The sequence below is a fragment of the Mytilus galloprovincialis genome, chromosome 13 (genome assembly GCF_965363235.1).
Source record: "Mytilus galloprovincialis chromosome 13, xbMytGall1.hap1.1, whole genome shotgun sequence".
Lineage (NCBI taxonomy): Eukaryota > Metazoa > Mollusca > Bivalvia > Mytilida > Mytilidae > Mytilus > Mytilus galloprovincialis.
The window spans coordinates 9,802,735-9,874,823 of NC_134850.1; the positions used below are offsets into that span (position 1 = coordinate 9,802,735).

General features: G+C 32.0%; 1 protein-coding gene and 1 long non-coding RNA gene across 3 annotated transcripts; both read left to right on the top strand.

Annotated features, from left to right (window-relative positions):
• Nucleotides 1-253: 253 nt before the first annotated feature.
• LOC143056810 (uncharacterized) lies at nucleotides 254-38,474 on the top strand. Of its 2 annotated transcripts, none has more exons than XM_076229973.1 (17): nucleotides 254-442; nucleotides 2,026-2,348; nucleotides 3,044-3,112; nucleotides 4,353-4,457; nucleotides 6,179-6,274; nucleotides 7,363-7,514; nucleotides 10,862-10,959; nucleotides 15,470-15,596; nucleotides 16,391-16,545; nucleotides 17,657-17,735; nucleotides 18,119-18,229; nucleotides 22,448-22,542; nucleotides 24,095-24,184; nucleotides 27,792-27,980; nucleotides 29,839-29,973; nucleotides 32,306-33,013; nucleotides 35,985-38,474. In XM_076229973.1, exons 2-17 carry the CDS (start codon nucleotides 2,067-2,069, stop codon nucleotides 36,701-36,703), a joined length of 3,210 nt encoding a protein of 1,069 aa, XP_076086088.1. In that variant the 5' UTR covers nucleotides 254-442; nucleotides 2,026-2,066; the 3' UTR covers nucleotides 36,704-38,474. The 2 variants fall into 2 exon arrangements, with proteins under 2 accessions (XP_076086088.1, XP_076086087.1); XM_076229972.1 differs by having other exon boundaries at nucleotides 254-397.
• A 4,505-nt stretch (nucleotides 38,475-42,979) lies between these two features.
• Nucleotides 42,980-44,186, top strand: LOC143056206 (uncharacterized). Its single transcript, XR_012972250.1, has 2 exons — nucleotides 42,980-43,045; nucleotides 43,492-44,186. It is a non-coding gene; the product is annotated as an uncharacterized LOC143056206 (long non-coding RNA).
• The last annotated feature ends 27,903 nt before the right edge of the window (nucleotides 44,187-72,089 follow it).

Sequence of the window (72,089 nt, forward strand, 5' to 3'; positions counted from 1 at the left end):
TCAGATCTCAAATTGAATCAGGAAACAAACATATAGGATGCAGCATGATACAGCAATCAACAAAAATGTAAAAATTTAAAGTTCAAATATTTTTTCTTCAAATAAAGATTGTTTTTACTATAATGACTCTATAATCAACCTTACACATGTATGGGTACATATTGTTTACAATGTGTTTAGAATTCTAATCTTTCAATTAATTTTCACTTCGCAAAAAAATATATTAAATTTCGATAGAAATTGTGCGCAGGCGTACACATATTGGTCGCCATTTGTATGAAACGTGCGAAGGAAGACAACGATGTTAAAGAAGATCTTTGTAGTTGTTTGACAATAAACATTTTGCCTGAATAAATAATTAAGCAAATCCAACACATACATATCACTAGGCACAACTGTAAGTCTGGTAGTAGCGCTTTGATTAGGTTTAACACACAGAAAAGTTCGTATAAAAATAGATTATCTCCCTTACTACAAATACTATTTTTAAAAAGCCCCCCTTTTCAGATGGGCTTTTTAGGGGGAAAAAAACTCGGGAAGATTAACATGATGTAAAAAAATTGCTTAACGAAACATTTGAAATGCAAAAGGTAAAACTTCTTATATTAGGCTCTAAATATTCATCTTGCGAGGTGGTAAACAAACTAGAAACAAAACAAAAAGCACGAAAAAAAGGGTATTTTTTATCTTAATTTTTGATAAACAATTTAACAGAAGGGAAGGAAAACATACAGATCCTTTCTATTTGGATTTTTTTTGTAAATTTAAAATTGTTTTGTTTTTTGACTGTTTTATTTTAATTCATTTGGCATCCATGCCACATATGTTTATTTTATTTTATTGGGAAAAGGAAAAAAATAGATGAGTGGTTTTGCTGAGCAACTTAGGGTATTGTTAAGTATGATGCACCAGGCCAGCAATATTAATTATTATTTTTTACAATTTAGTCAACAGACAACAAATCTTGTTTTATCAGAATTTTTTAATTATTTAATTTATTTAGAGCATTTCACATTTTATGCCAATACATAGATTAGGGCTATCAAGAAAACTAACAACCTAATTAATATAACAGGTTCTATTGTATATGACTATGAGATAGTTGGTGAAATTTAAAAAAAGAAAGAAAAGGGGGGTCATGGATTATACAAACTACTTTACATTAATTTTTGAAAGATATAAATATCAACAGCTTTGCATTGTTTGAAAGATATAAATATGAACTACTTTGCAGTAAGCAACTGTTATAATTAGAAATTGTTTTCAAATTGACAGGAAATGATTATACATAAAAGGGAGTATTACAAATGTACCCCAAAAACTTAAGTATGTCAAAATACAGCAAAACTGACTTGGGCTTTGCTCATTGTTGAAGGCCATACAGTGAACTATAGTTGTTAATGTCTGTGTCATTTTGGTCTTTTGTGGATAGTTGTCTCATTGGCAATCATACCACATCTTCTTTATTATATTTTCATCAAATAATGTATATAAGAGTACTCCAAAAAACAAACATTCGAATAGCACATGGTATAAGAAGCTAGAAGTGTTACAGCAGGGAAAGTGTTAACGTTCAAATCTGTAGAACTTCAATAACAAATTTTCATATGTTTTTTTGTCAAGCCTGCAACAGTTTGTTGCACCAGGGGAAACAACCATCCTTCATTCTGTTAGCATTTGCAGCTGCATCAGCATTTAAAGGTTCAGTCTTTTGTTAAAGATATTTGGAACATCAATGACTGTCAATAGATGAAGATGAGTGCCATGGTATGAGTGCCAATGAGACAACTCCATCCAAGTATCAATGTATAAAAAGTAAAAAAATTATACATGTAGGTCAAAGTACAGCCTTTAACACGGAGCTTAGCTAACACCAAACGGGAAGCTATGAAGAAAAAAAATATTTTAAATGTAAATTAATATTAATAATAATACATGTATATATAAACACATTATTAAAATTGATATGATGCATCGAAAAATTAGGTAAATTATAATGGTAAAAACTATTTCTATAAATTTCAGATTTAACAATGACTTAGAGGGATTAACAATCAACAGCTAAGATGGATGGTGGTGTTGCCACACTGCCTATGGGAAGGCCATTCCAACCAAGCAATTACCATTATATGCCCCCCAAGCCAAATCATCAACAACTGCAGAAGCCACCTAGTTACCAACAGCCACAACAGAATGCCACTCAACAGCCACCAGCCGGTGTGGATCCAAGCAAAGACCCGAATCAAGCTGCTGCAGGGCAGGTGGTCATGTTTGACGGTAAACGGATGAGAAAAGCAGTACACAGGAAAACAGTTGATTATAATTCTGCAGTGATTAAATATATAGAGGTATATATATATAACTGAATTAATGCTATCTCTAACATTTGTTTAGAAATCAGAAGCTGTGGTAAGATTGCCAAGGAGAACTTTCCACCATAGATAAAATGATGTAAACGTTTGCCAATAGAGGTTACCAAAAGTCCTTCAAAAGTTCAAATATGAGAAAAACCCATATGAATACACAAACCTGGACATAGCAAAAGTAAAACATTTGAAACAAAAAAAACTAACAAAACACATTATCATTGAAAAAATATATATAGTATCATTTAGGTAAAACTTGTTTTAAATGTGCAAAACACACAGTTGCAAGGTGATTAAGTTGAAAAGCACTGTGTATTTCACTGAATATTGTTAAACAGTGATTGCTAGTGATAGAAAAAATAGAAAAAAATGTTTGTAAATTTATTGTACACTTAGATATGTAAACAGGATACATCTAAAAAGTAAAATCAGATAAAATACTGAACTACAAGGAAAATTCAAAACAGAGTCCCTAAGTAATCAAATGGTAAAATCAAAAGGTCCAGCACATCAAATGAATGATTAACAGTCTATATGTTTTTTGGGCTCCCTAAGGACATAAAAAAGAATATGGGAAATATGAATCAAGTCCATAATACCTTTTAGCTCGAAGATCATGGCATTACATATAAATTATATTTAGAATAGCCCTAATATATAAATATTCTGTATTGTAGAATCGGTGTTGGCAGAGAGATGATAGAGATGTCAGGGCTGTTATGCCAGATGCTTTGTATCAGATAGATGTAAGTGTAGAGTGTAGACTTCATTGCAACAGACGTTAAAGAGTTGATACCAACATATTCATTTGGTTTAGGGCTATTACATTAAAAAACACACATGAAATGTCAACTATGGGTGGGTGTCACCAAAGTCACTTGAATTCTACTTATTTTAAAAAAAAGGCTAGAAAAATGTATGTAGTTTTAAGTATCTATGTATTAAATATATTTGTATGCCCCGCCCCTAAAAGGGGACATTTAGTGTTACCTTCAGCTTTGTCAGTCTGTCCATCTGTTTGTACCTCCCAAAATTGGTTTCTGTTCTCAAACTTAAGTATGCTTTAACCAAATGTTATGAAACTTGTGCACATTTACTTATTACCACAAAACTCAGATCAAGTACCTATTTTGGCTGCATCACGTTTACTGTTCTTCAGTGATGTCCCTTTAAAACGTTATATATGTCATGGCATAGGGAGCATCATTTGTGTCCTAAAGACGCATTCCTCATTTATGTTTTAATCATTTATTGAGAAATTCATTTGTATGTGGTGTCGTATATTTTTTTTTGTACTATGAAAATGAAAGTGGAATTCTAATATTAAATCTATGGGAGGTAACTCAAATTTAAAATTTCCTTCTTGGGGTACCATGTTTGATAAAAAGGAAAAGCTCTCAGATTAAATCAGTTTTAAACAAAACACAAACTACAAACAGCTACATTGTTGGTTTTAGTCATGAGACAAATCCAATATATTATGTAGTTACTATTAGAGCTTCGTTTAATGTAAAAAACCTCGGGGGATTTCATTTTGAACCATACATTCATTTAAAATCAGTAGAACTCTGCACTATATATATTTGATATCTGGTTACACATACTATGGTCCAGTAAAATGACGAATATTTATTGGAGCCAATGACCTAGACATGATGAAGGCATGATGAATCACTGGCAAAAAGTTTTAAATTAGAAGAATGGATAGACATACGTAAGGGCTCTTCTAGAAAAAAATCAGATATAAGAATAACTAAGGCATATGTACAAGGGGAAAATTTCTATGTCAATGGGACATAAAAAAACATGCTTGGAATTTTAAAAAACCCGACTGAAGCATTTTCTGAAACAAATGACAATGTTTATAAAAGCATATTTTACTAGGTCAAAAATATCTTTGAAAACCTACTTTCTAGATCATTGGGCACACCTGTTATATTTGTTTAACCATGCCACTTAATTTTGAAAATGTGATTTCTTTTTCAGCTGACTCCACCATTGAGTATGAAAACTAATCCAATGAACTGTGTCACGACAAAGTTTATAAGAACATCAACAAATAAATTCAGATGCCCAATATTCTGTCTTGCTGTAAGTTTATAGATATTTATTAAATTCTCTTTGCCTATATAGCTATATTACTGTAATCACTAGCTCCCTAGTTCTCATACAACAGCTTTGAGACATGACTCATGAGCAGAATTTATTGGCTATGAGAAGTTAATTATCAATCAGGCTACTATGTGTGAGATGTTATCAAGTTTACATTCTTGAAGTGAAAAACTTATCTAAAAAGGGGGGGGGGGGGATGAGGGGAACAGAACTATCATGATTAACAAATAAATTGGAATTTCTACACATGTATAGATATAAAAATATTAGCTACTGTTTCTAAGCTTTTTTGCTAGAGCTGTGTCCTTTTGCTTAAAACAATCATACTGCAGCTCGTAACTGATATTATATCAATGTGAAGGAAACCAAACTAATTTAGAAATCTTTCATCTTGACAATTTTTGTCATCACATTTATACATGTTCGTTTTAAGAGGATTTTTGTCTCTTTGATGTGTACCCGAAATATCTTATTCTTATTTTAGTGTCATACATTTTGTCATATGAAATTTATCAAATTTGTAGGTGGTTCATGAAAACTGAAATTAATGCCTTGGAACCAGGGCTTCCAAATTTTTTTGAGCCAGTGGGACATTTTATATCTGATCCCGATTTTAATCCCTAAGACTTAGTCACAAAAGGCAATTATGGTAATCAGATAGCCATCCCAATGATTGACATTAGATTAAAAAAAAACCGATATTAAACTTTACTTTGATATGAATTTGATGTTCTGGCATAAACTGTTAAAATTGGCAGTGCATCATTCAAAGTGTGCACATCAGCATGTTCATATCTGCCTTAGACTCTCTATTTGTGCAAAATGACGTTGTCAAAAACTTTACTTTCGTTTTTAAAGTCACATTTCCCCAACCGGATGTTGACTTGACAATGGTAAAACATGGACCATAAACGGATACGTAAAATCCATGTTCATTTATAAAGCATGACTGAGTGTAGAAGCTCTTTCCACGTTATTTCTTCAACATAATACTTGAAATGAACGTTAGATACAGGTATCAATGATATTTTAGCAATTTTGAAGAAATGTATGATGCATAATTAAATTTCCCACCTGTGCACATGTGCACACATGTTCTTGTTCATACAACGTAGTTCTGACGATTTTTCATTTAAAACCTTTTTAAATGTTTCATCAAATCATGTTTATAAATGTATTTATTATAATTTTAATGTTTTGAACTAAATCAATAAGATACAAACCGCTGAAATGTATGAAAATAATTTTGAATAGACCGATTAATTTATACGATCTCCGGTACTGAAAATAGTTTACCTGTCACCTGAACAGGTAGTTTTCAGCTGTCCAACAACTAATTAGCCTTGATTGAAATTAGAAAGTATTGAAGTAGGGGTTGTTTTGATAGTAATTAATCATCATGTCACTTTTATGACCGGAAATGTGTGGCTGTTAAAGGCAAAAGTTTGGGCCGAAAAGATCGTGAATTATGTTTAAATGACCGAAAAAGCCTTGAAAACTAAAAAGAAGATGACCGTTTGCCCAGCCGGACTTTTACCGGACATTATACAATTGACCGGAATATATGACTGTTTTGGAAGCCTTGCTTGGAACCCAAGTGGAGAAAACATCATTCTAATTTTGTCCTTATAGAAAGTATAATGGTACAAAATGAAAAATACAGAGTTTATACAATAATGAACTAAATATTCCAATTTCAGTGGACACCTGAAGGTAGAAGACTGGTAACTGGAGCATCAAGTGGGGAATTCACTTTATGGAATGGTTTAACTTTCAACTTTGAAACTATTTTGCAAGTAAGTCTTGTCATTTGTTTTAGTTGTTGTTAAATCAAAAGTATTTACAATGATTTATTGAATTTTTTGTGCTTAACAGGACCATGTTTACTGAGCAAAAATAAATTATGTTCATGCCCCAGCTGCAGCTAAGTGGGCATTAAGTGTTACCCTTGTCTGTCTGTAAGTTCCAAAATTTGTTTCCGTTCTGTAACTTTAGTTTGTCTAAACCAAATGTAGTGAACCTTGTACACAATGCTTATTTAATAAGGCTATTCCATTAAAATGAATGTGGGAGGGTAGGAAAGGACTTTCAAAATATCCCTACAACCAAGAACCATTTTTATGCCCCATTTATTGGAATGATTTTTTATCTGTACATCTGTTCGTCTGTGCGTCTGTCTGGCTTCAGGTTGAAGTACTTTTTGATGGAAGTTGATTAAGTTCAATCAACTTAAAACTTAGTAAACACATGTTCCCTATGATTTGATCTTTCTAATGGACACATTCTTGTTTAGATAAATTTGCATAATGGTAATAGACACATACTGCGAAAGACCCATGACCCCTTTTCAATAATTAAATTTCCCTTCCTTCCCTCCACTATACATTTAAACACAAACACTAAACACAGATCAAATTAAAATTTGAGTTATGTCCCTTTAAAACATATTCAAGTGGGGCCACATGGAAACATTCTCCATTTATTTGAGTTTATCCTATAAAAGCTACTGAATGTAAATTCATTGGTGACATTTATAAAGGAACTTTGACCATCAGTTATGTCATTTATATCAGAACTTACAAAGGACATGTACACTAGATGTTTTTTTTATATTTCTACAAAATTTCTTTTAAAACTTTCAAATTGTAATGGATTCATTTATTTTCTAGGATATCAATTTTAGTGCTTTGCTAAAAACTTGCTTATTTGTGGATATTTGATCTCGTGGTTTAGCCATTCTCTCTGTATACCAAAACCTATGAAAAATATGTTTGTTATTTGTTGAACATTTGAATTGGTGGTTCAACTGTACCTACTAAACCCACGAAAATTGGTATCCAACGTATAATAATGAATCTACAGTAAATAAAATTCTTTTTTTCAGGCCCACGATACATCAGTTCGAGCGATGGTATGGAGTAACAATGACTCGTGGATGATAACTGGAGATCATTCAGGATTTATCAAGTATTGGCAGTCCAATATGAACAATGTAAAGATGTTTCAAGGACATAAGGAGCCCGTTCGTGGGATCAGGTGGGATTCTGGACGTAAAGTAACCATGGCAACCATCCTCTTGATTAGGATTGAAGCCATTATTGTTTCTACGTTATATTATTACAGAATGTCCGCAGACATGTTGATTTGCTGTACTCTTGCATATGGGTTTCAAATAAATTCTTATAATTTACAAGAAAATCTGCCAAAAATACAAGAAATATTCTATGGGGAGGCAGTCACATAGAATTTTTTAAATCTTTGGCAAGTTTGGAAAAATCAGTTTCTATTTGATTAAACTCCTGCCAGTGTTAAATCTGGATGCAAGTGTCACAATCGAAAAAAAATCTCATATGCAAGAGTTCAGTTGTTCATTTTAAATATGAAAATATGAACATTGACAAATGGTTGATGGTTTGTCAGATCAGAAATGCACAAATAAAGGCGTAAGCCCTTAATCAGGAGGTACAATGATAATAAAGGCAGAAGCCCAAGTATTTATAGACAATCATGTGTGTAGGGACTAAATAAAGGCATTGCCCACATTTCATCAATTTTTTGCATGTTTGTACATGTAATAATAAAATAAAGGCGTATTGCCCAGTTTGCCCAGAAAAATAAAGGCATATTGCCCAGTTTGCCAAGGGAAAATAAAGGCTTTAAGCCCTTCTGCCCTATTTATTTAGATTATATAATGTAGAATTGTATAAAAATAAAGGCATATAGCCCACTGAATTATCATTTAAGTATATTTTGTTAAATTTGAAATTGTGTATATACAAATTTCTGTTAAATTGTTATTCTGTAATTTATTTGGCTTATTTAATAAAAATTTGAAAATCACAAAACTTTTTTTTTAATTCTTCAAACTCCAGTTAAATCCCATGCTTTACTTGTACAATGTACATCAAAATTATGGAGGGTTAGAAATATTGCAAAAATGCCTTTCTGTCTAAAATAACAACTGATCTGACTGACACGAAAGAAGTCCATTGTTTTAGGTTTAGGTGAAGAGATTTGGTGCAGCTCTCATTTACATGTATTTATTATGATTTGCAGATGTTTTATATTCCAAAAATTACAAGTATAAAAAATTTCAGAGAAAGATGAGACCAGGAGCAGATTATAAACATAAATAAAAAAAACAACAAACCTTCAAACACACTCACCCACACACCAGGATGTATTTACACTATTTGTCCAGATATTTTGATGAATTATTTTAATGAATTAAGGATGAGATTGTGAAAAGTATTTACTTGGTGACAATGTATTCTTGATAAAGATTTTATCATGTCTATAATTTAAGTATAAGATTGCCCTTGTGGCATGATGGTATTAGACAAATTTTAAAAAATGCACTTTTTACATTTCAAAACAAAGATCTTAAAACTACTAAGCAGTTCAAAGACTTGCATTCAGATGAATTCATAAATGATTATGTAACTGCATAGGTTTAAGTTATAAAGTGTGCCATGTGAAATGACAACATTGTCCTAACAAGTGTGAAAGGTTTTGATACATGACCGATTCACATACATGATAAACATAGATTTTCTTGAACACTTGAGAAACGTAATACAATGGCTCTGAGAGGTTTTGTATTTTAAGATATCCAAGACACAAATGCTAGCTTACATGTACAAGGAATAGATTACATTAAAATGTAGGCATCCTTTCAATACAAAAAAATGTTTTTAAACGATGAACTATAAACTTGTGATTACTTTTAGTCGTAGGATTCTTTGTGAGCAGAGTCGGTCTCAATAACTGAACAGGTTTCTTTGTGCATTACATAAATATTACTTTCCTTTGGTTTGCTTACACAACAATCATTTATCAGTTCACTGTACTGCCTTCAACAAAGTAATCAAGTTATAATGTTTCTAAATAAGAGGCTGTTCTCGAATATAATGTGCATGTGGGTAACTTGACACAGTTGTGTACTCATGGTACTTGCATCATGCAGTTTCTTTCGTTGGTTTTTCTTTTAATTCTTACTTTTCAGAATTTTATAATTTTGCACAAATGTCAAATGAAATTTAATAGTTGAACAGGAATGATATTATTTGTTAAGGGAAAAGGGATAACATATAAATGTATACAAGACTGACAATGCTATGATCAACTTATTTCTGCTTTTAACGCTGTTCTTCATTTTGTTTTCATTTTGTGGAAGATTATTGTATTTTTAAATGCATCTAAGTTATCAATAAATTATATGGTTACAGTTGTGAACCTGAAATTGCAAGGTATCTGTCTGATTGTGTAATCAATCAATGAATAAGAAATTAAAATCAGTAAACTGACAGTTTTAGTCTTTTTGACTGAATTTGTATATTGAGTAATTTTATTTGACTACCAAATGAAGAACAGCAATCAAAGCACTGCTTTTGAAATGTGTCACTTGGGATTTTTGCTTCCTGGTCATCAAACTGCTTTGGATGGTACACCATTTTGAGACTTGCATCTTGGGAATCATCCATTTGAAAAGGAATTTTGTTTAGGAAATGGTTAAGAAACAAGCTTTCAAAAATGACAATGTGCATTCAACATGTGAATTTTTTAGACTGGTCTTAGTTAATATTTATCTACATTTGAAGAAAAACAACATCACTGGTAGAGTCGTCTTATTACGAAGAATTTCAAGCTATCACTTCAACATTTTGTATACTGTGCTTTCATAGATACTCCATTTAATGGTTTCATTGAGTTGGTTAGAAGTAGTTTGGATTTTTATTGTGTAGCTCTTAAATTTCTGACAACCTCCATGCATAAATCTACAAAAAGTGATACCTCCACAAAGATGACAAAGTTCAAGAAAATGGAATCCTGTGTAAAACATGTAAAACTTTCTATACATAAACGAAAAAACACAAAAGTTGTAAAAACAGAATTGAAATGAATTCAAACAGGTGTGAAATCCAGCATTCAACATGCACTAATCTCACAAGTGTGCATGGTACATGTAATAACCAGTTTATGGAAATCACTCCCAACAAATATTCTCTACACATAAAATCACTGTATTTCTACAGGTTACACAAAATGTATATCAGCTCGGACTAAAGTAAAAAAAGACATCATAGAAGAAGTTTTAATTATCTGAAGATTTTTATAATACATGTACCTTTCTGATGTTCACATGTCAATGAATTTCTTGTAAAAATTGCAGCATTTTTGTAAGGATATATGTTGTTTTCCTGTGATCTATCTATCATTGCTCTCTGGAATGAGAACTCAGTTCAATAAATGGTTAGCAGTTGCCATAATTCCATTTATTTCTTTGGTAATTGAAGATGAATTTGCCATTTACTTTCTACCATGGATGATTCTTAAAAACAATAATATAACCATGCACATTGTTTTTTCCTCTTCCCCTACAGTTTTTCTCCATCTGACAATAAATTTACGACTTGTTCTGATGATGGTACTGTTCGAATCTGGGATTTCCAGAAATGCCAAGAAGAGAAGATTTTGAGAGGTATGTATTTCTTTTCAAAACTCTTGTCCCTGTTCACAAGGGTTCAAAGCAAGCTTTGATCTAGAGAATATTATAAAGCCCCTGGGGCTTTCACTTTTACCCTTGTTGTTTTCACAACCAAGTGATATAAATCAAGTACACATTACTTATTATTACCAATCAAATTTCGAATTTGGGTGATGTCCCTTTCATTGGTCTTGAGTTTTGTCCTTCTGTAAAATGAAATGTTTCATTATATCAGGGAATAGGATATTCAGATGCCAGCATCGGATTTAACTGTTTGATTAAGTTGTCTTTAAAAGTTCAAATGTTATACCCTGCCAATAGTACGATCTAGGGACCATATGGTTTTCCGGTGCATCTGTCCTTTTTATACCCCCGCTTTGAAAACTGGGGGGGTATACTGTTTTACCTCTGTCTGTCCTTCCGTCAGTCAGTCCGTCCGTCCCATGAATATTTTTTGTCACATTTTTCTCAGGAACTACACTACCAGGATTTCTGAAATTTGGTTTCAGGCTTGATATAAGTCAGCTATACCGTGTGATGCGTTTTCAGATTCATCACTCAACAACTTCCTGTTTACCGAACACTTGTTTGATTTTACACATGATAGCCAAGATGAAAATTTTCGTCACATTTTTCTCAGGAACTACAATACAAGGATTTCTGAAATTTGGTTTAAGGGTTAATATAAGTCAGCTATACCCTGTGATGCGTTTTCAGATTCATCACTTGACAACTTCCTGTTTACCGAACACTTGCATATTTTTACACAATTAATAATATCCACTTGCGGCGGGGGTATCATCAGTGAGCAGTAGCTCGCAGTTTCACTTTTTATATCTCTTTAAAGACCATACAAATTGGGAGTAAGGTAGATAACCATAAATTGTGGTACCATAAACTTGAAACTTTACTATTATTATGTGTTCATTATTATGATGAAAATAAATGCCAAAATTAACTTTTGAACTTTTGACTCTTTATTTACAATTCAATTATAAAGTGATAGAGCAAGGGGGCACTATCGACTCATGTGATACCCACACTTTAGGCTGAGGGAAGGGGACTATATTGCTTTCACCTTGTTTGACAGTCCATCTTGCTTTTTGTCTGTTCATGCAACCGATAGTTTTGTCACACTTTTCTCAGTTTCTACCGAATAGATTTTTTTGCAGTTTACATTTAAATCTTTAAAACATGTTTTTGAAAACATTCATAACATACTTATAAAAGTCCAGTATGTATTTAAGGGACTGAAAAGGGGTATCAATAGGTCAAAAATTTGAAAAATCTACAATTAAATTGAAACCCTATGGACAAATATATGGTGTTTCAGAACTCATGAAAACAAAATATGTAAAAATGTTCTTAAGATGGTACTAACCAAGTATTGTTACATTGCAATTGGTCCGAATGACACGTCCAATGTGACACAAAGGGACTGAAAATTAGTTCCCAAATTGACCTAATTTAAAAAGAACCTCTTTTCAAGGAATAATGAACCAATTAAAACAAGTGTTCTTAGTTAGAATATATTGAAAATGCTACAAGCAGAGGTCAAAGATTAAATTTATTAAAATTACATTTAAATGCTGTAAGATTTTGTCCATTGGTTAAAAGATCTTGTCTTTTGACAAATTAATAGATTTTAGAACACCTGTTTGTTTTGGACAACCAATGCATTAGAATAGGGACATATGGTTGGAACCCCCCCTTTTTATCCTTGGTTGGGAACCCCCCTTCCCCCTTTTGAAAATGGCTGGATAGGCCCTAGTCATTGAATGTATAGATGTCAGTGTTTTCCCACCAAAAAATCAATATAAGTTATTTCTAGTAATACATTTGATACATATGTAAATCCATAAAAAATAATGACTTGTCCTCTTATTTGAACACCAGAAAAACAGTCACTATTGAAATATGGAAACAAAAATGAAAATTTCTGTTTATTATATCACCACAATTTGTTTTTGGTTTGGGGGTGGGGGGGGGGGGGAGGAGTAATTTAAAAATCACAGTGTCCATCTGTCCATTTACTTTGCAATTGCAACAATGCTGCCCTAGGATGTGCATAAAGGAATATAACTCTGGTCCAAATTATAAAAAGGGAATTAATCAAATTAACTTACTTCAGGATGAAACAGATGATTTGGTTGCACGTTGTATCCACTTGTTGGTATCTCAATGGACTTCTGTAGTAACATTTGCTTTCACTTGGTGTCCCTTTCATGAAATCCACTTTTGAAACCACTGGGCAAAACTGGTCCAAAGTCGACCACAATCTTTTTTATGGGTGGCTACTTTTAAAAATGCTGCCACAGGAAAAAAAACCATCACCACCATGGCTAAAAATAGATTACCTATAAGAGTAGAATCCAATTATTCATGAACATAAAATCTGTCAAAGCAAGAATGTTAAGAATATTGAGATCTACCTTGAATTATTTTAGACAAGGCAGATGTCTCCCGATTTTGTTTTATGAGGTTTTTTTCTTGTATGCAAGATGTTCAAAACTGACTTTTATTATTGTGATAGCAAGTGTATTGTCTAGTGGGGAAAGTGGGTACCTATTTTGTGTTATCAAGATGTGATAGAATTTCAAACCCAGACCTTGAAACACAGAAAGATAATACATACTGTAATTGGGTAGTTTGGACTCTTGTTATTGTGGAGTTGTTATAGGAATTATTTCCTATTTTCATAAGGGCTATTCCAGAAAAAAATGTATGGAGGGGTTGGAAGGCAGTTTTTGTCAGCACCCGCCACCCAGACAATTGTAATTGAGAATAATAGTGCATTATAGTGTGAAAAGTTGCTCTGATACCCATCACCCATGTTTTATTAATATAATATGCCTTCCAACCCCCCCATACATTTTTTTCTGGAAAAGCCCTAATGTGAACCAGTTTTAATTATGGAATTTCCCCTCATTTCTTGGAGTTTGGAACTTAAAGAGTAATATTTGAGCAATTTAAAGGTTTCTCGGAATATTGCCATATATAATACTACCCTATATATATTGGTTTTTTTTCAGAATTATTTTTGTGGTTTCCCTTAGAAAATTATGAACTTTGCCATCATTTTTATAATATCTACCAGATTGCAAATTCCTAAACCCCTCTTTTATCAAATTGTAATATAGCTGTTTTAAATTAGAATCAGAACAATATAATCCCGTTGGGCGACTCCTGCTTTATTTTTTTATCCAATTTGTTATTATTTGGGGTTTCCCCCTAAGCAGATCAAAGACTCTGCCATTTCTCATTTCTCAGAGGCCCATTTTTCAAGGAAAAAATAATGGTTGATTATATAGGCAATCACTGAAGCAAGACCAGATTGGGCCTATCTTAGGCAGTCAATGGGCCCCCTCTTATGAAAATTTCTTGATCCACCACTGTTTCTGATAAAGGGGGTATATTTATTTGTTTGTTTAGATTGATACTGAACAGTCTAATTTGTGACCTGTTCAATGAATTGCACACATCTATAAAATTTCTCATTTCTTTTTTTCTTATCACATAAAGATAACTAAAATTCCTTCTCTGTAGGATCATGCTAATTTTTGAGAAAATCTGTATATGAAATAACCAATGCAAAACTCTTCAAGGCTTTCATCTCGAGTGTGGACAAAGAAAGACAAATAAATATTGTCACATGTGATTCTGTACTAGATTAGTTTCCTTTATTGATCTCTGTCCATTAATTAGATAGTTTCAGGAAAGTGTTTAGGCTTAGCAAACATTTAGTTGAAGTGGTCTTTACAGCTGATTACATTGAGTGTGTAGGTAAAGGTAATATCTTTGGTTAGCTTGCTTGCTAGCTGAACTGTGAAGTCATTACCAGTATTAGATTAGGTAAACTAATCTCCTTTAGGAGCAAACTAGTTTGACAGTTAACCAATCTATCTGTCTCAGTGTCTGTAAAGTACTAGGCTCCATCAAAAGGAGGGTAGTAATACCTTACTTTATAATGACTTCACGGTTCAGCTAGCAAGCAAGCTAACCATAAGATATTACATTTACCTACACACTCAATGCAATCAGCTGTAAATGGTTAAAGGGTCTGAATCTTAATAAAAAAAACTCATTTTTAAGAAGTGGGAAGTTATTTCAGGCACCACCCAGTTCTCCCACTTCTTTCAACCTAATAATATAGCTTCCAGTGTGGATATTTGAAAATTTGCCACTGGATGTTGATAAGCAAAGGATCAATCAGATTTGTAGCTAGAATGTCACTAAAGAATTATTTAGGATCATGATGCTCTCGGTCTCTGACTTTCAATAGTCAAACTGCAATCTAAAGTGAAGCACTTCTTGAAAGGTATTAAATAGTATTTTTTTTGTTTTCTAAAGGAACCCCCCCCCCCCCCCCCCCCAAAAAAAAAAAAATCCAAAAAAACAAACAAAAACAACAACAAACCCACTGATTTCAACTGTTCAATGTTGAATACAGATATGCATATAGTGTGATCTGAATATAAACCAAACTTTTTTGTGAATTAACCAGGACATGGTGCTGATGTGAAATGTGTAGGCTGGCATCCACATAAAAGTCTGATAGCCTCCGGAAGTAAAGACAACCAGCAGCCATTGAAATTATGGGATGCTAAAACTGGATCCTGCCTAGCTACATTGTAAGTCAACATTATAGGATGTGCCAAATCAATTTTTAATTTTGCCCCTGTCCTTAATTTTTATGATATATTTATCAACACGATCAATCTATTGTAATTAATAAGAAATTTTTGATAGTGTTAATTTGGACATTGTCTGGCATTATTGTATGTAGTAACTATACTATAGTTGGTAAAAAAGGGCAAATCCTTTATATGACTCAAGAAATTGATGTTGTCTATACTGTAGTCATGACCCATTTCATAAAAGTAAGCATTGAAGTTCAATAAATGTGTGAAAAACATAAATACATCATTCTGTAAAATCAAATGCAATTAAGACTTTCTAAAAGTATGGAGATGAATAGCACATCTCTTATTTTATGATTGCCAATGAGACAATTATCAACTGGCATGATCAGAGTCCAAATGATGGGAATTTAAGGAAGTCTGCACAGCTCTCAACAATAAACAAAATTCATACTCTGTAGTTAGCTATAAGTATGAATGACACCAACATAACAAAATATAACATAATTCAAACCTATGTCAGACCTGATTTGTGGGTACCAAATAAATTGAATGATGTTTTCTTTACGTCACATTAGTACAAAAATGTCTACATCAGGAAGATGTGGAAACCATACTTCAGGGGTTGAAGTCATAAAACTTTGCTCAGTGCTTGGAGCACATAAATCATGCTCGAAACATGGAATCCAATATTTTGATTGGTTTTTTTTTGAGTCTTGAGTACAAATAACCGACTCGAAAGTTCTATGACTTCAATCCCAGAGATTGTTCCTATAATATTTCAGGCATGCTCATAAAATGACAGTAATGCAGCTCCAGTGGAATAAGAATGGTAATTGGTTACTGACAGCCTCACGTGATCATCTCATTAAACTGTTTGACATACGTAACATGAAGGAGGAGGTCCAGACATTTAAAGGACATAAAAAAGAAGCTACAGGTATACTTGATATTTTTTAAAAATCGGTAGTCTCCATGAGGGCTTTTCCATTAAAATGTATATGGGAGGGTAGGAAGAGAAGTTTAATTATTGAATGTGGGTCATAGGTCTTTTTTCAGTATTATCATTATGCAAAATTATCTAAATAATGGTTCTTGGTTGTAGGGATATTTTGAAAGTCTCTTCCTGTCCATCCACACACATTTAAATAGAACAGCCCTGAATATATTCAGATTAAAAAAACATTGTTTGTTGTACAAGATTATAAAAAATTTCAGATAGAAGTCATAGATTTGATGGTAACAAGTTGATTTTGCATAATAGTTGAAATTGGGAACTAATATTTCCCCCTTTTTATGTTGCATACAAATCTAAAATTAAACTTCAGTACGTTCCTCATGACAATGTACTTTGAAGAGTCTTTAATACTTTGAATAAGTTGTCTTTGCGGAAATACTCAAAATAAAAGACATATTTTCAATTTTTTTCTTGCATCAATCATAGATTTTATAGTTACAAGTTGAATCAGCACAATACACAGTCCTCGTGTCAGTGTACTTTGAAATTTGTCCTTTAATTATTAAGAATAGTGAGCTTTTTATAAAAATGATCTCAAGTTGATTTGTCAGCGTAATTGACTAAAATAAGAAAAAGAAGTTGTGGTATGATAGCAAATGAGACAACTTTTCACCAGAGACCAAATGACACCAAACTGGACTTTACTGTACGTTTATCAACAATTACAAACGAAAGTGAACCAACGCCTGGTGAGTCTGTAGTACGATAGAGTCCATAAAGTGGATACCCGAGGGTATGCAGGGTCGTTATGAAAAAAAACATAAAATGTAGAGAGTTTTATAACAACAACACTTTAGGGACTGCTGCAGAAATTTATTGATCAACATGTTTATCAACTATGAAAAAAAACAATGCTGACAAATGTAAAACAACTAAAATGAGAAAACTAACAGTTTTATTTATGTTAAAAGAAAAACAATTATAATATACAGCAACAAACAATAACCACTGAATTTTTACTCCATTTTGAAATTAAAGATACCAGTTGTTATAAAAATTTGTGAATATAGAGCCTATTTTTATATTATTTTAGCAATTGACTGGCATCCTATACACGAAGGATTATTTGCCTCAGGAGGTTCTGATGGAGCTGTCATGTTCTGGCATGTCGGGTAAGTCTTGAAAATTTGCCTACATATATGTATAAAATATTTTGAAGAGTAAAATATCAATCCCATAACTAACCTTACAGCAAACTAAACTAGAAATCAAACTCAACCATGAGAAATTTAATGTTTTATACAATAGAAGGGGGCTTTATGTTTTCTAGTCTGTGGGTCAATGAGTTATTCAGTCCATCCTGTATTGGGTTTATTAAAGTAGTTTACAATGAAGTTGTGGTCACATCAGCTTGAAACATTGAACACCTGTTATTTTGATGTGTAATTTTAAGTCAAATAGGGGTTTTGGCTGACCTTTTGCAGTCTCAATGATGGATAACCCACTTATTATTTTATTCATATGTGTAAAAGTATGGATTATAATTTCGTTACAGAACCGACAGAGAATTAGGTGGAATGGAGATGGCCCATGAAGGAATGGTTTGGAGTTTGGCATGGCATCCACTTGGACATATATTAGCTTCTGGATCTAATGATCATACAACGTAAGTCTGGAAGCATGTGAAATATGAACAGGCTGGTTGGGTTAAGGTTTTCTATTCATTTTTTTTTATCATGACTGCTATGTACATGTTTTTTGCACGTAATTATCAGATACCTTGAAAACCAAAATAGATCAAAAAATATCTGACATTGGCAAAATGGTCAGGATGTCAAAATTTATTTTGTAATATGTTATTTTTTTTTGGGGGGGGGGCAATAATTTTGGAATTTTTATTGTACCTCTACAGGGGCGTAGCAGCCAGTACGGCAGGTACGGCACTCGCCGTACTAATAATGTTCGTTGGTACGGCATGCTGTACCTAAAATTTTATAAAAAATATAAAAAAATAAGGGTTTTCAACGGAAATAAAGAAAATAAAGATTTTACAGAAAAAAATCATGATAGAAAGGGCCATGTAGAAGTCATAGCAATATACAATATACCTTCATAAGCAAAGTTCGAAAACTCGTATACGTAGTATATATACGATAACGAATAATTGCCCTGTATTAGTAATCAAAGTACGGATTTTTTTTTACTTACAAAAGATTTTAATTGACCATGCATATGGTCATGAACAGTCATATAGTACTATCAATAGCATGTTACTGCCTTCTACAATTGTTCTGGTTTAAACACAAATGGCATGGAAGAATCAAAGTTAGAACTCTCAAATGGAGAAACAAATGTTGTGCGGCAAGCATGGAATTTTGTGCTACTGGCATACAGGATTAAAGTTTAGCAAGCTATAAAACCAGTTTTAGTCCAGTATTTTCTACTTTAGAAAATACCTGTACCAAGTCAGGAATATGAAAGTTGTTATTCATTCGTTTGATGTGTTTGAGCTTTTGACTTTACCATTTGATAACGGTATTTTCGTTTTGAATGTTCCTGGGCGGGGTTCGGTATTTTTGCTATTTTATTTTTTGCAACAAAAATATTGTCAGTTACTCTGTATGCATGCACCATAAAGTTTAAGTAATCATGACTAAAATATAAACGAGTTGTCCCAATTTTATTGCGTGCCGATCTATCCGCTACAGAGACAAATAAACGATCTGCACATTGTTAAAATGCACATTCTGCTTCTAGGCACCAAGACGATCGGAATATAATCCAACTTCAACAACACCATATACAGTAACACATTTTTACTGTTTTATCAATAGTCATGTTTTGGAAATATCTATTTGACGTGGCTCGGTACTTATACATCCCGCCATTGTGAATGTGTGATATCATTTGTGCTATGGTAAATTTTTGTGATCGCGTCTTTCATTTTTGCTAATGTGCTTTGTATATATGGCTTTTTGTTTTCCTTCAAGATTTTAAGAAGTGTTTGCAAAGAATGTTGCATTTTGAACAAAACATACGAAAAAAACTGAATGGGATTTTCACTTGTAATTTAACACATTTTTTATTGGAAAATAACAAATTTTTTTCTTCATTTAACAGTTATAGTGTGAATTTTATATATAATAAACTAAATGTTCAAAAGTTCCGTGCGACACTTGGTTGTATATTATTTCTCGTAATTTTGGAGTTTTACACTCTACAAATCTGCAATCTACTGTGTGATATCGAAAAAAAAACTAAAAGTATTTAGCGTTCCGTGACGCTAAAATCTGAAAGCAAGTGTTACGAATATTCGTCGTGGATATAAATCTAGCATTCACATAGTAGACGTGCCAACCTTTGCGTGATCCTTAGAAATAAAGTACATAATGATAGACCAGTCCTAGTCACAGTGATTTTTTTAAATTTTAGTTACTGAAGCCCCAAGTCTGATCTTCGACGGTTTACAAACACGTTTAATGCTATTAGAAAATGCTATTCCATTATATTCCCTGAACTCTCTGCATCTAACTGTTATGTATTTTTTTTTTCCAGTTACCAACCTTTCCCCCTGAAATACCTGTTTCTTTTTCTTTAAAACATATCATATAAAAAAAAACATGTACATGTATACATGTCATATGCATATAATTACAGAAATACATTACTTAGGGATTCGATTGGAATCAGTATTTCTCTTCATATATTAATCAGTCTCCCTGTAAAAAAAAAAGGCAAATAACTGCAAATAAAAAGTTGATTTTTTTGTCTGATCTTTCCTATATGATATGTACAGGGTTGGTGTGTGTCCAGGACTTTGTCAAGACTGTCTCACCCAATTACGATCCTAACCATGAAATACTATATATTCCAAATGGCTTTGAATCTACTAAAAATTGTTGAACTTGTTTAAACACAAGTAGATTTTCCTCTTGACTGAGGTTATTTTGCCAAACAGGAGTGTTTTATATTTTATGGGAACGGAATAGTTTTTATTGTACCTTTTCGGACAAGGGAGTACACTCGAGAAGACAATGCTTACTGCTTTCGATTCTACCACAAGTACAGTTTTTAATTTCTTCAAGATTTCTCTTAATACATGTTCGTTTAGATTACTGCAATCCATCCGAAGTCTGGCATGAAGTATTTGTCCTTTCCTTTCTCCATATAAATAATAATTTGGTATTTTACTTAAATTTTGATTAAGGTAACGTTTAAGTGTAAACTTAGAAGGGACCAAATCTGATATCGTCAAGAAAAGCATTTCAGGATCGAATGACTGACGTAAGAAAAGATTTCTGATACAATGCTGTTCTACACTTTATATGTTGTGTGTCATTCGTTTGTCTTGTGTCATAGTTATGAATATTAAACAGTTGTGAGGAAAATATCGCTTAAATAATCAGGGGTCTTATTGTGAAACATTTCATGTTTTTTACCGTCGTCTTTCTGATAGTAACTCCCATCCTGTTTCATTGTATAATTTGTTTATGGGTGATAGCTTAGTACCGCCAGTAACTAGCATAGCCACTTCAAGTTGCATATTTTCTAGTTTATCACTTTTGATAAGAGCCAAAGTGGTCGACTGGTCTAGCGCGCCGATCATAGTGCAATGCAATTTGGTACCACAATATCTCAGTTCGAATTCTGGTGAGGGAAAAACAAAAAATTTGCTAACGCAAATTTACAGTTCTTACATTGTTGGGTTGATGTTTAGAATATTTAAATACGTCTGACCAAGTGACAACTCTACAACAGATTTATCCATCCAATTGCTAGCAGTGATGGTGATACAATATATACAAACTAATCTGTAATCACGATGCCTTTATGAATGACTTGTAAATTGGGATGTCCCTCTCTAGAAATGTTCTTATTTTGTTTGTTCTAAGTTGTTTGAACATTGTTATGTTGCTACTATATTATCGCTTTAGCAGTTCTAGCGTTGTCGTCATAAACTTATTGATCGTTATTGCGATGAAACCATATTCACAATGAAAATAGATTTTTTTTCGCAGTGTCATAGATTCGTCGTTTGTCTTACCCTTACTTGATATTGTATGAGAAATTCTGAAAGTTATCCATCATGTTTATTTATTGGTCTTTGTAAAAGGAATTTGAAAATCTGTTCATCGGTCTGTTCATAGTTCCCTTTTACTTCCTGAATACTTTTAGCGAAGATTTGATAGTTTAATAATTTCCCACAACCGGTATGCATATTGTAGGAGCATGCCAAGGCCTGGCAAGGTGTCCAACACAAAGTTAAAGTGCGTGTATTTAGTTTAGCTAAGATGTTCAACGGCCTTCAACTTTTTTGATAAAGCCAAGTTTAATTGCTGCCTTTTCGACACGATTCATGTTTCAAATTCTGTTTTCTATATTTTGAAATTGATTTTAACACAAGAGAGTAATATAATTGCACATAAAACAAGTTTTGTAGGAACTAAATTTAAGTGTCAGGAGATTGTCAGAATGCAGGATTCAAGTTGCACTTTTTATCATAAATTTTTATATTTTGATTTAAAAAAAAAAAGAGTCATATTTAAATTGTTGCCCATAAAACTAGGGTTTTAGAGAACCAAATTTAAGTGTCTGGAGGTTGTCAGAATGCAGGATTTTGCTCTATTTATTAAAATTTTCTCGGGGGCTTTAAGCGGCCCCCAAACCCTTTGCCGCATAACCGCCTTGTAGGATGTGTCGCTTCGCGACCCATCATGATTTTCTGCCGTACCAATATAAATTAGGATGCTACACCTCTGCTCCATAGAAACATTAAGAAATTGTATTTCTGTCTGAGATTTTAGTTTGATGGCAAACTTTCTTATCCCTGAAATTACAGATATCAGTGTACCTTAAATTAATTACTATTATTTTTATCTTTCAGAAAATTTTGGACACGTAATCGTCCAGGAGATAGAATGAGAGATAAATATAACTTGAATACATTGGGTGGATCAGAACACGAATTACCGGAGTTTGGTTTGTACATTAGAAAACTTTACTGTTCTTGAAAAATCAATTTTCAGTATAGCACTGTTATAGATTTGAACTTGTTGAGGACATGGGAAGCACTTTTTAGAACCCCTACTACCCATAAAAAGAAAAAAAATCATTTTCTTAAATTTCCTACAAAATTAAAAGGAAAATGAAACTACTTGTAATTGATTGATTTGAGTGCATACAATTCCTCCCCCTGATGAAACTTGTTGGGGACATGGAAGGCATTTTTCAGAACTCCCTACCACCCATAAAATTAAATTTTCATTTTACTTATAATTACTACGAAATTATAATGAAAATGCAACTATTGGTATTTAAGGTGGTACCCGACACCTTCACTAAAATTAATTTGGCTCGTTTAATTTTCATTAAATTTGGACAGTATTTACTTTGACCCTTTGACAAAAATATAAAAATTTCAAAAAATTTGAACCAACTATTTTATCAGAAAAATTACACTGGTTATATAGCAGTTTGACAAACACTTATTTTGATCATTGAGAAGTTTAATATTTCCTTAACAACGCAAGGTAATTAAAATGTTTAGCTGATTTTACAGAGTTATCTCCCTGTAGTGTTAGGTACCACCTTAAGTTATTTGAGTGCTTCCAATCCCTCTATCTGATAAATTTTGGTACAGCCCTTAAAAAATTCCTTTACAATTTAGATTTTTTGGCAAATGTTAGGACAGGTTGCTCCTTGTCAATGCAACTTTTATGGAAGAGCATATTTTGAATGAAAGTATTCAGAATTTTAAGTCCTAAATAACTTTTTTTTGGTGTGATTTATGAGTTATTTCCCTTTGCAAAAGTAAATACAGTTAGACACAAAATGAATGAACTATACAAAAATCTTGAAACTGTAGGCACATAGTAAAATATGTGGAGGTTTATTTTTAATGTAAATTGTTTGTTATTAGTTAAAAGTGTTCCAAAAAGGGGTTACAGCATATTAAACATGTTTTTAAAATTTCCTGTTTAGAATCTAAGGATTTCTTGTTTTATATATGCAATAACCTGAATGAAGAAGAAAAATCAAAGAAAAAAAAATCATTACCTTAGCTTATTCCTTTATAATTCAATACGAACATTCTCTTCTTCATTTTCATTGCTTTGAGTAGAACACACATGTATTATATAAAATGAAAGGTAGCAGGAAGAGATAACCTTAGCTGTATTTGGCAAAACCTTTGAGTTTTTTAGGTCCTCGATACTTTCCAACTTCTTACTTTATTTTGCCTTTTAAACTTTTGATTTCAAGCTTCACTAATGAGTCTTTTGTAGATTTAAAGCATGTGTGGTGTGTGAAATTGTAAGCCTGGTGCATGTACCTATATACATTTGTATGAATTTTGTTAGTCTTGTATGATTTATACTTATAATTCATTTATATGTTTTGGAATTTAGTTAGCATTCCATTTATTCTGCCCTTTGGTTGGGTTGTTGTCTCTTTGACACATTCCCATTTCCTTTCTCAACTTTATTATTTACTATATATTTATTTCTAGTAAAAGTTAGTTGTTATTTTGTAGATTTAGACAACACAACCCCAATAGTGACATCTGTGTCAACCATTCCTGGTGTCAACGAGGGATCAACAGAAGATTTTAACAACATGGAAGGTAAGTCTTGATGTTGTATATAATGAACTTTAAGGCTCCTGGTCCAAGTAATCATATAATCATAATCTTTTTGCCAATATAATCGTATAGTCTTTATTTTATTTTTTTAAACAAGATAATCAAAGAATTAAAAATACAGTTACGAAATATTTGGTCTGTTAATCAAATAATCACAATAAAAACAGCCAAGTAATCACCAGAGATGGGTCTGATTAAATTCAATGTAATTGATTAAATTACAATTACTTTGTCATTTGTATGATTAAATTGAATTAACGATTACATCATTTCTGAAAGTATCTGATTAAATTAATGATTACATTGACAAAGTAATCATGATTACATCTGATTACAATGAATTTAAATAAAGAACATTTGAATTATGTGAATAAATAAATGTTTGGTATAATTATAGAAATTTTTGAAAAAGGATTTTATTAGATATGTTATAAATAATTACTTCAAACTTTTTCTATTGAAGAAACCTCAAAAATTCACAACATATATATATGATATATACATGAACATTATTTCACTGGTAATGACCCATTAAGGTGGTACCCAACACTTTCACTAAAATTAATTTGGCTCGTTTAATTTTCATAAAATTTTGACAAAGTATTTACTTTGACCCTTTAACAAAAATACAAAAATTTCAAAAACTTTGAACCAACCGTTATGTCAGAAAAATTACACTGGTTATATAGCAGTTTGACAAACACCAATTTTGATCATTGAGAAGCTTAATATTCCTTTGACAACACAACGTAATTAAAACATTTAGCTGACTTTACAGAGTTATCTCCCTGTAGTGTTAGGTACCACCTTAAGCTTTATCATCTTTCATCTCTGAATTATTTTGACTTCAGTTGAATATAGCTTTAACAAGAGTTTGCTGTTTACCTTCTGACCCCTTCCAGACTTTATATGTATTTCAAGGTGCAGTATCTTGGAGTTAAAATATGGACATGATGAATGAAATAATGTGTTACCACTTAAAAACTATGTAAAATTTTAATATGATTGTTTTATCAAATTGTAAACAAAATATAAGTACTAAAAATCATTGTATTTTATATGTCCAGACCAAATACCTACCAAGATGTGTTTATTTTAAAATACATATTTGTCCAACTTTTAATTTATTTTTGCCCATTAGATTAATTTTCACATGTCTGATTTATCTTTTATCATAAATATTGCCCTATAGCTATACACAATTGGGTATTGCAATACAAACAATCCTTAATTCGTGTCCTACTTGTCAATTTAAAGTTGACAAAAGTCACAAAATTAACAAAAGATTATAATTCAAGCGTTAAAGAAAATCATTACTTGAATATAACATCTATTATCAAATATATATATAATGTACAGCTTTAAATTGTGAATATAATTATGTACAATATATTTTACTAAAGCTAATGATGACTTTTCAATACAGTAACAGTTTATTTTTTACTGAAGTATACAAATCAATTAACATGCTTGAAGTAAACAAAACTATTTTAACATATTAAGTATTCATTAAATATGAATAACAAAAAGGTTCATTTATTGACCATAAACACAGTTTTAGATTTTTTTCAATGTAATCAGAATGTAATCAAAAAGTAATCAGGGTTACAGTGTATTTTGAAAAGTAATTGATTAAATTAAATAGCATGTAATCAGATTGTTGGCTGATTAATGATTACAATAATTACTTGAAAAATTGTATTATCAATTACAGCTGATTTACGATTACAATTACAATTACCCCAAGTCTGGTAATCACATTATAAAAAACCCATTAAGAGGCTCAGATGTGTTGAATAAGATTGGACAGTATGCAAGTCAGGAATATAACAGTTGTTATTCACTTCTTTGATGTGTTTGAGCTTTTTATTTTGCCATTTGATAAGGGATTTTCAGATTTGAATTTTGCTTGGAGCTCTTTATTTTTGTTATTTTTCTCTTCCATACATTTTTGGTCAGGTTATAAAAATCTCTATCTGTAACTATTTGAAAATAGAGTCTATATATTAACCTTACTAAACAGACCTTAATTCATCTTTTGTTTTATATCTGAATATTCCAAAATCATTGAAAGTCTTTAACATGACAATGTATACATAAACATGCAGAATGTCTATTTCTATTCAAAGCAGCTCAAATATTGGCCTGTGTTTTACTCTAAAATTTAACAACTCAAATTGATCAAAAGTATACTGCATTGTTTATAACTCATGAGAAGAATAAATTTTTCTTTTAATTTTTCCATGTTTTACTCATCATCTCATAGATGAACTGATTTTTATACTTTGCAAAAATTAAAAAAAAATTTGGTTGTATATTGGTATCACGTTATGATTGTAGTGGTCGTCATCAGCATTGTCCGAAGACAGATGGTTTCTGGATAATAAATTTAGTATAAGTAAATAGAACTCAATAAAGTTTTAACACCAGGTTTATAACCACTAAAGGAAAGATGGGATTGATTTTGGGGGTATGGTCCAAACTGTTCAGGAATTAGGGGCCAACAAGGGACCAAAAACAATGCTTATTTCTTGTTGTTTTTTATTATGTTAACTACCAGATACTGTGGAGGGTTAAAGCTTGTTACACATAAATTACTATATGAGTATGTCAAACCGTTGTAGAATTTTATGAAATTTTGGCAGAAATTTATGAATGAAAGATACGTCTGAAGCAAAAGTTGAAATATTTATTTTATCATTTAACTGACACTTATAGATAATGCAGTTAACATCTGAAGGAAGCCTCTGGGTGGGGGAATTTCTAGCTGCATTGAAGACCTATTGATGACCTTCTGCTGTTGTCTGTTCTATGGTCAGGTTGTTGTCTCTTTGACACATTCCCCATTTCCTTTCTCAATTTTATATACAGTTACTGTATAAACATTAATTTTCTTGGGGATTAATTTTCATGGTTTTTAAGTTAAGAAAACAATTATGTAAATGTCACTTTATAATCGACAATACTCAATAAAACTGATCTCAACTTTCGCCATTGGGAAAAATCAATAATTGCATTTCATAGTAACAGACACACTAGGCTGTTAAATGACATTGATTGACAGTTCTTGATGATTATTAATTACTGTACAAACAAAGGATTAGGATTATCACCTGACTTAAAGAAAACCTTTGAATATAGATGTCTTATCAATTAACCTATATATTTCATTTTATGCATTTATGTTCATATATAAATGTCAATAAGATTTTGTCAGATCATAAAATAATGTATATCTACAGTTAAATTTTCGTTGGGGTTTTAATTTCGTGGATAATTCCTATCCAAGAAATAAACGAAAATAAATCCCCAACGAAAATTTCTGCTTTTACAGTAGTTTGGGATTTAATCTTTTTAACTTGATAGATTTGTAAACCTACAATTAATTAATTTGATTGTCTTCACTGCAATCATTTTGGGAATAGTCCTGATTGAATGTTATTTTGTTCTTTGTTATTTTGTTCTTTATTTACAGATATGTCAGATGAATGTTATTTTGTTCTTTATTTACAAACATGTCAGATGAATGTTATTTGGTTCTTTATTTACAGATATGTCAGATGAATGTTATTTTGTTCTTTATTTACAGATATGACAGAACAAGACATTTCAATACCAGGTCTAGACTGGGAAACAGATGCTCAATTCTTAAAGGACAGTCATAGAGAACAGAATCAGAGACGCAAGATACCGTACTCCCGTCCCATTGACAGAGAATTCGTTCATGCGTGGAGAAGTAATAAACAACCACCAGCAATATCTGGTGAAAAAGTAGATGGTAAGGGTAATGAAAAAATTTAGGGTTTTTCCATTAGAATGGATGGGGGAGTGTGAAAATAAAGTTTGATTATTGGTCATGGGCTGTTGGATATTTATGTCCATTTTGTATATATAAGAGATCTCCAAGAAGTTGGTTGTCATAGGATTTTGGAAGTCCCTCCCCACTCCCAACCTCCATTTTACTAGAATATAAAGCAAGATGATGATTTAGCACAACAAAAATAAAAATCCTGCATACCTTCCCTAACTGTTTAGATAAGGAAACCCTAAACATTAAGAATTTTTGTTTGTTTGGCTGTTCTCTAAATTTTGTTCAATGCTTTACCTCTGTCTCCATCTGGGGTTCGTGTTGTTTATTCTTTAGTTTTCTATGTTGTGTCGTGTGTGCTGTTGTTTGTTTGTCTTTTTCATTTTTAGCCATGGCGTTGTCAGTTTGTTTTAGATTTATGAGTTTGACTGTCCCTTTGGTATCTTCCGTCCCTCTGTTATACATTCCAGCAAAATTTCTGAGTAAGCTTCTTGATCCTGGCAGTCAATAAATTATAATGCATGACATAAGTTCAAATTTGTCAATTATCATACATAGATATAAGAAGATGTGGTATGAGTGCCGATGAGACAACTCTCCATCCAAGTCACAATTTATAATAGTAAACTATTATATGTCAAAGTATAGTCTTCACCTTGGCTCACACAGAACAGCATGCTATAAAGGGTCCCAAAAATTACTAGTGTAAACCATACGTGTATGTTATGCACTCTGTTGAAATTTCATCACATTTTTCTCAAATATTTGGCATTTTTCAACAATGATAAATAACTTGTAATTTGGTATCAAGTTGATTATTTGTAAGGTAAACTATGTGCTTATCTACTCTTTGTCTCCTGTTTCCATTGAATTCAGTTATTGCAAATTCAGAAATTGTTGAGAGGTTTTTATTGGTGTGTATAATGGGACTCCTCGTAAAAGAGGGGCAAAAGATACAAGAGGGACGAAATATACAAGAGGGACATCCAAACTCAAAAATAAACTGACAACACCCTGACTAAGAAATAATTTTTACAAAAACAGACATTCTAATACAACAACGTTTGTAATGTTCATTTTGATTGGATAACGTCACTTTCTTACATGGCATCAATTGACGATTGATGCTTTGGGACGTACGTACATGTTTTAACGTTGTTTTCTGTCACTTTCATTAGAATGGAGATAACAGTATTGTATTTAAAGCTCTGAAGGCATCAATTTGGGATTTGATGGTGGCAAATACCCGTTTACTGTCTGCGCTAACGCGTCCCTAGTCAACTTAATTTGCGACCATCAAATCCCCAATTGATGCCGTCGGAGCTTAAAATACAATACAGTTATCTCCTAAGTAGTACATAAAACACCACATAGAAAAATAAAGACTAAGCAACACGAACCCCACCAAAAACTGGGAGTGTTCTCAGGTACTCTAGAAGGGTAACCAGATCCTGCTTCTTATGGGGCACCCGTCATTTTGATCATGTTAATGGTACAAACCCAATAATATGTCTAATTCAGTTGTCACATTTGTGAAAATGGAACAGAATTGTAGTTATGACATAAGAAACATTCTTGAGTATAGCAATAATAATAATAAATCTTGTGTATATAGCTTTTTCTAAATCTCAATAGTTAAACTTGCATTTTTGTTCATTCTTCAAACATTCAAATAATAAATGATTGCAATAATTTACAGTATAGTATTTTATAGGAAAGCAAGAAGAGGGTATATTAATAGTAGCTCTCATTGTATGGCTATATTTGGGAAATACAATTGGTAAAGTAGCATTCATTACTGACTTTTGTTTCTTTTCTTTTAAATCAGAAAAACCCAAGGCTCCTTTACCAAGTTTATTGGAATTACCCTCCGTTAAACCAGCTGGGGATTTCAACTTGGAAACTTTGAAGGATGAAGAGGGTGACAGACATGGGAAACAGCTTAGACAAGGGAGAAACAAAGGTAACTAGTATATAAATATTATGGAAACCTGATAACTTGACTTGAGTCCAAAAATCTCAGAGTTAGTAAAGGCCAGATCAGTTTTGTACTTGGTCCAATATCCAAAACATCACTTTGTCACTTAAATTACTTTGGCACTCGTACCACAACTTCTTATTTCTAAACACCTTAGAGGAACTGACACATATAAAACCTTGGGATTCTTAAGGTCGGCCCTAGTCATTATGTGTTACCTTTCACTGTCCATCATTCTGTCAATCTGTAATTTTGGGCATTATTTTACTCTTGTCTGTCTGTACGTACATACTTCCGTCTGTATGTCCTAAAGTTGGTTTTTGTTCGTTAACTTTAGTTTGCCGCATCTAAATGTTATGAAACTTATACACAATACTTATTTCCTTAAAAGACAGATCAGTTTTGAATTTTGATGGTGTCACTTTAACGGTTCTAGAGTAATGTCCCTTTGCAATGGAAAATTGCTGATTTTTTTTTATTTCCATTCTTTAACTTTAGTTTGTCTCAACCAAATGCTATGAAACTTGTACACAATGCTAATTACCGCAAAATATAGATCAAGTTTTAATTTTGCTGGTGTCACTTTAACCGTTCTAGAGTTATGACCCGAAAAGTTGCTGAATTTTTTTTTGGTATTCAAACTCAAGTTAGTCTTAATCAAATGTTATGAAACTTATACATAATGCTTATCACCACAAAATACAGATAAAGTTTGAATTTTTGGAATTCACTTTTTTGTTCTAGAGTTATGTCCCTTTGCAAAAGAAAAGAGGGACGAAAGATACCAAAGGGACAGTCAAACTCATAAATCTAAAACAAACTGACAATGCCATGGCTAAAAATGAAAAAGACAAACAGAAAAACAGTAGCACACACGACACAACATAGAAAACTAAAGAATAAACAACACGAACCCCACCAAAAACTAGGGGTGATCTCAGGTGCTCCGGAAGGGTAAGCAGATCCTGCTCCACATGTGGCACCCGTCGTGTTGCTTATGTGATTACAAATCCGGTAAATAGTCTAATTCGGTAGGTCACATTCATGAAAGGGAAGGGGATTGTAGTTACGACGTAAGGAACATATCCGATATCATTTGTGAAACGGTTATTCCATAACGGTCAACCAACTCGTGATGGCGTCCGTAAAATTTACGAAGGGATGATTTCAACTTCACCATTTGGAACTCTTGGTTTAATAGCTTCCTTGTGAGCAGTAACCCTCTATCAAGAAAATCATGATAGGAAATGCAAGCACGGGAATATCGTATCAATTGGGAGATATATACCCCGTATGCAGGTGCTGCTGGAATATTGGTACTTAGAAATTGAAAGTTTACAATTGGAAATGCAAAAATGCAAATGGAAAATGAGTTTTTGGTATCAATAAAATCTCTAATTTAAGTTTGCCTCAACCAAATGCTATGAAACTTGTACACCATGCATATTACCACAAAAACAAGTACAAATTAGTGTAGCATCACTTCTACCATTCTTCAGTTATGTCCCTTTATAACTTTATATATATTATGCAAGCAGGGGCATCATCTGTGTCACATGGACATTCTCCATTTATTTGTTTCTGCACTCTTTGAGTTTTTTTTTTATGAAACTCATACACAATGCTAAGAAAATTAACCCCACCACATTCTCTAAGTCAGGAGCCTGTAATTCAGTGGTTGTCGTTTGTTTATGTGTTACATATTTGTTTTTCGTTCATTTTTTTTAACTTAAATAAGGCAGTTAGTTTTCTCGCTTGAATTGTTTTACATTGTCTTATCTGTCTGTGTCATTTTGGTCTTTTGTGGATAGTTGTCTCATTGGCAATCATACCACATCTTCTTTTTTATCAGACAGAGTTCCTATTTGGGAATCAAATAACTTACTGTTTCTTCAATACTATAAGCAACAGGTCAGCTATATTTGGTGTACTACATGATTGTTCACGCTTGTTTAGCATGTTTTATTTGGCACTAGACCTCATTCTCATAATCATTGATTAAGTTGGTTTTTTTAACACTTACAGTGTTTAATTCCTGATTATTTCCTGTATACATTTACCGTAGTCATCCAGGTAACAGGCTAAAGATTCCAGTTTACAAAATTAGCCACCTATATTAGGAGTAATAAAAGGCTTAAAATGTAGTCTACTTTTTACCTTGGATTTGCAATTCATTAATAATGTTAAATTTTATGTGCTACATGTACTTGTAGTTTATCTTTAAGACTTTCAGCATTCAAACAAGCATGGTCAGAAGAATGTATGATATATAAGCTTATGCACTATTGTTGATGTTTTTAGTTTTACTTATTTTCAGACTTTCAGAGAGATAAGAGAGGATTTCCCGGTCGGGACAGAGATGATCAAGATGGCGACAGAGATGAAAGAGATTCCAGACATGACAGATCCAGAAATGATTCTCAAAACATGGATGATTTTGATGAACGAATGGCAGAGGAAAACTTGATTGAGCTCCAAGAGAGAATGGATAGGGGAGAGGATATGAGGGATGATGAAATTATGGAACTGCAAGATGGAAGGATGGGAAATAGGAAAGGAATGATGGGTAATCAGCAAGGCATGATGGGAAATAAAGGAATGATGGGAGATAGAGCAGGAATGATGGGTAATCAACAGGGAATGATGGGTAATCAGCCTCGAATGATGGGGCCTCCAGGGGTAATGGGCAATCAGCAAAACATGATGGGACAGAACAGACCGGGTCTTATAGGAAATCAGCCACCAGGCATGATGGGTAATAGACCAGGACTTCTGGGAAATCAAGGAATAATTGACAAACCTGGTCCAGGAATGATGGGAAATCAACAAAATATGATGGGACAAAACCGGCCAGGAATGTTAGGAAATCAACCTGGTGGCATTCGAGGGCCTGGTCCTGGAGTAATGGGACCCAAAGGCATGATGGGTGACAGACCTGGATTCATGGGAAATAGAATGGGAGGTCCAATGGGTCCGCAGGGCATGATGAGCCCTGGAAACAGAATGGCTGGTCCTGGACCACAAGGTTAGTATTCCATTTGTTAAATGTACATGTATATGAAAGTTCTTCTATTTGTTGCATATACATGTATATGAAAGTTCTTCTAATTAAATTTCAAGTAGATTATGAATATGGAAATGTTCAGGATTTCAAGTAGGATCCTATCATGTAAGTGGGGTTATACTGTTTTACCTCTTTCTGTCTGTCTGTCCATCTGTCAATCCGTCTGTCCTTCCAATGAAGATTTTTTGTCGCCTCTTTCTCAGAAACTTCATAGGATTTCTGAAAATTTGGTTGACAGGTTTCTAGGAGTGGGCTATATATATATACGGTGTGATGCTTTTTCAGTTTCTTCACTCCACAATTTCCTGTTTACCATACACTTTTAGTGGGAGGGGGTATCATTAGTGAGCTCACAGATCCACTTGATTTAACTTAAATTTTATAAAAATCAAATTGATAATTTGGAACTTTTTCTGTTGGTGATATATACAGCCCATGTGGATTTTTTTATGTTAACCTGCCCACAGTAGGCAACCCAGCCCACCCATGCCCACTCTAGCTATAATCTCTAATTTTGTAAAGATATTGATTACAAACGCTTATCTGCTTTTTTCAATTTGATTCAACAAAAGAAATTGCATGCCCACTCCTATATCATTGTAAATGGAGTAGATATTTTTAACATTTACAATACATGAATATTTTATTGTCCAACTAAATGCATTGTTCTTGGCTTAAATTTTTGAATATTGAATGCAATGAATTACAATTGTAATGCAACAACGTTTGTAACTCTCATTTTGATTTGATAATGTCACTTTCTTACATGACATCAATTGACAATTGATGCTATGGGACGTACGCGCAAGCGCAGACGGCATATGACAGATTTTAAATACATGTTTTAACGTTATTTTCTGTCATTTTAATTAGAATGGAGATAACAATATTGTATTTTAGGCTTCGACGGCATCAATTTGGGATTTGATGGTTGCAAATACCTGTTTACTGTCTCCGCTAACGCATCGCCAGTAAACTTAATTTGAGACAATCAAATCCTCAATTGATGCTGTCGGAGCTTAAAATACAATACAGTTATCTCCTAATTACACACCCTGACTAAGGCTGAGGATTGGAAAAGAACAAAACAGGATTTATGAAATATACGAATGTAAGTCAGCAAGAACACATTTTAGTTACTGCATTTAAGACAAGATCAATTTAGATTGATTCGTGCTTTATGGAAGAGTCCTAAGGATTTTAGCTCCTTTTATAAATAAACAAGCATTTTGAAAGACTTGTAAATTGGTAGTATATGGATAACTGATTTTATGAAGTAGAAAAAAATAAAAGGTCTGTGTCCTTGTTTTTTTAAAGATATAATCAATTGAAAATTTGGCAGGAAATAATTCTCTCTAGATTTTTCATACATTTAAAAGTGGCACTTTTTTCCATCAAAATACAGGCCACAGCAGTATAGCAATGTTCAAAGTCACAAATCAATTTAGAGAAAACAAATCGGGGTTACAAACCAAAACCGAGGGAAATGCATCGACTCTAAGAGAAAAACAACATACTACAGAAACTAAAGGTCCTAAAAAACAAACGACAATGCAACATACATAGAAACAAACTATTAGATTAGAACTGCCATATTCTTGACTTGGTACAGGAAATTTAAAAAAAAAATGATGGGTTGAACCTGGTTTTGTGGGTAGCCAAACATCACACTTTATGGCAATGTTAAAAATATCGCTTAAATGACAACATTACATGACAAGAATATGGTATAAATAAATGCAAAAACACTCAAGATCGAGAAATACAGTAGCAATTTTGACACGATCACCACAGAATAACAACTAATACCTAAAATAATTTAGTATAGTACACAAAAACAGCATAATAGAATCAGAACTTTGCATCACACTAATGTATCAAAGCCACAAAAAGTGAAGTCACAGATAAATTTCTAAAAAATGGATATTAATCTAGATTAGCTTTGTAGTTATGTTATTTGTTGTATTTTATAACAATTACAAGAATATTAATATAGAAATGTGTAATTTATAGCGAATATCATATGGCTTTTTCAATATCGCATCCGTATCAACCCGAGACACCAATATAATCCCAAGAGCTCTGCTCGACGGATTGTATTGGTTGAGGGTTGATTTGGTGTGTGATATTGAAAAAGCCATATCATATACACTTTATTATATACATATACCTCAAGTAGATGTTTTTTATGAAACATGACGTCATACAGATAAGGAGGTTTGAAATGACGTCATACAGATTATAGGTTTGACATGACGTCATACAGATTAGGGATTTGATAAAGCCTTTGCAACAGTGACTGCAATCGATGACGTGACGTCATATAGATTAAAGGTGTGATAAAGCTTTTGTAACCGTGCTGATATCAATATCATCACGGGTGGCTGATACAGCATGCTTGCCAATGATTGTATTACACATACAATTTATCTGTATTTACTACTAAGTATATAATAAATTGATTTATCGAACTGTGTCAATATTTCTATTAAAGCATACTGGAAAACGAATAAATCCATATATATGCTTTTAACTTAAATCAAATATATATAACAGGGTGATTAATCATCTTTACTTTAACATATATGAATAGAAAATAAAGAATATAATTACAACTACAAAGACATAAAACAATATCGGATCAGAATTACAAATAAAACATCATAACTAAATACATGAATGTTGAATAAACAGATTCAAAACCATGTCTTATAGTAATGTGAATTCACACTCATCAAAACAGTCATATTGGGGAATAGGTAATATTTGATACTGAAAAGACCAGAAGACAATATGTTGAACCACAATCTGAGACGTGGAAAAAATGATATAGAAGAATTTTTACTTGCCAACAGCAACATGAAATATTCCACTATTTTAGTTTTTTGTGATGTTTAGGAGATTTATTTTATGAGCTATTCATATTTTTCAGGTGGTCAGAGAATGCCATTACTGGGTCCAGCACCTGGAATGGGTGGTCAAGGAGGACCAAATATGAACAGGCCTTTTGATATTGACCAAGATTTTAGAGGTCCAAATCAAAATCAAGGCATTAATAGAGGAGGTGGTGGATTTAATGACACTGACTTTAGAAATCAAGACTCAGATTTTCGTCAAGATTCTGATTTTCGTGGTGACAGTGACTTGCGACAAAGAAATCGTGAAGATAGGGACAATAGATTTCCGGTCAGGAATCAAAGTTTTGATCAAGACAGGAAGCAGGATAATAGATTTAACATGAATAAAGGTCAGAATAGACAAGAAGAAATGATGGACTTTGATGATCGTGATTCAAGGCCAAGGGGTGGCTTGGATGACCGTGAATCAAGGCCAAGAGGAGGGTTAGATGGTTCCTTCCGAGACAAACGAGACAATTTCAGCGATGGGAATCAAAGAGAGAACTTTGGTGATCGAAACCAAAGAGAAAATTTCAATGATAGAAATCAACGTGAAAATTTCGATGACCGCAATCAACGAGATAACTTTGGTGATAATAGAAACCAAAGAGATAGCTTTGGAGACAATAGAAACAGAGACAATTTTGGTGGTAACAACAGGGACTGGAATGATCGAGGTGGACATCGGGGTGGGAGGGGAGGTAGGGGTGGTGGTGGAAGAGGAGGCAGGGGAGGATGGCGAGGAGGAAGATAATCATGTATTGTTCATATGTCTCAAGACTTACTACTCAGTGCTAAATAAGAGTTTGAACTTATTTATGATCTCTTTATTGCTTTAAATGAGTTCCATATGATTTAAATCTTCATTTAGAGATCACTAGAGATAAAACTTGAAGGGTCAAAGGTCAACTTCATGAAATGAATGTTTTAGGTGGAAAACCTCTTGCAATAATATCAACAGAAGTGTTTTTATAAAAAAAAAGAAAAAAATATAAAGAAAGTAAATCTAAATTAGCCTAATTAAGCTACATTCTAAGAATAGCTTTTGGTGATCCTGTGCTTTATTTAGAAAACATAGGAACTAATGTATGAGCCATGACAGTCCTCTTTAAATTAAGTATTTGTTCTTTAAAAACTTGCCTTTCCTAAAAAGGATAGTGTGAGGTATTGGCATTACTTGGTGTTAGTAGTCTGTTATCAGTTATGCAATATTAAACGATAACCTATGATACAAATGCCCCAGTAAGGATAAAAATGTGCCTGCATCATTATGGGGTGTCTGCTTAAAAGTATTATGCGTGTTAAACTGGCAAGGAACAATGATAATTGCTGTTAATGTAAAAAGAAAATATGCTTAGATAAAATCTGTCCAAAAAATATATCAGAGAAAACCTGTTTCGAAATAATTGGCTTAAAATATTTAGGAAATAGTGTGGGTGAAATTGCCTTAAGGATTTATAGTAAGGTTATAATGCCCATACTTCCTATCAGACATGGCTGCAATTACCGAATATAAATTTTTTAAATCTTAAAATAGATCAGACAAATGACTTTTATAGTGTTATTCATTGCTGTTGTTGCAAGAACAGATCTAAAGCATTTCACAAATAACTTTTAATAGTGCTATTCATAGCTGCTGTTGCAAGAACAGAGCATTTGATTTTAAAAGGAATGGAATCTGAAAAATATATCAAGTGTGTAACAACACCTCTTCAGTCCATTACTTACTCTTTGATCTAGAATGATTTAATTTCAGCTCAGTTTGAAGATCTGGTACAAAAGATAGGTCATCATTGTCGATACTTCTTTTACATTTTTATTTTGTTCACAGATTATTATTTTGACATTGAGCATTCATTCATTCCTTCATCCATCCATTCATTAATCAATTCATCAATTCATTCATCAGTTCATCCCATTGGACATGAGACATGATTGTATAAAAAGAGTTGTAAGTATCTTTGAGTGAGTATAAGAAATATAGCACATCAAAATGATTTGCTGTTCAACATTTTTAATACTGCTAACTAGAACAATCTTCAATTTAAGAAAATCACTATAAAGTTTTACTTTTTGAAATATGATGTCAGTCGATCATTGAATAACTGTTAATAATTAACAAGTGTAAAAAAACTAGACTTTACTGAAATTCAAGGTATATACACATGAGGAAACATACATATATCTTTCCTATACCTTGCTTTTTTTGGCATTCAAAATAAGAAAATTCAACACCCTATATAAATTCCAGGAGATACCATGTAATTATAAAACTTGAATAAATGTTTGTACCTAAATTCTTAAATGTACTGTAATGTAAATGTACTATATGTCAAATTTTTATGATACTGGTGATGTTGAAGAAAAATTTCATTCCTCAAAAATATGTACAATGAAAGGCATTGCTATGCATTACAATTTTATACTATTTATATTAAGCAGTCTGGTTATTTGTAAAAATAGACAATTTCGTGACAATTTCATGCTTAATGTCTAATTTGTAAATAAAATTGTCATTGCTAGAATGTTGTTTATTGTCTTTAAATACCTGCTGATGAACTGAGATTTCAATAGAAATGTACATAGATGAGCCTTTTGTTTATACGGAAAAAATGCTTATGAGTGGTAATCAGGTGGTGTCGTATAGGACAAGGATGCCATAACCTTGTGTGGAAACCAAAAGAGGTGAATAATCAATCTCCCATATGCAAATATTTTGTGATCTAAATGGACTGTCTGGCATATGTCCTTTGACTTTGACCTAATCTTTATTGTTCAGTGCTTAATTAATTTCAAAGAATAACTATCATAAGGTTTTTTCTGTATTAAATAATGTGACAACTTTAAGCTGTACTTGTCTGCCTGGTATGGTTCATCTGACCTTGACCTTATTTTCATGGTTTATTGGTCATTGTTTAGTTTTCTTGGTCAAGTCTGTTTAATAGAAACTATAAGCAATAGGTCAACTATATTTAGTGTATTGAATGATTGTTAGATGTACATGTATTTCTTGTTTGGTTTATATGACCTTGACCTCATTTTCTTGGATCATGTAAAGTTTATGTTATAGTTGTAGTAAAGCTTTATATTTACGACTATCAACATAATATCAATGATTAGTTAAAAAGGTGAGACATTTCATCGTGTGCACTCTTGTTACCTATTATTTCTGTTTGTTTTGTTCACACATCGTTGTCAATATATGGAATTAGATGCGACTGTCATACAAGTGAGAGGTTTAGCTAGATATAAAACCAGGTTCAATCCGCAATTTTCTACACAATAAAATGCCTGTACCATGTCAGGAATATGACAGTTGTTATCCATTCGATTGATGTGTTTGAGCTATTGATTTTGCTATTTGATTAGGAACTTCGAATTGATTTGAAAAAGTTATCAAAAAATTTTAAGTGTCTTATCTCTATTTTGTCCGAATTGCAAATCCTAGAATTTTTTACCTAGATTAACTTTATTCTTAAATTTGACAGCAATACAACAACAAAAATGACCTGGGATTCAGTAAGGTTAGTATATATATATCTAAGATAGCTGCATAATTTGATGAAATTCCAAGTTGATTTAAAAAAATTATAAAAAACAATTAAAGATGCCTATCTGAATTTAATCATTTTTAAAGGCAGTGCTTTAAGGCCTGACTTTCAAGTCATGAGGTTCATCTTTCCTTACGCAAATCTTTGCTGGGGGTCATTTTGCAAGAAATAGATCCGGAAATGTTTAAATTTCTCCTCTACTTTTTGTGGTATGTATTGGTTTTTGTTCCTTTCATTTACATTGGGAAATAAAGAAACGATCAGTGTGTATTGTTCGTTTTAAAAATCTGTTTATTAATGTGTCTTTTGCATTATAAGCAGTCAATCTGATTACAAACTATCATTATTCGAATTCCGTGTGGAAAGAGGTCCGTTCAATTTTGAGTACTATTTGCGATCTAAAGATATTTTAAAATCATTTCACTCGTTGATATAACATGATATAATTAAAAGTCGACTGACCGTGAATTATATTGCATAATATACAATTTAAAGTATTTCTGTACGTGAAGCCGTATGACGTTATAGTTATTTCGGTCTCAGTTATGTAAAATATGAAATTATCGTTCCTGAATAGGGTTCCACTAATTAAAGACAAGAAGCGTCAAAAAGTGATAAGAAGCGACAATAAAATTAAAATAGCGATAAGAAGCGACAATATAATTAATTTAGCGAGAAGAAGCGTCAAGAAGACTATATAGCGACTATACATAAATAAAAAAAATGTCATTGCAACAACTTATTCCCCATAGATATTAAAAAAAACATGCATTATTTTTTATCGGTTATAAAACATTTTTATACGACCGCAAAATTTGAAAAAATTTTCGTCGTATATTGCTATCACGTTGGCGTCGGCGTCGTCGTCGGCGTCGTCGTCGTCGTCGTCGTCGTCGTCCGAATACTTTTAGTTTTCACACTCTAACTTTAGTAAAAGTGAATAGAAATCAATGAAATTTTAACACAAGGTTTATGACCACAAAAGGAAGGTTGGGATTGATTTTGGGAGTTTTGGTCCAAACATTTTAGGAATTAGGGGCCAAAAAGGGCCCAAATATGCATTTTCTTGGTTTTCGCACTATAACTTTAGTTTAAGTGAATAGAAATCTATGAAATTTTGACACAAGGTTTATGACCACAAAAGGAAGGTTGGGATTGATTTTGGGAGTTTTGGTTCCAACAGTTTAGGAATTAAGGGCCAAAAAAGGGCCCAAATAAGCATTATTCTTGGTTTTCGCACAATAACTTTAGTATAAGTAAATGGAAATCAATGAAATTTTAACACAAGGTTTATGACCACAAAAGGAAGGTTGGGATTGATTTTTGGAGTTGAGGTCACAACAGTTTATGAATTAGGGGCCAAAAAGGGGCCCAAATAAGCATTATTTTTGGTTTTTGCACCATAACTTTAGTATAAGTAAATAGAAATCTATGAAATTTAAATAAAAGGTTTATGACCATAAAAGGAAGGTTGGGTTTGATTTTGGGAGTTTTGGTCCTAACAGTTTAGGAATAAGGGGCCCAAAGGGTCCAAAATTGAACTTTATCTAAATATGTACTTTGATTTTTGATTATGGGCCCAGTTTTCAAGTTGGTCCAAATCAGGATTCCATATCAAGTATTGTGCAATAGCAAGAAATTTTCAATTGCACAGTATTGCACAATAGCAAGAAATATCTAATTGCACAATATTGTGCAATAGCAATTAATTTTCAATTGGAGTTATCTTTCTTTGTATAGAATAGTAGTTGATAATATATGTTGGAAATTTGCCAGACATGACTATGATGTCATTTTCTATTTTTATTTGCCAATAACTTTATGTAAATAACTTCATTGGAAATTTGCCAATATAAAATGTTGCTGATGAAGCTTTTTTTCCTTATCTTATCTAAAATGTTTTTAGATAATGTATGTTGGACATTTGCCAGACATGACTATGATGTCATTTTCTATTTTTATTTGCCAATAACTTTATGTAAATAACTTCATTGGAAATTTGCCAATATAAAATGTTGCTGATGAAGTTTTTTTTATTGTTTTATACAATAAACAATGTATATTCACTTTTACTACCAACCAATCTTTACCATTCAGTGATAACAAGCACTTTATTTTACATTTTAATTTTTTATGATGTATTTAAAAGAGTAGTTATTGTTGCAAACTCCATTAGAAATTTGAATTGATATCAGTTTTGGAGAAAGGGAAACGGGGATGTGAAAAAAAGGGGGGGGTTTAAATTTTTCTCATTTCAGATTTCATAAATAAAAAGAAAATTTCTTCAAACATTTTTTTGAGAGGATTAATATTCAACAGCATAGTGAATTGCTCAAAGGCAAAAAAAAACTTTTAAGTTCATTAGACCACATTCATTCTGTGTCAGAAACCTATGCTGTGTCAACTATTTAATTTTAGATTTAAAAAGTTTGAAGAAGAAATCTTTAATTGATTTGTAAAATCTTGACATTTGTTTTGTGTAAAAAAAAACCATGTAATGTCAAAAATTTGATCACAATCCAAATTCAGAGCTGTATCACGCTTGAATGTTTTGTCCATACTTGCCCCAACTGTTCAGGGTTCGACCTCTGCGGTCGTATAAAGCTGCGTCTTGCGGAGCACCTGGTTTATATTACTGTACATTGATAGATAAAAATATGTTTTTATTAAGACGAAAGGGATTAGTTTTTATTAGATATAAAAAAATATATATTTTATGCACACGCTAAAAATTGGCCAACAAAACAGAAAAAAATCAATTTCCTTTTAAAGAATTTATTGAATCAAAACCATGCAATATCATTTCCTTTCTAACAGTGAAATTCTTCTTTTTCATAGGGACATATTTGATAGGTGTAGCTTCACCCTATCACATCAAATGAGAATAGCCTCGTGAGAGAATTACGATTCGCTTGTCCCTTGTTAGTTATTGTCGCTTCGTCACTATATTAAACTTCTTGTCGCTGTTTGTCTCTAAAATTCTTCTTGTCTCTTATTAGTGAGACCAGTCAGTTCCGTCCTTAACTTCCGTTTTTGCACTGCAAAACAATCACACAATTAACGATGCCTAGTCCTTGTTGGTGTGTACCTGAGTGTCATTTAAGAGGAGGACTTGCACTTCTAAATGACTTAATAAGAAGGAAAAGTTGGATCAACGCCATGGCTCAAACGTAGATTGTCATGTGCGATGCAATCGTAGAACCCCAAACATTGATTATTAAATAATATTATATTATAAACATGATAAATATAATTTATAAGTTAAACATACAATCATTCCATATAAAATTGTCATGTCATATGCATTATGCATATATATGTGACACCTTTCATAAAAGATTAATCACCCATATGTATTGTTTATTTAAAAAACACAATACTGGTACAATACTGGAATACAATACTGGTACAAAAAATTTATACCAGTATTGTGGACAATACTGGTATACCAGTATTGCGATCACCAACTACAGGAGATCCTCAATCAGCTGTTGTTTGCAAGGCACATTTTACTGAAAACGACTACGTTCAGGAAACTATTCATGGTAAAACTTTATTTTCTTTAAGAAATATATACTGTTATTTATATAATCGCCATGCAAGTAAACCAAAGTCTGTTTGCAACCGCAATTATCGTTTTAGAATAAAAAGGGGGGTGAATTCAAGACGTCATAACTTTTGGGATTACGATTCAATATCATCTGTTTGACATTTTTTGGTTAATACTACAATTGTATGGTTTTTCTACAAGAGATATATTATACTGATAATTATTTTAGCAGTAATTATGTAAATTTCGGTTGTAATGACAAGAATTCATGAGCTATGCCTCGGGCTTTCTTGAAAAATATCAATGACAATGTAAACAGGAACAAAACATTGACATGAATGATGCTCTCCACCTACATGTATGTTATAGTTATTTAGGTATGTGTGTTGCACAAGTCTTTCACAAGTTTCAAAAAAGCTAATGTTATAAAACTTTTTTCAGGGCACATACCCACTTTATAGAGACTTGTCTACTGCCATGCATTCCCATCCTATTTTTATGCACCATTTGTAAGCAAGAGACTGAATGGTTTACAAAATTTAAAATCAGGACGGTGTCCCGTTAAACCAAAAGAACTAAACTGGATGAATATTGTAGGAGAAATCTAGAGGAAAGTTTTGATTTGTGAAATTGGTTTTCCTGAACAGATTAACATTCATCCTGCAGGAAAGATTTATAACTGTCCACCACCAACTGACGAGCTAATGTTGAGCTCCACAGATGGAATTACTCAAACACCATAAATGCCTATGTTTTCAGCACAGATTTCACAAATCATGACACAGCTGTGCATTTTTATGCCCCTGCTACGATAGTAGGGGGGCATTATGTTTTCTGGTCTGTGCGTCCGTTCGTCCGTCCGTCTGTCCCTCTTCAGGTTAAAGTTTTTGGTCAAGGTAGTTTTTGATGAAGTTGAAGTCCAATCCACTTCAAACTTGGTACACATGTTCCCTATGATATGATCTTTTTAATTTTAATGCCAAATTAGAGTTTTTACCCCAGTGTCACGGTCCACTGAACATGGAAAATGATAGTGCGAGTGGGGCATTCGTGTACTGGGGACACATTCTTGTTTATACCTGTTAAGAGTCGAAAACTAAATATTATTTTTATATAAATAAACATATATTGTGTCATTTTAGAACTTATATTTTTCCAAAGGATGCATGAATGAAAGTAGTGAAATTCATTTTGCTTTGATATATAGATTTGAATTACAATTGTTCATGTTATTGTAATGCATATAAAAATAAAGAGATGTGGCACAATGTAAATATATGATATTCTGTGAGTTTATCAAACTAAAGGGGATAAGAAATGGGTATAAGCAGTTACAGGACTGTACTACTGTACAATCTCCAACAATGAGAAAAACTCATACTGTAAAGAGAATTTCATATTTACAAGTAAGTTTTGTTTTTGCATTGAATAATTTTCTTCTATTGTCTTAAAGGAAATATGGGAAGTGGTTAAAATGCTAATGAGACAGCTTTTATGGCCACCAGATGTCATTGTTACCTTGATTAAAAACTCCTTTTTAGCTCACCTGACCTGACTCATCACTTGGTTTCGTCGTCCATAAACTTTTACAAAAAATCTTCTCTGAAACTACTGTGCCAAATTTAACCAAACTTAGCCAAACTCATCATTGCGGTATCTAATTTAAAAAATGTGTGGTTAGACCCGGTCAACCAACCGAGATGGCCACTATGGCCAAAAATAGAACATACAGGTAAAATGTAGATTTTGGCTTATAACTCTGAAACCAAAGCATTTAGAGCAAATCTGACATAGGGTGAAATTGTCTCTTCAGTGAAGATCTATCTGCCCAGGAATTTTCAGACAAATCTGACAACCCGTTGATGGATTGCTGCCCCCAAATTAGTAATTTGAAGGAAATTTTGCAGAGTTTGGTTATTATCTTAAATATTATTATAGATAGAGATAAACTGTAAACAGCAATAATGTTCTGCAAAGTAAGATCTACAAATAAGTCAATATGACCAAAATTTTAAGTTGACCCCTTAAAGAGTTATTGCCCTTTAAAGTCAATTTTTAACAATTTTTATAAATTTTTGTATTTTTTGTTAATTTTTAAAAAATATTTTCAACTGTAAATACTGGGCCATGTTTATTATAGATAGAGATAATTGTAGCACCAAGAATGTTCAGTAAAGAAATATCTACAAACACATCCCCATCATCAAAAACACAATTTTGTCATTTTATATGTGTCCGTTGTTTAATATGCACATAGACCGTCCAAGGTGAGCGACACAGGCTCTTGAGAGTCTCTAGGTCATTAATACAGGTAGATAACTTTATCATGTTTATACTGAAAAATAATTTTGCTTGGAGGGAGAATTTTTAAAAAGTTCTGTCTTCAAAAGAGTGGACATGTTACTATGTACATTAACCATTATGTTACTTGATGTTCTAGCAATACACACAGAACGGAGACTAGTCAATCTTTGTGAATTATTTTTCATAGGATAGGAGTAATTGAATATGTGTATATAATCAATAATTAAAAATAGTTTTATTTACATTAAAAAGGAAAAGTTCTTATGTCTTAAAAATGTATTTCATGGCGAGGTACAGAAAATATACTGTAAACAGTAGACTATAGATATAGGTGAACTAGGTACAAGAGAACTCTAAATCTTAAATACTACAAACCACCTCTGTTCTATGGAAGATAATGATATAACTGGACTAGAAATACACACAACCTGTAATTAACTGCCTTTACAGCGCTTTCGCGCTTTGATTATTTTAACCTATTGTAAATTAAATTCTTTCATTTCACAGCAATAAATCAAACTACCAAATAAGCTTGAATTTTGTAAGATCAATATTTAATTTAATTAGATAGGCTGATTTACACTAGTCGAAACAGGTTGAGACTGGTTGAGACTGAGTCGAGACTAGTCGATACAGGTCGAGCCATTGTCGACACCATTTCAGACTACACCAAGGTCATCAAGTACTGAATCAGACTAATTAGTAAAGTCGAGACCTAGTCGAGTATTCTTAAATACAGTTAAGTGCAGTCGAGACAATGTCAAGACTAGTCGAGTAAAATGTGTGCTCAATTTTACTAGTCGAGCACACAAACTGGTCTTTTCAGACTGAGTAGTTTGTAGTGTTAACATGGTTCAAGACAATGAGGTTAAGGTACGATAAACCAAACCAGAAATACACTAAATAGAGTCGACTTATTGAGTATAGTTCTAAGAAACAAACTCAACCAGGAAAAACTTGACAAATTATCATGAAAATGAGTCGAGGTCAGTCTGAACCATATCAGACAGACATTTACACCTTGCGATCATTCCATGCATCAAATCTAGTAAACCTATAGCATATAGTATTAGAACAAACGAACAAAGCACAAAAACTTCACTTTAATCACTTAACCATGAAAATGAGGTCAAGTCAGACGACACCTGCCAGTTGAACATGTACACCTTACAATTATTTCATACATAAAACATATAGATGACCTATTGCTTAAAGTATCTGATAAATAGACTTGACCACGAAAAACTAACCTTGTTCACTGATCCATGAAATGAGGTGGAGATCAGATGAAGACTGTCAGACAGATATGAGGACCTTGGAGAGCTCGCACATACTAAATATAGTTATTATATTACTCATAATAAGAGAAAAATTACTATTACAAAAAATCTTATCTTTTTTCAAGTAGTCACTGACTCATGACAATGAGGTCAAGGACAATGGACATATGACGGACCGAAACTTCATACCACAAGGCATCTATATACAAAGAATAAGCATCCAGGTGTTTCTAAAATAATATAAAAAGCTTTTATAAGAAGTTAGTTATCGCCACCGCCGCCGGATCACTATCATTATGTCGACCTTTCTGCGACAGAACTCGCAGGCTCGTCATGATAACAGTAAAAAATGGCAAACAATAGTAGCTCAGTACTTCAGTACGGGTATGCATAAATGGCTATTATTTATATTAAAATTAAGAGATGTATGACCCTGGTTTAAAGTATGATTCCTAGTGCCAAGATGGCTACAATTTATCTACCAAATCGAGAAACCATCATTTGAGACTTATCACCGAATAAACCAAAACCAGGGGATACAAAATTTTATTCTAAATTTTTGTATGAGCTGAATTTTTACGTCATTATCTAAGCATTTTAAATCAAAAGCTTCTTGGTCTGTACTGCAGTATTATGAGTTTATATGTGTTCTGTCACCTAACAGCTGATTTCTCATCAATTAGGAGAGACAACTTTTATTTAAAGACAACAATCCATTTTTATATGGGCCTTGGTACAGTTTCCTAAAGCAGAATATTTGACTACGAAAGTGGCTTCAGCAAGAGGAAACAAGTTCACATCCTAAATCGTACCAGTTACGTATAAGTAATAACTGTATACCTGATATTCGTTTGGAAAAAATGTTGTAACTACATTTAAAATCATATTTTGGTTTTAAAGGTTCGTAGGCTATTAGTATTGAGGTTATGTCATCTATTCCAGTAAGGGCCATTTTGGTTATTTACCTCTTCAGGTCCTATAGGTATATTTGCATCCATGACTTTCAAATGTTTATATTGGGTGTTCCTGAGAACTCTGACTGGCAAGATTGAATGCATGTTGTTTTCTTCCCAGAAAGATTTTTGTGGTTTTAGAAGTTATTAGGCGTATTCAATATATAAGATATAGAAGTAGAAGTCTGAGGTGCGATGGGGAGGCTGAAGTGCGATGGTCAGACTGAGGTGAAAAAGTCTGTTCGCCGATGTGCGATGGTTTAGAGTCCTAGAAATATAAAAAGAACATAATGATAAATGTCTATCAAGCATAATAACATTATACGTACACTGACTACATTGCCAATAATCCATTCCATTTTATTACTTGTATTTCGTCATTTTTGAATTGGCATTCAGTTTTAGAAAGTCTAGGACAACGGAAATGTTATATTTACACGTAGGACTACAGTGTATTACCTGTCATAAATCAAAGTGAAATAAATCGTAATATAACAGGTCAAATGCATGTATGTTAATTATGTTTACTTAAGATCTTGATCGAGCTGATATACAAGTTTTCTTTGTGCTAAATAATTTTGTAAAATTTGAATCCGTTTCAGATCATCCCTTAAAAACAAAGGCGTTGGAATGTTATTTAAATTAATCAATACGACGATGATTTTAACTACGATTTTGTGATACACCTTGCACCTACTTTGAAAAATACATATCTGTATATTAAAAAAATCAACACAAAGGTGATATTCATATGATTCCAAGCGTACTTTATCAATAGAGACGCGGAAGATAAAAAAGATATATATCGATTCAAAAAAATTATTTTGTAAAATTCTTCCCTTTGAATTATTCTTTTTAAAGATAACGTATCTCTCTTTTATGGTTTAAACTTACATAGTTGTGTTAGCACACATATTTTCATTTTAAATAGATAGGAAATTTACAAGAAGTTTCCAAAACAAACAAGGTAAGAATTATATTATATGGTTTGGTATTAACATTTAAGCAAACAACTATCATACAAGTTGTAGGTTATGCAAGCTTTAACACTAGCATCAAACAATCATTGCCTGTACTAAGTCATGAATATGAGAGTCGTTTTCCATTCATTCTGTTGGATGAAGTAGGAAAGCGTTATGATTTGTCAGATTCTATGGACCCCCCTTTTTTAATTTACCTTTATGATAATGATACCTCATGTTGCAAATAAAATTTCAAAACTATTTTTAAAAACATGAAGATACTGTCATAAATACATAGTTTTTCTGAACTAATATACCTATAAGATCTTTATTCTTTCAGTGTTTCTGGAGCACCCGTCAAAAGTAACCTTTCTGATATCGTAAATAACGTCTAACTTTAACAAAATAACTGATCCGTTCAATTATGTATAATTGTATGATGGATATTATTCATTATGATTTGAAAAACAATTGAAGAACAATATCACCAAAAATACATATTAGATTAATGTAAAGACAATTCACCTAAGACCAACTATGCTGACTGAGGTTGATAGCAGAATAATTTCTGAGCATTTATGAACGGCAAATTGAAAAGGGGTATTACAAATTAGCATGTTTATATATTGTAATAAAAATTTATAATATCAAATAGAATAAGTAGATATTGGTAACTAAATTCTTATAATTGAATTAATGAATAGCTCATATTTTTATTATTATTTGCTAGCAACTTCTTGTTATTAATGTAAAATAACTCTGGTTCTGATTAATTTCCCAACATTTCATCATTATGGGGATATAGTGTTCAATTGCTTTATATAGGTTCTAATCATAATTTCTCACTAAAGCGTTTGACATATAAGTTTGAAGTTTCTTGAATTAAGAAGTGGTAATGGTGTTCTGTTTTAGAGTTTATTCGTGTGTGTTTCTTGTTTGTGTTTGAGTTTGTGTAAGGGGTGTCACATCATACATGTATGTGTCTTTAAAGTATGTAACTGAATAATATTTAAAAAAAATATGAAAGGTTCTTCATATCGGTAAATGATATTTTAAACGTTTGAAAACAAATTAATAAAATTAATACATCAATGTCTTAAGTAAACCAATGAACTGAAGTCTATTGAATTTATAAATTTTGTAATTATTTAAAATCAAATCAAATAACTAATGGTAAATATAAAATTAGAAACCTGTACAAGGGAGACAATACTAGTGTCGTACTTGACTTTCAGCCTATGTCATCTGGACTTTAGCTGGCATGGTTAAAACGAAGAATTCCAAAATAACTATATTTTATTACAACTGAGATCTCATGGCAACTCTTATAATACAATTTCAAATAAATGCATACAATATATTTCACAATATATAGTTCATCATACATATAATAATATTGTCAATCTGTAATATATGAAATATTTCTTTTGTTTAACGTAATACGCAAATATTTCTTTTCTGGAGATCAATCCTGCATCGGTACGATTTCAATATACATGAAACAACGAATATTTTCATTATGTTCTGTTGCGTTGTCAAGGAAAACCAAAGCGACAAACAAAGATTTCTCTTAACTTCGTTGAATATTAAATATAACCAAATAACAGAATTAAACTTTACTACGAATAAATTATGCTTCAAATTAACAAATCTCCTGTAAACAAATTCGCATGTAATAATGAATATTAATGAAATAAATGACATTTAGGGAATTAATGTTTACTGTATATTTTCACTTAAAAATCATCTATATTAATCGTAATGTAATCAACTAAAAACGCTCATTTTAAATAAATAAAATTAAATAAATTAAACTAAATTAAAAAGTAAATGTGAAATGTAATTTTCATAAAAAGAAGGCTTTAAAATATTAAATATGAATTACCTGTTTAAAACGAAGAATTCCAAAATAACTATATTTTATTACAACTGAGATCTCATGGCAACTGACGAATAGCCAAAAACACTAGCTTAAAACGGTCGTTGCTCACGTGCTTAGAGATCCCAGGTTTTTTTCGTTTTACCAATGAAAATTATCGTTACATAATTTCGTAGCTGACCACAACATTTTAATTGGTCACTCATAATTTTGTCTTGTCAACCAAGCTGACACTCTCTAAATTATTGATTTTCGTATACCTATGTTGCGACAATCTATGTAATTTTGACAATAGGCGTAATTGCCTACACTCTTTATTCAAAATATAGCATGTATAATTAATGAATGAATAATTATCAATATTTGTCAAATATCTGTAAAATCTATTTTCTTCTAAATTGTCCACTTTTACAAATTCATTTTTGTCTTTTTCGAATTGGTTCATTGTGCAAAGGAATGTCACTCTTGCATACAAATGCCACATCGATAGAATAAATTAACTGCGCATTCGTGCTCAACCTACAATGGAGATTCTAAGTTATCAATATAACTAAAAGTTTGATATCTATAGGATAGTGACGACTAATTAAGCTAACCAAAATTAAAGAATATTTGTTTGAAATTTTTTAAAACTTACTCAGAAAAATGCTCGAACTACTTGACTTTCATAGCTCCTAATGAACGTGTTTACACAATAATATAGTAAAGTAGTTAAAGATTATTTGCTTCTCATAGTATAAGACGCAATACAGATCATATGCTTACAGATTTAAAGCTGAATATTTTGACATTGTTTATTTAGTTTATCCATGCACGGTTTTGTAATATTACTACTATCTCCTGTAAAGATTCGACTAAATATCCGTTTTCCGATATCGTAAGTTACATGAGTTAAATACGCTAAACAAATGAAATCAGTTCCGAAGCATTGACTACGAGGAACACATATATATGTATCTTACATTAATTTGTAGGATCCTTCACTATAGATAATTAAGCTGATCTGTAACAATAACATCTTCATGCCTTATATATCATGTACTGCAGTACGCCGCTAGATTAAAACTGACGTGGAAAGGTAACACACGGCTAGCGAAAGCTCTATTTTTAAGAGCCCAGGTGGTCGTGTGGTCTAGCGGGACGGCTGCAGTGCAGGCGATTTGGTGTCACGATATCACAGTAGCATGGGTTCGAATCCCGGCGAGGGAAGAACCAAAAATTTGCGAAAGCAAATTTACAGATCTAACATTGTTGGGTTGATGTTTAGACGAGTTGTATATACATTATGTACACAGCCATGTATCACCATCATTGATGGCGATCCGATGGATACATCTGGTGTAGGGTTGTCACTGACTCAGACGTACTTATATATATATAAGTTCCCAGTGACGACTATACTGAGCTGATGATACCTTTGGGAACTAATATTCATCAGCATATTGATTCAGTGGTAGAATATACATTATGTAAATTATACTCTTTGAATTTGCTAAGTTGGAGCACTTTTCTCGATTTATCTTAATCAGGAACGTTCAAACATAGAAATGAATAAGTCAATGATGTCAAAATATATAAACAATTTGAGAGCAATATATCTAAAAGGTAACTTAAGAAAAGACAAACTCAGCTAAGGTCAATTTACTTGAGGCAGTTTGAAGTCTAGATTCTAAATAGTTTCTGACTTGATCAATTTGAGAGTTGTGTCATAAATAATTTCACTACCAAAGCACTACCAACTTGACTGATGATATCATTTTCATAATTTCTTATTTTCTTGCTATGAAAAAGTTCAGACAAATCAAATATATACAAAAGCCAGTTCTATAATTCTCCCCAGACGTCTTTTGTCATTTGTCAAATGATATCTCTGGAAATGAATACGAGGTACACCTTGACAATTATGCACAATTTAAAGGAACTGTTATTCCACTGATGAATTAAATATAATGTTGAAAATAAAATTGTATCTTTCTATATGTTTATGATTTAGGATTAAAAGCAAAACTACAATAAATTGCATATATATGATTAGATTATATACCACATAGATATCAAAAATAGAAGAAGCAAAACATTTTTTCAAAAAAACCGATTGAACTTAATATCAAACTACTATTCTAGAACGTGAATACATGTCCCAGTGAGAAGAAACAACGACATATCGCATCGGTAAACAATTTGTAATTGTGATTGTTAAACTTATAAAGTGTTTATTTTAGTCGTTTTTCCTCATAACTGTTTTGCAACATTTTTTATAGTAACCATACACATAACTCCTTCTTTAAAGTAGATGTTAAATTTGGGAAGTATTTGTATAACCAAGTAGACGGTCAGGTCCGTTACAGTGTTGATTGATCGTTAGGTGTATGTACAAATGTGACATACATTTTTATCAAATATTTGATGGATATGAACTTCTAAAGTACGTGTTTATGGCGTTGTCGTAATTTAACGTGATGTAACAGTCAGATTTTCGTCGACTAATGAGTTTTGAATGTCCCCGTGATATCTTTTGTCACAACAGACTCATGTGTAGTTGCATTAGTGGAATTGATCTTTAAGGTTTACAATAAGATTCAAAATTGTCTAATTATGTGTCAGATGTTATTTTGATTCCAAAATTTTTATATTTTCTGCAAGTAGATGTCATCTTCAATACCTATCTCTTTTGATGTTTATGCTTCCCTACTATACTTATCTTTCCATTTCTATGTAGCAACATCCATGCGGCACCAGTATATGGAGTATATGTGTCTCAATTGACACGTTACTCTAGAGCTAGCTCAAAGTACGTTGATTTTGTTGAACGAGTAATACTGCTTTCTCAAAAGTTGCTAAGACAGGGCTATGAATCATTCAAATTAAGGTCATCACTCAAGAACTTTTACGGTCGCCATCATGAGCTGATTGACCATTATAGTACGGCGGCTTGGTGAAAAATTGTGCACATTCTGCTACAAGCATGAAATTTGGCATAACGCTTCATCTAGTATTACTCTTTGATTTCAGAAAAAGAGGCATTTGAAAAAATGCACCACTTTTGGTAAAATTCAATATGGCGGAAATTATACTTAAATTAGCCTAATATCGAAGGCTAATATTTTAAAAGGTGTTATAATCATGCTACTATCATTTTATTCGACACAAACCTTTGTTATGTGCTATTTTTGGATATATTTTATAGATTGTATGACTTTAAAAACCCAACTTCCTATTTTTTGGGAGGGTAATTGAAATGTGTTTTAAGGTATTGCTACTATCAGTACATTACGAAGGAACTTTTCTTTGGATCTTCTCGTGGAGACATATCTCTTTAAAACCCCTTCTTCCGGTTATATCAAATATGGCGGACATTATTAGTTACATAGTGTGCTAGTGACCTAATACGGTATATATGGGGTCAGTAAATTCCATATGGGGTGACCCCATATATACCGTATTACGTCACTAGCACACTATGTAACGAATTTATCTTACCGACTATCTTAACGTGTGAAATTAAGACTAGTGATTCTCAAAATGAGAAAGTCTACTAAGAAAATACTTCCATTGATCCTACAAAAACAGATGCCAACAATAACGACTTGTAAGGTTTAAATGTGTTTTATGAATTTTTTTCAATCTTAATCATCAATTTCTTCGTCTGTTGGAACTTTTAAGATTTTTTCTCAGTACCGTTTTGTTTTTTTATAAAGGGACATAACACCTTCACTAACCGTGTATGAAATAAGCCCCGCCCCCTTCTTACCTAATAAGGAATATAAAGGGACGTAACTCCACTACTAACCGTGTATGAGATAAGCCCCGCCTCCCTATTAACCTAATATCAAATATACACGGTTTGCACGCGGACGCTTTTAACCAATCATATTCCTGGAAATGTATAGGAGGTAAGATAAATAGATATCCACTTTTAATTTTAATATTCAAATTTTATTCAAAATGTAAAAAAAGTGTTTTTTGTGACAGTAACTACATTTTTGCTTGAAGTTATCTTCAAACTACTTATTTGCTATAATGTTCATAATGTTTTAATACAAAGTAAACACTTCCGGTAAAAAAATGATATGGCGTAAAATGCAGGGATGAGTCATCAATATGTATCCTCGATGTACAGTTTTAGATAGATTGATTTAACAAAATAAGGTCACTAAAGTAATCAAACATCTTTAGAATTACTAATTTATGGCTGCAAATACATTTTTATTCACAATCTACACTAGTACATAAAGCAATGCACTGGAGACATGATTTTCCATATTTACAAAGACCGTGGCATCCTTTCTTACATCCATATTGTACTAGCTCCTGACAAGATTAAGAGGCTCACAAAGAGTTGTCCAAAAAGGCTCACATGGATCATATTTGTCTCTTCGACATTCATTTGCGTCTGGAATAGTTAGCAAAGGAACCAATTCCAAGCTTGTTACTCATTCATCATGGTATATTGTACGTTTTATATGCTGGAAAAGACAAGACCGAGTCTCGGGCCGGGAAAAGCCTCAATTAGTCTTTCCTCTTCCAAAATCATATGTTTTCTTGCTTCGTTTACCCCATCTGATAAGTTTGTTTGCTGTTACAGTAAAACCATTTATCGTTCTATCAATGACATTATCAAATTAATATCATGTGATGTTGGTTGATCGATCATCTTTATAAATTCTAAAGTCACATCTTCAAACGCCATCCATGTCACCAATGCAGTATTTTTTTCCCCTTTTCAGCAAGCGTATAATCACTCAATGAATTTTGAAAGGTTATGGATAGATATATATATCCAAAGCTCCTTTATCACGGAATAGCGAAACAGCAATGATAGCAACAACAATATCGACTGTCCGAATCAGGACTCATTTGAATCAGACACATGCATCATGATTCAAGTGTTGGCCTTTTCATGCTAAACTTGAAATATCGTCATGTGATGGTTATACAGAACATCCTGAGCATTTGTTGTTAAAACTAACTTTTCCTCAAAATTTAATGAGAAAGCTGCTGTGAATGAAAACTATAAAGTTCTTTCTTAGTGTCGTCATTTCTCAGAAATCTTTGCCAATTTTGAGGAATTTCTTTTGAACCTGGACTCGTCTGTGTATTTCCTTTCCCCTAGCTCTTGCTTCTTGTAGCAAGCTTTAAACTATGTACGCTTCCGGGACTACATCTTCTCTTGTTACAGTTTCAAGGTGTTTGTCATGAGTATGCTGATTATGTCCTTACCTTAAGAAACCCCTTGACACTGTAACAAGATGAAGAAATCATGGATGTATATGGTAGTTGTAGCAACAAATGCCTTGGATGTTCTATCTTATCCACCACATGGTAATGCTGTATTGAGACTAGGACACTAGAATCAAGGTGGATGTATCTGATGCAGTGAAATACGAACTTAAAACCGAGTCACAATTCGAACAGTCGTTAATGAGGATGCTGTCATTACTATTTCGCTTATCCGTGACATTGGGGTAGATGAACTATGGTTCGTGTTAGGGAGGACAAAAAGCTTTACATAAATATCTATCCATGTCCTTTCAAACGCACTAAGCAATGAGTGATCACACACACTTCCTGTGATCCATGCATTTAACGGTTTTGATACGGTTCTCTTTTTGCTTGAAAAGGAAAAAAGACTGCGTGGGAGACATTGATGGCATTTGAGGATGTGACTTTAACATTCAGAATGATGATTGATCAGCCTAAATCACCGTGCTTTTACTGTGAGATCGTACAAACTATTCAGATGGGTAAATGAAGCAAGAAAATAACTATTTGTGCAGAAGGGAAGGCTTAATAAAGCTATTCACTCATCTTGGTTTAGTCTGCATTGCCATGACAAAATATGAGAAAGATAATCAGACAAATAATAGTACACAAGAAACAAAATAGAAAACTAAAGACTGAGCAACACGAACCCCACCAAAAACTGGGGATGATCTCAGGTGCTCCTAAAGGGTAAGCATACGTTATAAATGTAACAAAGAATGCAGCGGTAAATGAGGAAAATTGGGTCTCTCGTGCACTGATTTGCGTGCTTGTGGCACAGGCACTAGTTTCTATCCATGGTCTTCACCCACTTCATTATACGTTGATAGTGGGCCTTCCTATAGATAGCAACACGTGCCTGTGACTTGTGAGTAAACATGAATTTGTGGCCAAATAGAATTTTAGAATTTTTTTAGTACTTTAGTGACTTTATTTTGTTTTAATCAATCTATCCAAAACTCTACATCGAGGATATAGAGATGGATTGAGATGGATTTAGGACCTATTGTTTTTTTTACCGGGAGTGTTAACTTTGAATTATAACATTTTAAAAATAATAGAGAATTAGTGATTTTGAGGCCAAAAGTTTAATTAACTGCAGCAAATTTATTTTCCATTTTGAAAAAAAATGAAATATTAGAATAAAAAAAAAATATTTCTATGTCCGCCATATTGGACATTACCGGTAGTAGGGGTTTTAAAAACTTTGTCCTGTTAATTGCATGCGTGAAACGCAAAGAAAGGTTACTGCACATTATAAGGATAGCAACAATACGTTAAAACACATTTCAATTACCCTTTCTAAAAAACAGTCTTATTTTTAGTTTAATGTCCACCATAATGGATTTTACCGGAAATAAGGTTTTTGAAGACATCCAATCTATATAATTTATCCAAAAGTAGTACATAAAAAAGGTTTGTACCAAATATTACGATAGTAGCATGATTTTTCACATACTAGCCTTTGATATTCGGCTGATTTAAGTATGATGTCCGCCATTTTTTATTTTACCGGAAGTGAGACATTTGTTCACATGCCTCCCTATCTCAATTTAAAGGGTAATAGTTCAGAGAGGTCTATGCCAGATTTCATGCTTGTAGCAGGATGTGCACAATTCGTTTGAAATATGCTTGTAGCCGCTGGACTATTATGACAAAAGTGTGTCAGAAATCATATATGATATTCTTCCTCAGTCATAATAACCTTCCATCATTAACGAACAGAACAAAGAAGTGACACGAAGAGTGTCGTATACAGTGCCGGAAATGCTTACCCTTCCGGAGCATTTGATTTTACTCCCGGTTTTTAGTGGAGTTCGTGTTGTTTCTAAATTATTATTTATAACTGTTGATGTAAACGTCCTTTGGTTTTATTAGTCTTTGATTACTCCTTGGTTTTGATTGTTATTGTCCTCTTCACTAAGGGACGACACTTTTTTCAAATAGTTTGGGGTAGGGGGTTAAAGTTGCTGCAAGTTTTGTTTATCAAAAAATCTATTTTTCATATATCTGTATTGGCCAATCATTTTTTTCCCAAATTAAGTTAGGAATTGGGGGTGGGGGTGACTTAGTGAATTATTATTTTTATCCTACATTGAACTTTTGATGTCGTCTCTAAAACATACTTCATAATCAATTGTTTGTCTTTATCATGTTCAAATGATGAACAATCACTACCTTCATATTTTAATCATGCACTCGTTCTTCTTGAATAGACATCTTTCGAGTTCGATGCATTTCCGTCAAAAACTCTGGATTTAGTGATCGTCATTTGTGCGTTTAGGGGCGTCTTCCCTTCCATTCCTATGTTGAGCGAGTGGTTGGAAAACTGTAATTCTATAATATAATTTGTACGAATTATAACTAGCTTTTAAAATTTTGGATTTATGTGCTTGTCAATAAGTTAAGACCTTTTATATTAAAACAAGAAAATAGATTTGGAATAAGAAAATAGATTTGGAATAAGAAAATAGATTTAAATAAGAAATGTGTTTTAAGTAAAGTTCTGTACTTCCTTGAGGTAGTTAGCTTATTTGAATTAAAATACCTAAAGACATAATTTTCAATTAGATTCAAGCTTAGAATAAATAAACAGTGTTTTTTTTAATGTTATGATATTCATGTATATAAAAGATAAGAAAGTACAAAAAAATCCTTTTAACAATGAACCAATGCCTATGCATTGAAATTCTTTTCAGAAAAAGATATAAATATCCCTCTTCGACACTATAAATATATACTGTTTATACTTTTATTAGAGAATAAAAAAAAATCTTTACGAACTTTCTTGTCTTTACTTATCAGATGATCAAAGTCTTCTAATCACTATATAAGACACATACTTTGTTTTTATTTAATTACTGTTTGTCTGATTAAGAATTATTTTTCCCAGGTTATAAATTGTACTGCATTGGCAGTTTTATAACCTATAATTAGTGTGGTTATCCAACTAAAGGTTAAATCATGCCTGTCAATATAATTATAAATTTTGATCTTTAAAATTAGCTGAACTAATTGATAATTCTACTTTTTTTTATATTTTCTTCAGAGAAAACTTCCAACATTATAAATAACTATGCTAAAATATATCAGTCTTGCTTGTAATGAATGAATACAAAAGTCAGTACGAAAGCAAAGTTATTGAAAAAACCTTAAACATATATTTATAAGTGATTGATGGAATGAGATGTCATCTCTCATTCGTGTTGAAAGTCATAATTTCAAGATTTATTTTTTAAATAGTTCTGCTCCTCAGTAAGAGATTCCATCTAGATAATAGCTGTCAACTTATAATATGGAAATAACGTTTTAAATGATGTTTTTTTAGTAAAGTTCTAAATTCCCACTATACAAACGTTGAGCAACATAATTATGTTAAACTTCCTTTTTTATTTTTTTTTATTTTGAAGAATGTAATTGAAAGTAATCGAAAAGTAATGTAATAACTTTTGATAAAGTAATCGATTGCAATCGATTACATACAAAAATCTGAGTAATCGATTATTAATCGATTGCCAAAAATACTTTCATGTAATCGATCATTAATCGATTACATTTGTCAGTAATCGTGCCCATCCCTGCTTTAAATACTAAATGTAAATGCATGATGTAGGTTTTTTACGTCATAGTATGGAGCTTTTTGATATTTGTAACCTTTGAAATAATGACATGTTTTCACAAAACAGCCCCCAGGCAACATTTTAGGGGAAAATAACCAAATGGGCGATATTCCGTTGAAAGAAGAATATGGGATACAGCTTTTTATGTTCAGATGTGTTTAAGTTGACTTTCTTGTCTTGAAAAAGTTAACAGCAAAACTATCTTATACTTCCTCTCGCTTCAGATTCCATCATGTTTATATATTTAAACTACATGTTGATATTATAACATAAAAAACTCACATTACCAAGAAATGATGTATATGGGTCAAGTGAAATACCAAAAGAGTAGATGTGTTAATATTTGGGTAATATTGGTATCAGATGAAAGCTGAGTGACTGGATCATTGTAGAAACGTTGCTGAATGATTATATTAAATGAAAAAAAAGTTGTATAAAATTTGGAGTATGTTCGGTAAGGTCCTAAAATGGCCCCCATTTTTAGCGTCAATTTCAAATTCGGATTTATTGACCAATATCACAATAAAATATAGCTTATACAGTGACTAGATAGGAAATAAGCCATTTTGTTGAAAATTTATACGTTTTTGCGTTTCATTATGACGTCACAAGTTGTACTCATATTGATTTTTCACGAAAAAATCAATGAAAATTGGTTAATTTCCCATAGATTATTAGACAGGAAACATAGAGCGCATACGTCGACAACAAAGATCTTTTAATATAATGTTTGTGAAGACATTTCACATGTTTTATTTGAATATTAAGTTTGTCGACGCCTGCGCTCTATCTTTCCTGGTCCTTAAATTGGTTGAAATCTAGCTGTTTTTGTCAAATTTCACCAAAGCCTTTTATTTTGACCTATTTGGGATGTAAAAATCAACGTGTTAGAATAAAATTTTGACAAAAACAGTTCTGTTAAACTTTCTCACATATCTTTAAGGCAACTTAAAACATTTATTGTCTTGTTACTATGAACTTTATAATTGGGGCCAAATATGGCCCTTACCGAACTTACTCCAAAGTTGAAGAGCATTGAGGGCAGAGATGGGTCCGATTACTTTCAATGTAATCAGATTTTTGGCTGATTAATGATTACAATGATTACTTGAAAAATTGTAATCAATTACAGCTGATTAACGATTACAATTACAATTACCCCAAGTAAGGAGTTGTATCAAATGTTAATTCATTAATATCATTCAAAATGTGTTTTTTTTTAATTAATTGTAATCAGATGTAATCATGATTACTTTGCTAATGTAATCATTAATTTAATCAGACACTTTCAGAAATGATGTAATCATTAATTTAATTTAATCGTACAAATGACAAAGTAATTGTGATTTAATCAATTACATTGATAGTAATCGGACCCATCTCTGCCCTCAATGCTCTTCAACTTCGTACTTTATTTGGCCTTTAATATTATAGCATTTTTGATTCGAGCATCACTAATGAGTCTTTTGTAGACGAAACACGCGTCTGGCGTAAATAGTAAATTTTATTCCTGGTATCTATGATGAGTTTATTCATACCATTTTTATTTAACAATTGTGAAAGTTTCTGCCATCGCTCTACTTTTTCATTAAAGGGAAATTCCGCAATTTTTTTACTTATCATCTAATTATGTTCATCTTAACATAAAAAACACATTTGCAAAGTTTTAAATTTATATTCCTTCTAATAACGGAGAAAATCAAGTATTTGTAACTTTTTTGGTTGAATTCTCGAGTGGGTCGTGACGTACTAGCCCGATTTATTGAATTCTGGGAAAAAATAAAATCTGTTTAACTCTTATAACTTATCGACAATATACGTAATTAAAAGCACACAGCTGACGAATGTAGCTATTTAGCCGCAGGTGTGAGTTCAAGCGTACACAGGTATAAATGTTGTTATTTGGAAAGGATAAACAGAAAGGATTAGAAAGAGTATGCTGTCACGATGTTAATACACTAAGATTTAATACACGATGAGAATAAAGATACAATAATTAAATTGTGTAAATTAATTGAAAATAAAATTCAGATTCGTAATTCCGAAAGTGTATAAAAATAAAAGGAAACAATTTTTGATTACTTTCTTAGCGGCAATTGGCGTAAAGATTCAAATATGAAGCAAAAAATAGTAGTTTTAATCTTTTTTAAAAACTAAATGCAATATTACCCAATTTGATATCCCATTGTACATCTGTTTGATATCATTGACTTTACCGGAATTTCTTAACTTGTATTCAAATCTGGCTGTGTTTAAATGCTAATAAAACTATTGCAATTTTAAAGTTTTTACAGCTTTTACATTAATGCTAGCAAGACAAATCTTTGTTTGGCTTGCTTGCTTTGTTTGTATCAGTGTTTGCTCAAGCATGGTAATTAAGATAGGCGGGGCTTCAGCTTGAATACTTAGATTGTATTGGACGTTATGTCTGAGGTGAAGGACACTTAATTTTAAAACATCACATGACAAATATTCTCACATGTTTTCTCACCTGTAAAAATACAATAATTTGTCAATGAAAGAAAAATATAAACTTTTTTCTTGTATGAGACTGAGAAACTGGCCTTCAACATTAATTGACCTAATATTGTTTTTATAACATAACAATCTATTAGTTCAGTCAGCTATTTCCATGTCTGTTCTTCGATTATGCAACTCAAGAAAATATTCCAAAAAATGGGAAACAATTGTATCGAAAAGAGAAAATCGAGTGCACCTTTTTTTATGTTAGGGTGTGTTTGAGATGAATATTTTGTCTTGAAAATGTACAAAACAAGAGTATTTGATACATCATCTCGCTTCAGACTCCATCATTTTATATATCAAAGCTACAGGTTGACTTCATAACATAAAAAATCACAGTACTTAAAGATGAAATTATAGGGGTCAAGTGAAATACCTATCCAGTGGATCACAAAATCAGAGTAGGTGTGTTTGAATAGCTCATTGAAGACCTGTTGGTGACCCTCTGCTGTTGTTTTTTATTTGGGCGGGTTGTTGTCTCTTTGACACATTCCCCATTTCCATTCTCAATTTTATCTATTTTACTAAAAGTGCTTGACGACAGTCTTTAAGTTGGATCTCTGAAAAAAAAAATTGTCTTCCGTTTCTACGATTGTGAAAATGAACTGGCGTAATAGGAAGATAATTTCGACGAAGTAGAATCCTGTCTGTATTGTATATTTAGAGGTAAGGAAACATGTGAGAATAAGTATCATGTGATGTTTTAAAATTTAGTGTCCTTAACCTCCAACATAACGTCCAATAAATTTTAAGTATGATGTATACAAGCTGAAGCCCCGCCTATCTAATTACCATGCTTGAGCAAACATTGATACAAACAAAGCAAGCAAGCCAAACAAAGATTTGTCTTGCTAGCATTAATGTAAAAGCTGTAATTGACAAAAAAATACAACATACAACATGCATGATTTTTTTTTAGTTTCTTTTTAACATTTTATTCTTACATAATTAAATTCATTTGACAATCATTTACACGAACTTTTTGTGAAAAGAATATCAATTATCTAAGCTAAGGCATTATTTCTTTTGAGGATTTTTGAGGATTTTTTTTAAAATTCTATGATAATATTTGTGCAATGTTGAACATGATAGCCGTCATTAATCCAAATAAGTAATACAGTAGTTGTAATACAAGTTATATTTTAGTCATGCATAACTGATATTGATGAATTTATAATAGTTCGTCCATACATCGGTGTTTTTGAAACAATCATTATTAGTATACATGTAAGTTTCCTGACGTATAAGAGCCATTACAATTCCAATTCCTAGTGGCGTTTCGTTCGTTTGTTTGTTGGGAAAGGAGAGGAAATGCAACCGCTTGTACAGATAAACGACAGAATTACCATACAAGCATTTATAGTCAACACAATCAGAAAGAGGTCCCATGGTTAGACGGGGAATATGAAGGCTTCCAAGAATGAACAAGTGACATGTCTAACTCTGAACAGTTAGAAAACAGACTATCGACATCGACCGCTTGTTCTTAATATTTGAAACTGTATGCATATATATACGTATACGTTTATGATATGTATAGTGATGAGTTCTTGCGTCTGTCAGACAAAAACTAAATTCCTTCATGGTTATATCTTGCCATACGTTTATATTGGTTTGTAAGGTGATTACTCACAATCGTTATTTGAAAATCCTGTTTGTGAGATGTAGATTCATTTCAATACAGAAATTTCGTCTATATATTTCACAAGTGTATAACACGGAGAAGCTCTGAAGGTCCATTACTCCCATTTTGTTTGGGTGTGAACCATCGATGTTTACAGCAATATCACAGAATAAGATGATGATGGTAGAAAGAACTATGGGCGTCATGTGGCAAATATTACATGCATATCGGACAATGAGTTGTCAATCTGTATGAAAAGATTTCCAATACAACCATATTATTGAGAAGGAATGTTTACATGCTATACTCTCGTACTAGTATTACAGGGTTCTTGTGGCGTTCACCTTAGACACACATCTTTTTAACGATGTTTAAAAAAAAGACAGAACCAATTTAATGTCATATTTCCCTATTTTTTAAATATAACTAAAAGTCTTTTATCTGACAAGAATATCCCTATTTAGCGAACAAGTAATTTATTCTTTTTTCTGTTATTGAATACCAAGAAAGAAAATAAATCCCGAAATTAATTTGAAACTTTGATACTCAAAAGTTTCCCAGCAAAATATTCACATTCCCTGGGGATAATTAGTGTTCGTCCAGTGGCATATATAACAATTGTGATGACGAATTACTTCCTTTGTTCGAGAACAATCTTATTGAAATATAAATCTGTGATTTTACTAGGTCCACAGCTTCAATGAACCAAAGCAAAAGTTATACATCGACCTGTATTTAAATCAAATTGGTTCTCTTCTTCTTCTGGTATACAATAGTCTATCGACATTCGATGATTACATACTGTTGGCATACGTGGACTAGTCTATTTACAACAATTTTACCCCTATTTATTCAAAATATATGTTTTTTTCTTATGTTCAATGTATACATGTATATATTTTAAATTGCGCTATAGTTCCGTAACTTTCTATCCAGTCGTATAAACGAATCGTCGGCAAGTGCGTACATTTTTTTAAATCAATATTTCTGGTCTGTTCCAATCTGTCCTTCACTATTGACAATGACTATATATTACATTTTCCCAAATTCACCCTTGGAAAAAATATTTAAATAGATTTTAATTTCATCAAATCTTATTTTTTGGGTATTACTTATATGTTTATGAATTATATTCTTTACACCAGAAATGTTATTTATAAACAAGCGTATGAGTTTAGTAATGACAAGTAAGACAGAGTTGTATATTATTCATCTGATAGTTCAAAATGGAAAGTTATAAGTTATAAGTTATCAGCCGTGTACACTGATCAATACCTGCAGAAGTGAAACGATGCATGAACTTGCAAGCCCGACAGGAAATCGCTTGAATACCTGGACGTGTCACCTCACACCCCTCACAATACCTTTGGAAGTAATACCTTTAGCCATGCTGGTGATCAGATGAGGGAAGATCAAAATATATTTGTTTATTACTTTAAAGAATTATGAACAAATTAGATTTTCGAAAACAATTTTCATGGAACACTTATTTATGATTTCAACTTTGACTTTTCACCTAATTCCAATATCAACAGCTTAAAAACAACAGACCATAGTAATTTAAAAAAAGTAACAATATTTTTCGTATCAAGTTAGTTAGTCGGATAAAACAACCGTACGATTGACAAGATATCGACACGCAATTACGACTACATCGGTTACTGTAGTTTTGTTTCTTTGTGGTTTATAGACATATCGTTTTTATTAATCGGGAAAGAAGACAAAATGGCGGATCGCAGAGAATTGATACTCTAAATTTAAAATCGATGGTGATCGCTTATCTAGCGGAATAAAACTTTAATATCTATGAATTTGAGCATTTTTATACAGAATGAACATAATATCAATTTTTGATTTTTTTGCGAAGTTTCCCTTTAAGTAAAGTTTCCATCGTTGAGCAGACCAGTAGTGTTTACACTGTTGGGAGTCATAATTGTGACCAGCCATGAGATTTTCGAGCTTATGGAGGAACAATGGTCAACATTATTTGTGTCACAATTTTATAAAATATACTAGATTTTACAAAATAACAGAATAATGGTCATATTTGTTAAGTTCGATTTTATCAAAATTTTCATTTGGTTTCTTCCAATTTTTCACATGAACGTTCATCCTTTTCTTTGAAACTTGTCAGTCATTTTGTTTTGGGGTTGGGTTTTTTTTTTTTTTGGGGGGGGTCTAGTTTTAATTTATGAAGCAAAATGTAATTGCAGATTTAATAACTAGATCACTTAAGATTTTTTTTATTTCTAAAATAACCATTCGGTTGCCATAGCAAAAATGCACCGGAATCTGCAATAAAAAATAATCACTTAAACAGGTTTATCTCTGTCGTAAAGAAAACAAAATCAATGCTAAGAAAGAGAATACTATGATATGTAATAAACCATCAAGGAACTGTGTATTACTCAATATGCTTTCTTAGGGTCATCTATTATTTGATTGTAAATACTTTTGTTACATGTATTCTGACAAAGGTAGAGCTAGACGAAACAGTCAAACATTTATTAGGGTATGTAGGTGAAAAGGATGAAAGAAACTTTCAACGTTTATAAATGCATCTTGTATATATAGTTTTTAGAAGAGAAAAGAACAAACTAGGATCGAACACGGTATGAGACACTATGGAGATCCTAATGCTCGGGCATATCTTGCTTGATTTATATGTCCATACAAATGTTGATATTTTCCTTACAATGCGAAACAATGAATTTTACTCCAAATACTTGGAGATCATGTTGCAATCTGTATTTGTAATTCATTAAGAGAAATTTACGCACCAGTTAAATTTTTTAGGTACTTGAAAAAATAAATTTGTGAACTTTAGACACATTCTTAAAGGTTGTAAACCTAATCTATTAATCCGTAAACAATGTACTTGGCAAGAAAAAAAAGAAACCTTTGTTAATTATCTGATATAATTAAACCTTCATTAAAAGGCACCTCGATTTTGTTACTTGACTTTAAATCGACGTTTTCTCATTATGAAAACCACCTATTAATGGTCCCATTGGTTTCTAAGTTAAATTCCTTGATTTTAATCCATTATAGATCTTTCGCTTTAAGTTCAAATAAAGTTAAACTCATTCCCTGTCAAAACAATACTTTCTGGTTACATTTACCCTTGTTGGAAAAATCGTCATACATTTAATGACATATAAGACCGCATTGGTTCCAAGAAACCGCACTGGTTCCCGGAAGTTCCAAAGTACAAAAATAGTTAGTTCAGATTTGAGAATCAGGCAATAAATGTCCTCTTATTTAAATTTCATACAACTTTTTTTCATTTAATATAATCATTCAGCAACGGTTCTACAATGATCCAGTCACTCAGCTTTCATCTGATACCAATATTATCCACATATTAACACATCTACTCTTTTGGTATTTCACTTGACCCATATACATCATTTCTTGGTAATGTGATTTTTTTATGTTATAATATCAACATGTAGTCTAAATATATAAATATGATAGAATCTGAAGCGAGAGGAAGTATAAGATAGTTTTGCTGTTAACTTTTTCAAGACAAGAAAGTCAACTTAAACACATCTGAACATAAAAAGCTGTATCCCATATTCTTCTTTCAACGGAATATCGCCCATTTGGTTATTTTCCCCTAAAATGTTGCCTGGGGGCTGTTTTGTGAAAACATGTCATTAATTCAAAGGTTACAAATATCAAAAAGCTTCATACTATGACGTAAAAAACCTACATCATGCATTTACATTTAGTATTTAAAGCAGGGATGGGCACGATTACTGACAAATGTAATCGATTAATGATCGATTACATGAAAGTATTTTTGGCAATCGATTAATAATCGATTACTCAGATTTTTGTATGTAATCGATTGCAATCGATTACTTTATCAAAAGTTATTACATTGCTTTTCGATTACCTTCAATTACATTCTTCAAAATAAAAAAAAATAAAAAAGGAAGTTTAACATAATTATGTTGCTCAACGTTTGTATAGTGGGAATTTAGAACTTTACTAAAAAAACATCATTTAAAACGTTATTTCCATATTATAAGTTGACAGCTATTATCTAGATGGAATCTCTTACTGAGGAGCAGAACTATATAAAAAATAAATCTTGAAATTTTGACTTTCAACACGAATGAGAGATGACATCTCATTCCATCAATCACTTATAAATATATGTTTAAGGTTTTTTCAATAACTTTGCTTTCGTACTGACTTTTGTATTCATTCATTACAAGCAAGACTGATATATTTTAGCATAGTTATTTATAATGTTGGAAGTTTTCTCTGAAGAAAATATAAAAAAAAGAAGAATTATCAATTAGTTCAGCTAATTTTAAAGATCAAAATTTATAATTATATTGACAGGCATGATTTAACCTTTAGTTGGATAACCACACTAATTATAGGTTATAAAACTGCCAATGCAGTACAATTTATAACCTGGGAAAAATAATTCTTAATCAGACAAACAGTAATTAAATAAAAACAAAGTATGTGTCTTATATAGTGATTAGAAGACTTTGATCATCTGATAAGTAAAGACAAGAAAGTTCGTAAAGATTTTTTTTTATTCTCTAATAAAAGTATAAACAGTATATATTTATAGTGTCGAAGAGGGATATTCATATCTTTTTCTGAAAAGAATTTCAATGCATAGGCATTGGTTCATTGTTAAAAGGATTTTTTTGTACTTTCTTATCTTTTATATACATGAATATCATAACATTAAAAAAAAAACACTGTTTATTTATTCTAAGCTTGAATCTAATTGAAAATTATGTCTTTAGGTATTTTAATTCAAATAAGCTAACTACCTCAAGGAAGTACAGAACTTTACTTAAAACACATTTCTTATTTAAATCTATTTTCCTATTCCAAATCTATTTTCTTATTCCAAATCTATTTTCTTATTCCAAATCTATTTTCTTGTTTTAATATAAAAGGTGTTAACTTATTGACAAGCACATAAATCCAAAATTTTAAAAGCTAGTTATAAAGTAAATTATAGTAGGGGATCTGGTTGAGACAATATATAGAAATAAAAAGGCAGTTGATAAACTCTTTAGTCATATCAGTACTTCAAGGTGATGAATACAAACATGTTTTCTTTTATAATAGGTTATATTTCATTAAACTATTTTACTACAGTAATCGAAATGTAATCGAAAGTAATCGATGATTACATCATGATTTTTACTGTAATCGATTAAATTACGATTACATGTAATCGAAAATGTCTTCAAATACAGATTACTGTCGATTACTGGAAAAAATGTAATCAATTACAATCGATTACGATTACAGATTACGATAACCCCATCCCTGATTTAAAGCCAATCGAAACATATGTAAACAACTAATTTATGCCAACGATCATTTTAACTTTCCTAATAAAGAGTTCCTTTTCGTTTTGTTAAATTCATCTGGATGTCAGCCAGCTGTGTACACTCCTTTTTAATCCTCGCTGTGGATACATGATGATTAGATTTTAAAAACAGAATGTGCAAAAGAAAGCACGAATATTCAATAGTTGTATCACTTTAGATTGCACGTCTCGAAAACAGGTGATTGTTGGTCAGATTCTATGACAGGTCAAATCAAGAATTGAAAATTGGAATTTGCCGCTTTTCTGACAGGTAGTAAAATAAAAGAGTTGCTGGGAGAAATCTACTTCGGCGGACCCCGGCAATTGGAAAATGCACGATTAATGCGCATGACCAACAACCCCAAATAACATTCCAGTGCAAGCATATAAACTATACCTTTTTTTCAAACGCTTCAGGTGTACTTTTTGGCTAAAACAGACGCTATAAACTGCTCAGAGTCTGAGAAGATTATATTTTGTGCTCGACCAGTAAAGTCGAGCACAGATTTTCCCCGACTAGTCTCTACGTTATATCGATAGTACTTAACTGTACTTAACTGTACTCGACTTTGGTCTCGACTTTACTTAATAAGTCTGATTCAGTGCTTGATGATCTTGGTGTAGTCTGAAATGGTCTCGACCAAGGTTCGACCAGTCTCGACATGTCTCGACCAGTCCCAGCCTGTCTTGACTAGTCTCGACTCAGACTCGATCAGTCTCGATCTGTCTCGACTAGTATTGACTTTTAAATTTAGTTTTGACTGGTCCAGCCCATCTAACTGAAATTAAATATTGATCTTATAAAATTCTAGGTTATTTTGTAGTTTGGTTCATTACTGTACATGTGAAATTTAAGAATTAAAGGTTAAAAAAAAAGAATGTTCAGTTTTGATTTAATTCAGATATTCATCTTATTTCTAACTTCTTCATATCAACTTGGATTTCTAAAAACTCTACAGCTATTTCAATTATACAATGATCTTACAGAATGCCAGTTTGTTTGGTAGTTTGATTTATTGCTGTCAAATTTGAGGATTTCATCAATAGGTAAAAAAGCTAGAATTTTCAGTCGGACTGAATAAAGAAAGACGCCAACTTTAAATTTGTTTATTACTTTTTCAAATTAACTTTGATTTTTTTAAAACTATACAGCTATCTCAGTTGTATATTGATCTGACTGAATACCAGGTTGTTATGTTGTTTGGTATATTGCTGGCATATCTAAGGATTTAATTAATCAAGGTAAAAAATGCTAGAATTTTCAATTCGGACTAAATTCAGATAGCCATCTTTAAATTTTTAATAACTATGTCAAAGCAACTTTGATTTTCATCAAAATCTACAGCTATCTCCATTATTTATTTTTCTTACAAAATACCAGGTTACATGTATTTGGTAATTTGATTTCGTGCCGTCAAATTTATATATTTAAATCATAGGTATCTATCTGAATTTTGTCAAAACTGAAAATTTTAGCTCTTTTATACCTATTTATTAAATTCTTAAATATGATAGCAATACACCAAACTACATAACGACCATGGATTCAGTAAAATAAATATATGATAAAGATAGCTGAAAAGTTTGATGAAAATCCATACCGATTTGAAAAAAGTTATAAAGAATTTAAAGGTGACTATAAGAATTCAATGCGAACTTAAAAAAATAAACGGTTAAAATAAAATTCTCTTAAACTGACATGGCAACAGCCACAATAAGATACAGATATATATAAAAATAGATTTTTACATCTTTACATGATTCTCAAATTTATCAAATAGAGATAGTTAATTCAAATGATCTTATATGGTTTGGCATGTTTTTGGTTTCTTAAACCTAATTTTCCTAAATGCCTAAAACAAATCTACATACATGTAGGTGTAACGGTTACATACAATAGTTTTCAAACCAGTTTGGATTCTCATCAAACTTTTCAGCTGTCTTTATTATATATTTATCTTAAAAAATACAACATAATGGGTATTTTGGTGTATTGCTGTCAAATTTTAGGACTTAGGTATAACAAAAGCTAAATTTTTCAGTTTTAACTAAATTCAGATAGATACCTATAATTTAAATATATAAATTTGACAGCAAGAAACCAAATTACCAAATACATGTAACCTGATATTTTGTAAGAAAAATAAATAATGGAGATAGCTGTAGATTTTGATGAAAATCAAAGTTGCTTTGACATAGTTATTAAAAATTTAAAGATGACTATCTGAATTTAGTCCAAACCTTGACTAATTAAATCCTTAGATTTGACAGCAATATAACAAACAACGAAACAACCTGGGATACAGTAAGATATAACTGAGATAGCTGTATAGTTTTATGAAAATCAAAGTTTATTTAAAAAGGAAATAAACCAATTTAAAGTTGACTATCTGTATTCAGTCCGACTGAAAATTCTAGCTTTTTGTACCTAATAGTTAATCCTCAAATTTAACCGCAATAAATCAAATAACCAAGCAACCTGTCATTCTGTAAAAAAATGTATAATTGAGTTAGCTGTAGAGTTTAATGAAAATCCAAGTCGATTTGAAAAAGGAAATTTATTTGGATGAGAATACGGATAGAATTAGGCGAAAAAGCACAATACAAGCAAACTTTGAAACTCATACAGAAAATAGTGTGTTAGTATGGAATGTAAAGAAATCGTCTAACTTGGTAATTTTTCTGTTTGTCTTTTTCGTTTTTAGCCATGGCGTTGTCAGTTTGTTTTAGATTTATGAGTTTGACTGTCCCTTTGGTATCTTTCGTCCCTCTTTTGGTAATGTTGTCGAATAACTTTCACTGTGTTCCAGTGTAAACAGTCACTGAAATTTATTGGTTTGTACAGAGTAAATCCGATATGGTTTTCGGAATAAAGTGTTAGATTTGTAATCCTATAGACCAATGCTACACGTGATAGACAGAAACATCGGAATGAAGTCTGAAAAAGTTAACGTAGGCTGAGAAATACATGGAAAGTGGATTCGGCAGAAAAAAAAAATCAGGTCCCGTTCAGTCTGAATAAAGCCAGCCCCAAGTATCTATAGACGCAAGTTGGTAGTCGAGACTGGCTCTAAACAGACTGGTTCCGTTACAAATTTTTCTCTCGAAATTTACAAGGAAACGACTGACTAACTATTATTCAATCAGCAGAAAGAGTCTCAGACTGAAATAGCTAAACCTTGAAATCATTTAGATTTTATATTCGTGTTAATTTACGCCTGCATGGGTATTCGGTGGTAGTGTGTTTTTGTGTGTGTGATTATAGTTGGAAATAAT

Excerpts from the sequence above, each read along its gene's own strand:
- LOC143056810 (XM_076229973.1), top strand. The coding sequence starts at position 2,067 with ATGGATGGTGGTGTTGCCACACTGCCTATGGGAAGGCCATTCCAACCA. Across the intron at positions 10,960-15,469 it reads AGAAGAGAAGATTTTGAGAG|GACATGGTGCTGATGTGAAA; the intron begins GTATGTATTTCT and ends TGAATTAACCAG. Across the intron at positions 16,546-17,656 it reads ACATAAAAAAGAAGCTACAG|CAATTGACTGGCATCCTATA; the intron begins GTATACTTGATA and ends ATATTATTTTAG.